The 72,089-nt window shown below is 43.1% G+C and overlaps 3 protein-coding genes and 1 pseudogene across 3 annotated transcripts in view; 3 read left to right on the top strand and 1 right to left on the bottom strand.

Annotated features, from left to right (window-relative positions):
- Positions 1 to 3,072, bottom strand: part of LOC123186588 (endoplasmic reticulum metallopeptidase 1) — an 8,865-nt gene extending 5,793 nt beyond the window's left edge. Inside the window, exons 1-6 of the mRNA XM_044598328.1 lie at positions 2,728 to 3,072; positions 1,935 to 2,173; positions 1,135 to 1,291; positions 961 to 1,038; positions 638 to 709; positions 1 to 66 (exon numbers count right to left, since the gene is read on the bottom strand). The exon at positions 1 to 66 is cut by the window's left edge and continues 54 nt beyond it. Coding sequence (XP_044454263.1) covers positions 1 to 66; positions 638 to 709; positions 961 to 1,038; positions 1,135 to 1,291; positions 1,935 to 2,173; positions 2,728 to 3,036 — 921 coding nt within the window. The 5' untranslated portion in view covers positions 3,037 to 3,072. The remainder of the gene's footprint in view (positions 67 to 637; positions 710 to 960; positions 1,039 to 1,134; positions 1,292 to 1,934; positions 2,174 to 2,727) is intronic.
- Positions 3,073 to 29,910: 26,838 nt separating this feature from the next.
- On the top strand, positions 29,911 to 31,667 carry LOC123038259 (cyclin-D3-1-like; annotated as a pseudogene).
- Positions 31,668 to 31,873: 206 nt separating this feature from the next.
- On the top strand, positions 31,874 to 32,547 carry LOC123186587 (rapid alkalinization factor 23-like). The gene has a single exon (XM_044598327.1). The coding sequence runs from the start codon at positions 31,963 to 31,965 to the stop codon at positions 32,284 to 32,286; it is 324 nt and encodes a 107-aa protein (XP_044454262.1). The 5' UTR covers positions 31,874 to 31,962; the 3' UTR covers positions 32,287 to 32,547.
- Positions 32,548 to 39,773: 7,226 nt separating this feature from the next.
- Positions 39,774 to 40,839, top strand: LOC123038258 (probable polyol transporter 4). The gene has a single exon (XM_044462131.1). The coding sequence runs from the start codon at positions 39,774 to 39,776 to the stop codon at positions 40,488 to 40,490; it is 717 nt and encodes a 238-aa protein (XP_044318066.1). The 3' UTR covers positions 40,491 to 40,839.
- The last annotated feature ends 31,250 nt before the right edge of the window (positions 40,840 to 72,089 follow it).

Here is a 72,089-nt window from a genome sequence, read left to right as displayed (position 1 = left end):
ACCAGCAACCTCAAGATATATTTGGAAATCTGTAGCAGAATTTGTTGCTCCAGAATTGAAAATATCCTGCAATTACAAATTTGGGTTATATCCTATTTGCAAGCTACGGAGACACGCTAAAATTGAACTATGCTGGTTGAGTAAAGTGACAGGTCGAACTGTCTCCGTTCACTCTAGCAACATGATATCACTTCATATTTCTTCTATAAGTTCGGTGTTAGCACCAAACAAGTGTGTGTGGGGTGGATGAGGAACAATCATGTCATTTTTTCCATATGAAAAGGTGAATTAAATTGGGAAAATTCAAATTGACAGTGGATAAAAATCACTCCATTTTGCTCTGAGCTGATTGCAGAGTTCCTGGAAACATGACAAAATTGCCACTGTTATTTGCTATAATCCAATGTTCCATGCTACTGGCCACAATATAATTTTACTTTTTACCCAATAATTTGGAACAGGAAGATCACTCAAGCTTCTACAGCTAGATCTGTATTTGACAGGGTAAAGGAACCTCTATGGAAAGTGCAAACTGTTCGTTCTAAGACAGCAAACTTGAGAATCAATAAAAACTGTTCAAACCGTTCTTTCTAAGGTTTCTGAATCGATTCCTACTCAATATGTTCCTTTTTTTTACCTGTATAGCTATCTGAGCAGATGGGTATTTCGCTACAGCGGCAAAGCTCTCCAAAGCCCATTGGTGAGTACCCTGTTATATGAACAAATATAGTAAGCTAAGCTTAAAAGGTTTAGAAGTAATGTTGTGATAACACTTGAAGAATCCACAGCAATTGAAGAACCAAAGAAAATAATCTGATGCATTAGCGACCAAGTAACTCATGGTTTGTGTAAAATGTTCAAAAACCTTATTTACTAAACAAACTAAAATAAGAAACAGGTACACGTCTGTTACAATTATAAATGCCAGAATAATTTGTGAAAACAAAACGTGAGGCCAACCTGAAAAAGTGTGGATTTCCCACCGATGCCCATAGCTTCCAAATCAACAGCAAAACGTACTGAGTTTCTCCAGTGGTGCTGCACAAATATTATTAAATTACATTATGGAGCATAACCACAATGACCTATGTAACAGTTCGACATGATATATGTGTGACAAATGAAAATAGTGACCTGAGTTATAAAACTGTGGGCCCCGACAAGACCCTCTTCTTCCCCTGTGTTGAATAGAAATAGGACACCACTCTTAAACCCATGAGCCCACTGAGCCACTCCCCGTGCAAGCTCTAGCATAACTCCTACACATGAACTGCAATCTCCGGCACCTCCCCTAAAAAAGATAGAAGTTAGATTCATTTTATCTCTCAAAAACTGACAATGCGGAAGCAAAAAAAAAGTAGAATTGTTACAAGAGTTGGTCTGCTACAGTACATGTATTTGCAATAAATAAACATTAGTTTGCCGCTAAATTACATCCTAATAACATTAGATGTAGACTTGAACAGTCTGAATATCTGTCTAAATTACTTGTAAAAATCATCAACAACAGAATTGTTCCTCCCAAACATGCCTCAAAGCTATATTCTTGTTCAACATTCATGTGCTGTCAAGTTATCTTTAGAAAATGTGAGATCTCGATATCTCCTGCTTATACTTAAAGAACAGTGCACGACTGAGCCCATATATTTGTCTAATGTCATTTATTTCGCATACATTTCTTTTACCTCACTCTCAGCACCCACCCCTTCCTCAATTGAAGGCTCATAATGTGGTACCCAAGTTGGATTGTTGCATATTAGTACATTCTACAAAATTAAATATATGACGAACCAATTTCGTGTCAAAAAGGCATGCGGAAACCCTTCATTTCTGATGGTAACCAATTGATGTGTTGATGATTAAGCATATAGTTAACATTACATAATGCAAAGCAGAAGCAAGGCTGCCCAGTAAGGGAGAAGACGGAGCCTTACGTCGTGAAAACTGTGTCAATATGAGAAGAGACAAGAATCAAATTTTCCTCAGCTTCCGGTAAATACTTGGGAACAAATCTGAGAATCACGTGCTTAAGGTCTGAATACAAGATTGTTTTTCCCTTGAAAAGGCCCCCGGCTAAACGGTTTGCACCAATGTCTGTGTGGAATAGCTCCAGTTGAACATCAACGTCCGGGTGAGCTGCCTTCTTTATTTTCTCTGCTTCTGCATATACATACTATTGCATGGAAATGTCAAGACGGATAGTGCAACTAAAAGTAGATACAGTAGAGAAATTATAAGTTCCAACAAAAATATCGCACGTCCTGATGGGAAAGTAAAAGTGAAAGATAAGAGCAAGAAATAATTAGTTGGCTCCTCACTTTAACTTATATTTCTTCTCCACTTACTCCCTTTTCTACGCCCTCCGTTTCTAAATATAAGTCCTTTTAGAGATTTCAATACCGACTACATACAGATGTATATAGACGCACTTTAGAGTGTAGATTCACTAATTTTGCTCCGTATGTAGTCCGTATTTGAATCTCTAAAAAGACTTATATTTAAGAACGGAGGGAGTAGTTATTATACCCAAACACTACAATTAGCATCAACAGTTCAACAGACAACAGCTAGTTCCAACTTATTAATAGAAAAGTATCACTGACCCCTCATGTTTAGAATATATCAATGCATAGTAAAATTGACAGAAATTTTATAATTGGTCTAAAGACTGAAATTGTAAGTAAAAACTATTGAAAATGCGAAAGCAAGGTAGCTTGAAAGGACAACCTGCACAGCAAGATCAAGGGAATCTGAACCAACTGGATGAGGACCCAGGCCCGTCAAGTACTTCACATGCTTAAGGGCAGAAGCCTCTGAGAACCCCCGCTTACCAGCCTGCTCAGCATCTAGGGGCAAAGGAAGATTTGCAAACTGCATACGGTAAACTGACCAGGACCCATGAAGGAAAACTATCAACAATCCCAGCAACAAATAAGCGCTCCTCCTATGCCTGCCGTTATCTTTATCAGAAACGACTGCCGCATCAACTCTAGGCCTCTCGTGGGTTGACACTGAAGAAGCTTGTCCTCGAGGCATTTTGCGTGTTTAAATGTAGTGAGACGCCTGAAAAAAGTGGACTGTTCAAAAAACAATTATGTTGGCAGTATCATAACAACAAAGTGTACACGATAATACCAGTTAGAGCGGAACATGAAAAAAGCATTGCGTTCCATATAAAGAAATTATGTGGCATTTAATAGTTTTTTTAGGAAAAAGAGCCTACGATGGAATTCCCACAAAGCAACATGATAAATATTTTGAGTTCCACGTACCAAAAGAAAGATTTCACATGGATCCATGAAAAATAAAACATGAACCAGATGCTCCCTGTTTTGTTTAGGATTTGAAATCAATATGTGCTACCATTGTAAGAAATGGGTGTCTGCTAACAGGTAACCTTCCATTTTTCCATGTAAGAGGTTACATGCACAGACTAAGCAGTAATTAATCAGATACATAGACAGTCTCAGGGTTTGCTAATATTTCCTTGTAAGTTTTTAGCACAGTTCTACAACACCGAAGGTTCACAATTTCAGAACAAGGATGCTCCCATGTCCCAAAAGCAAGCTAATCAGGTCCTACTCCATAGTCGGTTGGTTACAAACTGGAAACTGGAAAACAAGAGATGGTCTAGGAGGACAAAGAAGAAGATGATACACAGTCGAACGAACAGTGAATGCACTGGACCGGACTGATGGATTGGAGTAGTAGCGTTCACGCAGGACACGAATGCGTAAACAAACAGCAGCACGAAGAGAGAAGATTCGCATTCAATTTACGAAGAGAAAAACAGAACAAAATTGTACGTAGAACAACAAGCTAGTACTAGTGCTTCCTTACCGGCCGATGTGTCCAGCAGAGTGTGCGAGGAGGAGGAGGAGGAGGAGGAGGAGAGGAGGAGAGCGGAGTTCTTGCTTCGGAGGATTTCGGTGAGGTGAAGTAGCCGCCCGGAGATGGAGATTATATATAAGATGAGGATAGAAGGAGGCGACCGCACCCACAGAAAAAACGTGCTAGTGCTTAGGGTGACGATGCTGAAGAACTTCTGGTCCCGCCGTGGTGGTGGACGGGGACGGGATGCATGGCGAGAAAAGCGTGCGCGCGTGCCATGGAGACAGACGATGCTGGTTGGTTACGTGAGGCATCCTTCTTTTTGCAAGTCGAAGACTGCTTTCACTCATGCATGCGTACTTCCAAACAAACATCACGGGCTCCTCTCTCATGCATGGGACTCGAAAGGAGTTTCTATAGACATACTATTATTTTTTGCATGAGCAATACAAATATTCCCTCCATTCCACAATATAAGGTGCATTGGTTGTTAACAGTTCCAAATTTGTTTGGAGACTGATGGGGTGATATTCATCATAAGCATGAAGGGCTAAAACCAGGGGAGATATTCACTTCACAATGTTTCCCGCAGGGCTACTACCATGTTTTACTTTTCCCCTAAAAACTACAACTTTTAGTTAGTTACAGGTTCAGCCAAAATTAAACTCAATTATGGCAGTGATGGCCCACAAGTCTGGGCTAACATGGCACAATATTCAGCTCCGTCATATTGACCGTTATGACATCTAGGGTGCCATACGCCAGTCTCATAAAACTCCCCTGGTTTTTAAACACTTCACAAATTTACAGTGGACGGCCCACAAGTGAGTGACCTAACCCTAAACTGATAAGTAATTAAGCTAACCTAATCGTATGGGCCTGATGGTCAGTGGCCCATCTAATCCTAACTAGCCACTAACCCATCCCCTAACCTAACAACTAACCCATCCTTACTAACCACGTGTGCTAGCGGCTGAGACGCCCTTCCTCTCCACGGGCGATGCACCCCCGCCGTCTGGCCATGGAGCGGCTATGCTGCCGATGGCCTCCAGTTTCCTCCCCTTTCCTCCCTCCACCCGCACAACTCGCCGCCCGGTGGCCTCTGGTCCACAACCTTATTTTCTATGTGGAGAAAGAAATCATGAGAGGAGATACCAGTGATGCAGTCATTGATCACTTTAAGGCCATGAAAGAACATAGAGGGTTTTTAAAAAGGCAATGCTCTTAACTTAATGTCTTAATTTATGAATTATTGCACAAATGTATTTAGTATGTACTTAAGTGATTTTTCTTTTGTAGGCAATCAGGATTTATTGTCATATGTCGTCGTCCAATCACATTTATTTTCATTATTCGGAGTTTGTATGCTTTAGTGTTGAATAATCAATTAGTATTTCAAGCGGAAGTGAACCATTTCATTTTGGTAAGGAATCTTACTACCATACATTTTGAGTTGCTGAGTGTGCTATTATATATATGATGTATAAGTGAACACCGGGATATTTTTGTTCTAGGTCCGTGGGAAGATATCCTGTGATACCAAGTATCACATGATACCATGATATCATGTTTCAAAACTCAAAGTTTATGTCCTAAATGTTTTTGATTTTTTTTGGATGTTCACAAGTCCACCATCCCTAAAAAAGTCAAAGTACAAATTTGAAATATACATGGAGAAACAAAAAAGGCAAATCCACATGTGAACAGTGCCATGTTTGCTTCTGGCCTTTGTGACACTATTCATGCAGAATTTGTCTTTTTTATTTCTCAATGTATGTTTCGATTTTGGATCTGAATTTTTTAGGGCTAGTGAACATATGTTTTGTGAACACTCATAATTCTTTTTTTTTAATTTTCTTTTGAAGCACAGAAATCTGGGTTCTGAAAGATGGTATGATAATATCATGTGATGCTTGGTATCACATGATATTTTCCCCGGGGTCTTCCCCTGTGTACTACTCCCTCCATTTTAAATTATTTATTGCAGAAATGGATTTATCGCAAATAATATCATGGATGTATCACGAGCGCATGGAGCCACCCCACGCGCTCCATGCGCTCGTGAGAAACACCAAAATCGTTCAGGATCCAAGCAAAATTCTTGCTAACGTGTAAACACATGCATGCACATAGACCAAACTAGTAATAGCCTCTAGTGGTGCATGCATCTCATTGGATTTTTGCACGTGCATACATCATGCTCTGCCAGCCTGTAGGTTCGTCGAACCTGTGTGGTGACGGGGCCCTGTGAGCTCACGTGAACCATGCACAAGAAATACACACGCAGGCACAGTGTCATTATTCTACCCTGCGAGCACGTACTCCTACAAAAGAGCCAATGCGCTGCTACTGGAAGTTTATTGTGGAACGTGGGCAATTTTACTATATTCTGAATATGTCCCTACTATCGTTCCATGAAAAAAAATTACAGAAAGGATAAATATATTATAAAAGTTTATAGAAAGTACAAATATAATAAATACATCGAGATTCCAAGACCACAAAACAACCACTATTGCCGTGAACAAGTCTTGACGCACTGCTGTCGCCGCTTACCTACTAGAGCCAGCTTGACCAATGTCAATAATAAAAGAGAAGTCTTCGTGCAAGTGTCCCTAAGAATAAGCGCCCTAGAGCCGCAGTCGTCGCCATTGTACCCTTGCATAAATATGAAACTTCTGACATCAAATATCGCCCTAGAGCTGTGCGGTCCGTACAAACAGCCCAGGAGATTGTGGCCCAAGTGGTGGCCGTGCAGGCAGAGCTGGTGGGAATATCCTATTTGCCGCTCGCTGCGGCAAGTTGTCAGGCGGACGCACAGGGAGATCGATCGAGGGTTCGCGCGTGGGCCGGGCCGTAAAATGTTTCGAAGATTTCGGTTTTAGAAACCTTCTCGCTTGTTCCCAGCCGGTTTTTTCCGATTTTGGGAACCTCCTAGGAGCTTCCTAACACTTTTTTTCTATTTCTTTTTCTTTTTTTGTTTTCCTTTTTCCTGTTTATTTTTTCTTCTCTATGTTTTCCTTTTCATTCCTTTTCTACTTTTCACCTTTTTTTCTTTCTGTTTCTTTTCTTTATTTTTTCTCCTCTTCACTTTTTTCATTTTTTACAATTTTAAAAATGTTCAAACAATTCAAATTTTGATTGCATGTAAAAAATATTCGTTCTTTACAAAACTGTTCGAAGTTTAAAAAATTGTTCGCTTATTGAAAAATATGCTCCGGTTTTAAAAATATTGTTCATCCATTGAAAAAATGTTCGAATTTCCAAACTTGTTTGAGATTTTTAAAAGGTTCTAAATTTTCAAATTTGTTCTTCAGTTTTAAAAAATGTTTGTGCTATCTAAACTCCTTTCTTTCAAAATTTATTCCAGTTCTCAAATTTTGTTCACAAATTCAAAATATTCATAATTCTCAAATTTTGTTCACAAAATTCAAAAAATGTTCTCCTTTTCAAATTTTGTTTAGGAGGTTGAAAAAATGTTCCTCTTTCAAAATTCATTCGGAAATTTAAGAAAAATGTTCGTGTTTTCCAATTTTGTTTGGTAGTTTCAAAAATTGTTTCTATTTCAAATTTTGTTCGCAATTTTCAAGAATGTGTCTGTTTCTAATTTTGTTAGGGAGTTTCAAAAAATGTTCCATTTTTAAAAAAATGCTAGCGAATTTGAAAATTGTTCATCTTCTTTCCTTGTTTTTTCTACTTATTTTCTCCTGTTCCTCTTTCCTTTTTATAATATTTCACAGTTCTAAAACATGTTCTTGATTTGGTAAAACTGTTCATATTTCTCAAAAAATGTTTGAAAATTTTAAAAAATGTCTTTCATTTTCAAATTTTGTACTGAGTTTGAAAAAAGTTCTTGTTTCAAAAATTGTTGACGGATTCGAAAACTATTCGCATTTCCAAATTATTGTGCAGAGTTTCAAAAAATGTTGCATTAACAAAAATTTGTTCACATATTCAATAATGTTCATGATTTTCAAAAAAAGTGTTCAGTTTATCAAAAAAAATGTTCGGATATTCAATAAATGTTCAAGCTTTTTTCTACTTTTCAAAGTTGAAAAGTGTTCGCTTTAAAAAAACATATTTCCAAAATAATTTTCGCGTTCAGAATTTGACAAAATGCACGGAATTATATTACCCTTAGCTTAGCGCCCCATTGTAAAACCAAGAAACTCATGTATCCTTTTGGCTTGTCTCGCGCATAAGCAACAAGAGAGGTCCCTTATTCGATCCCTCCTTCGAGGACACTTTTTGAGGATTTTTCACTGTTTTACGCTAATGGGCGGGCCCAGCTAGAGTTGCGCCTGTGCGTCCGCTCGGCAATTCGCCGCATCGAGCGGCGCATAGGAACTCCCGAGCTGGTGAGCCAGGACCAGTTTCTCAAAAAAAATGGTGAGCCAGGACCAGGCGCGGGAGCTCCGAGAGATCCTATTGGACGCGCGCGTGCGTCCAATGGTCGAGCTTTCGCGCAGAAAGGAAGAGCGCATGGGCCAGCCCATTAGGAGGAAACGAAGCTCCAGACGAATAAAAAATAATTCAAGCGTGAATCGAAGCTTGAACCCACGACATCCATTCATTCAGCTAGCGTTGATAACCAACAAAAGCTGAACGTTGATAACCTATTGTGACGATTCAAGGCTCTAACGTCTAAGTACATACCTTGTTGAATTCTTTTTTTTAAGTATGCATAAAGTATTTTGTATATCCGTTGAACATTTTGCAATATCCGCTGAACATTTTCTTAAAATAAGTTGAACATTTTAAATAATACACGATCAACTTTTTTGAATATACGATGAACATTTTTGAAAAAATGAATATACACGCTGAACAACTTTCGGATACGCACTGAACATTTGTAAAAGAACGTTGAACAATTTACGAATACACACTGAACATTATGTAATATATACAGTGAACAAATTTAAGAAACATATTGAGCATTTGTATATTCATTGAAAAAACAAAACCGAAAGAGAAAAAACCAAAACCAAAAGAGGAAAACAGGACAAAAACCAAAAACCAGAAGAGAAACAAGAGAAAGCCAAACCAGAAGAAACATAAACAAAACTAGAAGAAGAAAACCGGAACAAAACCAGAAGAAAAAAAGAACAAAGAAAACCAAAACGTGGAAGAAAAAAAACTAACGAAAGAAACAGCAGCGAACGAAAAAGAAGCACACGAACCCGTAGTGGGCCGGCACAACATGCACGTGAACGGAAACAACTGTGAGCGTTTCCTCGACAGCTTGCCGCACACGGGCGTCCAATAGGATTCGCCGGGAGCTCCTATACAGCGCTGCGAGCGCCTGCAGGACGCAAACTGGGCCGGCCAAGGACCAGTTTCTCAAAAAAAAATGGTGAGCCAGGACCAGGCGCGGGGGGAGGGAAAACCCTATTGGACGCTCGCTGCGTCCAGTTGTCGAGGCTTCGCACAGACAAGCGAGCGACTAGCGATCAAGATGAGCCGGCCCAGTCACGAGATAGCACAGGCGCTACAGCGTCCAGGTTTTGGGAACCTTCTGGAGGGTTCCTGAACGGTTTTGGGAACCTTCTGGAAGGTTCTTGAACCGGGTTTTCACTGGTTTTTTCTGTTTGCTTTTTCTTTATAGTTTTTTCTTTCTTTTCTTTTTCTTTCTTCGTTTTTCTGTTTCTTTATTTCATCTTTCAATTCCTTTTTCTTTTCTTTTTATTTTCTTTTTGTTCACATTTCAAGTTATGTTTGGGAGTTTCAAAAAATAATCCAATTTCAAAATTTGTTCACCAAATTCAAAAAATGTTCATGTTTCCAAATTTTGCTGCGAGTTTCCATAAATGTTTCCATTTAAAAAATTGTTCGCAAATTGCAAAAAATGTTCATGCTTCAATTTTTGTTCGGGAGTTTCGAAAAAATGTACGCAAGTTTTAAAAACTGTTCATGTGTTCATGTTTTGTTCAGGAGTTTCAAAAAATGTTCCAAGTTTTAAAAAATGTTCAAGTATCCAAAATTTGTTTTCGAATTTGAAAAATGTTCGGGTTTTGGGAGACTTTACAAAAATGTTCCCATTTCCAAAAATTGTTTGCATTTTTCGAATTGTTGAGTTTTTAAAAAATTTGTTCTCAATTTCTAAAAGTGGTCGCTGTTTCATACAACCTTCTTGTTTTTTTCTCTCAAAAATAGTGTTTCTAAAAAATGTTCGCACTTCCAAACTTGTTTGGAATTTTTCGAAATTGTTCTCTATTTTAAAATATGTTCTCAAGAAACAAAAAATGTTCGTGCTTTACAAAATTATTCATGCTTCCAAATTTGTTCAGGATTTTTCAAAATTGTTCTTCGTTTCAAAATTTGTTCTCAAGGTTCAAAAAATGTTCGTGCTTCAAAAAATAATCCGCGCTTCCAAATTTGTTCTCAAGATTCAAAAATCGTGCATGCTTCATAAAAATGTTCACAAACTCCAAAAATGTTCAATTTCCGAAAAATGTTTGGGAAATTCAAACTTTTTGGTTTTCATAAAATTTGTTCACATGTTCAAAAAATGTTCATGTTTCCAAATTTGTTTACAAATTCAAAAAATTGTCCACATGTTTATTTTTTTTACTAATTCAAAAAATTGTTCCTGTTTCCGAAATTTGATCACATATTCCAAAAAATATGTGAACAATGAAATTTAGAAGCTCTATGTCAAAATATATTCCAAAAATTTGTTCACATGTTAAAATACTGTAGGATGATTTACAAGCTCTACGTCAGAAATTTCTTTTTGATATTGTAACATGCAAGGACAATGAAATTCAGCTGCCGTTAGTAACTTCTTTCCTGCAGAGACATGTAAGTTCTCTATTTTTTTTCTCTCCTATGGAAACAAAAGAGATGTTATTTTTTAGAGCTTGTTCTTTCATACCAAACAGTGAAATTAATTTCTTCTAATCGCGTATATGTTTCTTCTAATTCTTCTTTCTATTCTAAGGGTCTCATTAATACTATCACCTTCAAGGGAAGTGCACTGCAAGATTCAACTCAAAGGAATACTTCCATGGGAAAAATGTTTCCTTACCGATAGAGCTATCTTTTTTTTCTCTTGCTGATCTAGTGATAGTTTCTTCCAAGACCTTCAACTGTAAACAATGTCCGAAAACAGCTGAAACAGTTATGAAAACGAGCAGTAAGACATGTACATTTTTTTGTCTTTCATGACGCCTTGGTGATACTATCATCACTCAATTTCATCAAGATGTAAGCTTACCACTTTTATGACAGTTTTAGAAGTACCACTTTGTAATAAATGTAAAATGAAATTTCATGTTTTTTTATAATTAAAAACTAGTTGAATCAATAGGAACAGCACCTGGTTTCATAAAAATGGAACCTACAACCATTGTTTAGTAAATTCAAGGTTTTTGTCTTTCATATTTCTTTGGGAAACAGTTGAAACTGTACCATTGTTTAGTTTATACAAGGAAAACAGAAGAAACGGTAGAAACAGAAGAAACAGTGGAAAACAGCAGGGACAACAATCAGTGGAACAACTTCGCGAAGCGGAATCAACGAAGCGGTAGAAACAGTTCAAAACTAGGGAAACACGCGCCTCGCGGCCCACAAAGCCCACCAGTCAGCTGCTCCTGTGCGAAGCCGCACCTAGTTAACGCAGAATGCGTCACATAGGAGTTCCCCGGGGGGAGCTCCTAACGGGAGCTCCTATACAGCGCTGCGAGCGCCTGCAGGACGCAAACTGGGCCGGCCCAGGAAACGGAGCGAGGCATAGTTTGATGGCAAAAAATGTCTGAAAATGGGGTAAAGACAGGATTCGAACTCTGACAGCCTGTGCGGTCACATTCAAACACAGCCACCAGTCCAATCTCTCCACTCTATTTATTATGAGGACAGATAGGTCTTATTATATATGCAACCTATTATGCATATTATTTTATGATAAAATGGAAAGAAAAATGAAAAATGAATGCATAATATAAAAAACGTGGATTTCAAGAAAGTTCATAAATTGAAAAGACATACAAACTCAAAAAAATCTTGAATTTGAAAAAAGTACGCAAAGTTTAAGATAAAGTTCATGAAATTATGAAAAAAGTTCACAGATTTTGAAAAAGTTCATCAATTTTGAAAATAGTTCACCGATTTTGAACAAAAAGTTCATCAATTTTGAATGAAAAAGTTCATCAAATTTGAAAAAATAGTTCACTCATTTTGAAAAAAGTTCATGCTTTTGAGAAAAGTTCACTAACTTAGAAAAGTTTCATCGAAAATAGAAAAAAGTTCATCGAAATTTAACAAGTTCATCGATTTTGAAAAAAAGTTCATTAAAATTGAAAAAAGGTTCACCAAATTTGAAAAAGTTTATACAATTTTAAAACAATTCATTGAATTTGAAAAAAGTTCATCAAATTCAAAAGGATGCAGGGGGAACCTGTTCGTACAAAAAGAAAAAAGAAAAAGGGGGAAAAGGAAAAAAGAGAGAATGAAAGAAAAGAAAGGTTATAACTTGTCAGAACCTGTTACGTGGCGCGGTGGTAAAGCAAGCATGGAACGACGAGTGAGTTCCGAAGTTTAAGATCTGCTCAATCACTTTTTTGCATTATAAAAAATAGAAGAAGAAAAACCTAGGGCACCCATACATGGGCCGGCCCAGCACGAGGCGCTGCAAGCGCCAGTTTGCGAAAATGCATACAAACTGGCGCCTGCAGCGCTAAATAGGAAACGCCACCAGGCGCTACGCAGCTAGAGGTGTGCCACGTGCCGAATCGGATGGTTAGAGGGACAATGGTATCTCCAACCCATCAGGGTTGAAGTCCTGATACTCACATTATTTCTGAATTTATTTCAGGATTTCCGGCGATGCGCTTTCAGTGGGAGGAGACGTTCCCGTCGATGATGAGGCGCCTACGGTGACTTCGTAAATCTCAAGATGATATGCCGGCTCAGTCTCTCGAAGGTGCTCACAGAAGTAAAGTGTGCGTGTGTGTTCATAGGGGTGAGTGTATGAGCGCTTGCGTCTGTAATGTGTTCAAAAAAAATCTGATGTGGGATTTCTTTGTGAAAAAAAAAAGAATCTGCAATATGTGTAGTTGACGTTAGCATGTGCAGCAATTGGATTAAAAAAGGGCATTGGAAGGTGTGGCGGCACATTTGGTCAGCTTCCACATAAGCAAATTTTTTATGCATTGCTAAGTGCGTACGGTGTTTTATCAGGAAGTTGGCGGGTTGGCAACGTGCATATATAAGGTTCATAGGGGCCTACAAGTGCGTCGTGAAGATCTTGCATACACAGGGCGTCAAGACATGCATTGAGATGTGTCTGGGCAGACACGACATGGGTAGAGCATGATTACAGTTGGATGATTTCGCCTAGATCGGACCGGACAGTCTGGTGGATCAACCGGTATTTCGGTCAAAGCAAAAGATGGCGGTGATTTTAGTGACGACATAGGAGCGTGATGCTGATGGTGAGCGGCTTCTGGGGCATGAAAACACATGGTGCATGCCTGAGGGCTTGTGCGGCTTCGACAAGACTATGGCGCGGGGTTGATTCAAGGCAGTGTACACTTGAGAGCTTGAAGTCAACAGGGCGCGGGATAGCAAGATGTAGCTTCATGGAGTCTTGTTGAAGGTGGAGTTGGAGTCTAATGGACGACTTCACTCTGAACTGATGGAGGGGCTATGGCGTAAGTTAACGAAGAGTCGAAATCTATTTCAGCGGGAAAGCAGGAGACACGTGGTTCAGACTGGGTATTGATGGTCTGATGGGTTGATTCAAGGCAGTGTACACTTGAGAGCTTGAAGTCAACAGGGCGCGGGATAGCAAGGCGTAGCTTCATGGAGTCATGTTGAAGGTGGAGCTGGAGTCTGATGGACGACTTCACTCTGAGCTGATGAAGGGGCTACGGCGTAAGTTAACGAAGAGTCGGAATATATTTCAGTGGGAAAGCAGGAGACACGTAGTTCAGACTGGGTATTGGTGGTCTGATGGAGACGTGATACTCGGCATCTGTCGGTGATGATCGGTGTTTCTCTGCAGTGGGTGTTGAGGAAATGTGGGCAAGCAACCCGGAATACTCGACAAGGACAACAGAGGCTCGACGGTATGATAGCGGCGAGGCGTGCGGTAAGCACGGGACACAGCGATAGGCCAAGGCACTGATGGTCAGACATGTGGTCGGACAAAATATGCAGAGGGTGCTGAAGCAGTGTTGACAAGTACCAAATGCAAGTTGATGAATGGGTCTGTCGGATCCAGAAGATGGACATGAGTTGACCATGGAGAATATGAGAAAATGGCAGAAAGTCTGAAATTGTCAAAAGCTGATAGAGTGCATGTTGGGGAACGCAGTATTTCAAAAAAAAATCCTACGATCACGAAAGATCTATCTAGGAGATGCATAGCAATGAGACGGGAGAGTGTGTCCACGTACCCTCGTAGACCGAAAACGGAAGCGTTTAGTAACGCGGTTGATGTACTCGAACGTTTTCGCGATCCAACCGATCCAAGCACCGAACGTATGACACCTCCGCGTTCAGCACACGTTCAGCTCGATGACATCCCTCGAGCTCTTGATCTAGTTGAGGGCGAGGGAGAGTTTCATCAGCACGATGGCATGGTTACAGTGATGATAAAGTTATCGCCGCAGGGCTTCACCTAAGCACTACGACGATATGACCGAAGTGTGTAACTGTGGAGGGAGGGCGCCGCAAATGGCTGGGAACAATTGGTGTGTGTTCTAGGGATGCTCTCCCCACGTATATAAAGAAGGGAGAGGGAGGAAGGCAGCCTAGGGCGCGCCCAAGTAGGAGGAATCCTACTTGGGCCCCTAGTCCAAGTCCCCCCCCCCCTTTACCATATTTGAACAAAGGGGAAAGGATGAAGGAAATATGCCCTAGAGGCAATAATAAAGTTATTATTTATTTCCTTACATCATGATAAATGTTTATTATTCATGCTAGAATTGTATTAACCGGAAACATAATACATGTGTGAATACATAGACCAACAGAGTGTCACTGTATGCCTCTACTTGACTAGCTCGTTAATCAAAGATGGTTATGTTTCCTAACCATGAACAAGGAGTTGTTATTTGATTAACGAGGTCACATCATTAGTAGAATGATCTGATTGACATGGCCCATTCCATTAGCTTAGCACCCGATCGTGTAGTATGTTGCTATTGCTTTCTTCATGACTTATACATGTTCCTATAACTATGAGATTATGCAACTCCCGTTTACCGGAGGAACACTTTGGGTACTACAAAACGTCACAACGTAACTGGGTGATTATAAAGGAGTGCTACAGGTGTCTCCAATGGTAGATGTTGGGTTGGCGTATTTCGAGATTAGGGTTTGTCACTCCGATTGTCGGAGAGGTATCTCTGGGCCCTCTCGGTAATGCACATCACATAAGCCTTGCAAGCACTGCAACTAATATGTTAGTTGTGAGATGATGTATTACGGAACGAGTAAAGAGACTTGCCGGTAACGAGATTGAACTAGGTATTGGATACCGACGATCGAATCTCGGGCAAGCAACATACCGATGACAAAGGGAACAACGTATGTTGTTATGCGGTCTGACCGATAAAGATCTTCGTAGAATATGTAGGAGCCAATATGGGCATCCAGGTCCCGCTATTGGTTATTGACCGGAGACGTGTCTCGGTCATGTCTACATTGTTCTCGAACCGTAGGGTCCGCACGCTTAACGTTACGATGACAGTTATTATGAGTTTATGCATTTTGATGTACCGAAGGTTGTTCGGAGTCCCGGATGAGATCACGGACATGACGAGGAGTCTCGAAATGGTCGAGACGTAAAGATTGATATATTGGAAGCCTATGTTTGGGCACCGGAAGTGTTCCGGGTGAAATCGGGATTTTACCGGATTACCGGGAGGGTTACCGGAACCCCCCGGGAGGCAAATGGGCCTATTGGGCCTTAGTGGAAAAGAGAGAAGGGGCAGCCCACAGGCTAGCCGGCCGAACCCCCCTTCCCTAGTCCTATTAGGACTAGGAGAAGGGGCCGGCCCCCCTCTCTTCTCTTTCTCCCGAAGAGTCCTATTAGGAATAGGATTTGGGGGAAGGAGTCCTACTCCCGGTAGGAGTGGGACTCCTCCCTGCGCCTCCCTCCTAGCCGGCCGACCCCCTTGCCCCTGGCCTTTATATACGGGGGCAGGGGGCACCCCATAGACACACAACTTGATCCTTGAGATCGTTCCTTAGCCGTGTGCGGTGCCCCCTGCCACCAAATTCCACCTCGATCGTACCGTTGTAGTGCTTAGGCGAAGCCCTGCGTCGGTAGTACATCAAGATCGTCATCACGCCGTCGTGCTGACGGAACTCTTCCTCGACGCTTTGCTGGATCGGAGCCCGAGGAACGTCATCGAGCTGAACGTGTGCTAAGAACTCGGAGGTGCCGGAGTAACGGTGCTTGGATCGGTCGGATCGGGAAGAAGACGTACGACTACTTCCTCTACGTTGTGTGATCGCTTCCGCAGTCGGTCTGCGTTGGTACGTAGACAACACTCTCCCCTCTCGTTGCTGTGCATCACCATGATCTTGCGTGTGCGTAGGAAATTTTTTGAAATTACTGCGTTCCCCAACAGTGGCATCCGAGCCTAGGTTTTATGGTTTGATGTTATATGCACGAGTAGAACACAAGTGAGTTGTGGGCGATACAAGTCATACTGCCTACCAGCATGTCATACTTTGGTTCGGCGGTATTGTTGGTTGAGACGATCCGGACCAACCTTACGCGTACTCTTACGCGAGACCGGTTCCCTCGACGTGCTTTGCACATAGATGGCTTGCGGAAGACTGTCTCTCCAACTTTAGTTGAACCAAGTGTGACTACGCCCGGTCCTTGAGAAGGTTAAAACGGAGTCTATTTGACGAACTATCGTTGTGGTTTTGATGCGTAGGTGAGATGAGTTCTTACTTAAGCCCGTAGCAGCCACGTAAAACTTGCAACAACAAAGTAGAGGACGTCTAACTTGTTTTTGCAGGGTATGTTGTGATGTGATATGGTCAAGGCATGATGCTGATTTTATTGTATGAGATGATCATGTTTTGTAACTAAGTTATCGGCAACTGGCAGGAGCCATATGGTTGTCGCTTTATTGTATGCAATGCAATCGCGATGTAATGCTTTACTAGATTACTAAACGGTAGTAATAGTCGTGGAAGCATAAGATTGGCGAGACGACAACGATGCTACGATGGAGATCAAGGTGTCGCGCCGGTGACGATGGTGATCATGACGGTGCTTCGGAGATGGAGATCACAAGCACAAGATGATGATGGCCATATCATATCACTTATATTGATTGCATGTGATGTTTATCCTTTTATGCATCTTATCTTGCTTTGATTGACGGTAGCATTATAAGATGATCTCTCACTAAATTATCAAGAAGTGTTCTCCCTGAGTATGCACCGTTGCCAAAGTTCGTCGTGCCCAGACACCACGTGATGATCGGGTGTGATAAGCTCTACGTCCATCTACAACGGGTGCAAGCCAGTTTTGCACACGCAGAATACTCAGGTTATACTTGACGAGCCTAGCATATGCAGATATGGCCTCGGAACACAGAGACCGAAAGGTCGAGCGTGAATCATATAGTAGATATGATCAACATGACGATGTTCACCATTGAAAACTACTCCATCTCACGTGATGATCGGTTATGGTTTAGTTGATTTGGATCACGTGATCACTTAGAGGATTAGAGGGATGTCTATCTAAGTGGGAGTTCCTAAGTAATTTGATTAACTGAACTTAAACTTATCATGAACTTAGTACCTGATAGTATCTTGCTTGTTTATGTTGCTTGTAGATAGATGGCTCGTGCTATTGTTCCGTTGAATTTTAATGCGTTCCTTGAGAAAGCAAAGTTGAAAGATGATGGTAGCAATTACACGGACTGGGTCCGTAACCTGAGGATTATCCTCATTGCTGCACAGAAGAATTACGTCCTGGAAGCACCGCTGGGTGACAGGCCTGCTGCTGGAGCAACGCCAGATGTTATGAACGTCTGGCAGAGCAAAGCTGATGACTACTCGATAGTTCAGTGTGCCATGCTTTACGGCTTAGAATCGGGACTTCAACGACGTTTTGAACGTCATGGAGCATATGAGATGTTCCAGGAGTTGAAGTTAATATTTCAAGCAAATGCCCGAATTGAGAGATATGAAGTCTCCAATAAGTTCTATAGCTGTAAGATGGAGGAGAACAGTTCTGTCAGTGAGCATATACTCAAAATGTCTGGGTATAATAATCACTTGATTCAGATGGGAGTTAATCTTCCAGATGATTGCGTCATTGACAGAATTCTCCAATCACTGCCACCAAGCTACAAGAGCTTCGTGATGAACTATAATATGCAAGGGATGAACAAGACTATTCCCGAGCTCTTCGCAATGCTGAAAGCTGCGGAGGTAGAAATCAAGAAGGAGCATCAAGTGTTGATGGTTAGCAAGACCACTAGTTTCAAGAAAAAGGGCAAAGGGAAGAAGAAGGGAAACTTCAAGAAGAACAGCAAGCAAGTTGCTGCTCAAGAGAAGAAACCCAAGTCTGGACCTAAGCCTGAAACTGAGTGCTTCTACTGCAAGCAGACTGGTCACTGGAAGCGGAACTGCCCCAAGTATTTGGCGGATAAGAAGGATGGCAAAGTGAGCAAAGGTATATGTGATATACATGTTATTGATGTGTACCTTACTAGAGCTCGCAGTAGCACCTGGGTATTTGATACTGGTTCTGTTGCTAATATTTGCAACTCGAAACAGGGACTACGGAATAAGCGGACACTAGCAAAGGACGAGGTGACGATGCGCGTGGGAAACGGTTCCAAAGTCGATGTGATCGCGGTCGGCACGCTACCTCTACATCTACCTTCGGGATTAATATTAGACCTAAATAATTGTTATTTGGTGCCAGCGTTGAGCATGAACATTATATCTGGATCTTGTTTAATGCGAGACGGTTATTCATTTAAATCAGAGAATAATGGTTGTTCTATTTATATGAATAATATCTTTTATGGTCATGCACCTTTGAAGAGTGGTCTATTCTTGTTGAATCTCGAAGATAGTGATACACATATTCATAATGTAGAAGCCAAAAGATGCAAAGTTAATAATGATAGTGCAACTTATTTGTGGCACTGCCGTTTAGGTCATATCGGTGTAAAGCGCATGAAGAAACTCCATACTGATGGGCTTTTGGAATCACTTGGTACTTGCGAACCGTGCCTCATAGGCAAGATGACTAAAACACCGTTCTCCGGTACTATGGAGAGAGCAACAGATTTGTTGGAAATCATACATACCGATGTATGTGGTCCGATGAATATTGAGGCTCGTGGCGGATATCGTTATTTTCTCACCTTCACAGATGATTTAAGCAGATATGGGTATATCTACTTAATGAAACATAAGTCTGAAACATTTGAAAAGTTCAAGGAATTTCAGAGTGAAGTTGAAAATCATCGTAACAAGAAAATAAAATTTCTGCGATCTGATCGTGGAGGAGAATATTTGAGTTACGAGTTTGGTGTACATTTGAAAAATTGTGGAATAGTTTCGCAACTCACGCCACCCGGAACACCACAGCGTAATGGTGTGTCCGAACGTCGTAATCGCACTTTACTAGATATGGTGCGATCTATGATGTCTCTTACTGATTTACCGCTATCGTTTTGGGGTTATGCTTTACAGACGGCCGCATTCACGTTAAATAGGGCACCATCAAAATCCGTTGAGACGACGCCTTATGAACTATGGTTTGGCAAGAAACCAAAGTTGTCGTTTCTTAAAGTTTGGGGCTGCGATGCTTATGTGAAAAAGCTTCAACCTGATAAGCTCGAACCCAAAGCGGAGAAATGTGTCTTCATAGGATACCCAAAGGAAACTGTTGGGTTTACCTTCTATCACAGATCCGAAGGCAAGACATTCGTTGCTAAGAATGGATCATTTCTAGAGAAGGAGTTTCTCTCGAAAGAAGTGAGTGGGAGGAAAGTAGAACTTGACGAGGTAACTGTACCTGCTCCCTTATTGGAAAATAGTACATCACAGAAAACTGTTTCTGCGACACCTATGCCAATTAGTGAGGAAGCTAATGATGATGATCATGAAGCTTCAGATCAAGATACTACTGAACCACGTAGATCAACCAGAGTGAGATCCGCACCAGAGTGGTACAGTAATCCAGTTCTGGAAGTCATGATGCTAGATCATGATGAACCTACGAACTATGAAGAAGCGATGGTGAGCCCAGATTCCGCAAAATGGCTTGAGGCCATGAAATCTGAGATGGGATCCATGTATGAGAACAAAGTATGGACTTTGGTTGACTTGCCCGATGATCGGCAAGCAATTGAGAATAAATGGATCTTCAAGAAAAAGACTGACGCTGACGGTAATGTTACTGTCTATAAAGCTCGACTTGTCGCAAAAGGTTTTCGACAAGTTCAAGGGGTTGACTACGATGAGACTTTCTCACCCGTAGCGATGCTTAAGTCCGTCAGAATTATGTTAGCAATTGCCGCATTTTATGATTATGAAATATGGCAAATGGATGTCAAAACTGCATTCCTAAATGGATTTCTGGAAGAAGAGTTGTATATGGTACAACCAGAAGGTTTTGTCGATCCAAAAGGAGCTAACAAAGTATGCAAACTCCAGCGATCCATTTATGGACTGGTGCAAGCATCTCGGAGTTGGAATAAACGCTTTGATAGTGTGATCAAAGCATTTGGCTTTATACAGACTTTTGGAGAAGCCTGTATTTACAAGAAAGTGAGTGGGAGCTCTGTAGCATTTCTGATATTATATGTGGATGACATATTGCTAATTGGAAATGATATAGAATTTCTGGATAGCATAAAGGGATACTTGAATAAAAGTTTTTCGATGAAAGACTTCGGGGAAGCTGCTTACATATTAGGCATAAAGATCTATAGAGATAGATCAAGACGCTTAATTGGACTTTCGCAAAGCACATACCTTGACAAGATTTTGAAGAAATTCAAAATGGATCAAGCAAAGAAAGGGTTCTTGCCTGTGTTACAAGGTATGAGATTGAGTAAGACTCAATGCCCGACCACTGCAGAAGATAGAGAGAAAATGAAAGATGTTCCCTATGCTTCAGCCATAGGCTCTATCATGTATGCAATGCTGTGTACCAGACCTGATGTGTGCCTTGCTATAAGTTTAGCAGGGAGGTACCAAAGTAATCCTGGAATGGATCATTGGACAGCGGTCAAGAACATCCTGAAATACCTGAAAAGGACTAAGGATATGTTTCTCGTATATGGAGGTGACAAAGAGCTCACCGTAAGAGGTTACGTTGATGCAAGCTTTGACACTGATCCGGGACGATTCTAAATCGCAAACCGGATACGTGTTTACTTTAAACGGTGGAGCTGTCAGTTGGTGCAGTTCTAAACAAAGCGTCGTAGCGGGATCTACATGTGAAGCGGAGTACATAGCTGCTTCGGAAGCAGCAAACGAAGGAGTCTGGATGAAGGAGTTCATATCCGATCTAGGTGTCATACCTAGTGCATCGGGTCCAATGAAAATCTTCTGTGACAATACTGGTGCAATTGCCTTGGCAAAGGAATCCAGATTTCACAAGAGGACCAAACACATCAAGAGACGCTTCAACTCCATCCGGGATTTAGTCCAGGTGGGAGACATAGAGATTTGCAAGATACATACGGATCTGAATGTTGCAGACCCGTTGACTAAGCCTCTTCCACGAGCAAAACATGATCAGCACCAAGGCTCCATGGGTGTTAGAATCATTACTGTGTAATCTAGATTATTGACTCTAGTGCAAGTGGGAGACTGAAGGAAATATGCCCTAGAGGCAATAATAAAGTTATTATTTATTTCCTTACATCATGATAAATGTTTATTATTCATGCTAGAATTGTATTAACCGGAAACATAATACATGTGTGAATACATAGACCAACAGAGTGTCACTAGTATGCCTCTACTTGACTAGCTCGTTAATCAAAGATGGTTATGTTTCCTAACCATGAACAAGGAGTTGTTATTTGATTAACGAGGTCACATCATTAGTAGAATGATCTGATTGACATGACCCATTCCATTAGCTTAGCACCCGATCGTTTAGTATGTTGCTATTGCTTTCTTCATGACTTATACATGTTCCTATAACTATGAGATTATGCAACTCCCGTTTACCGGAGGAACACTTTGGGTACTACCAAACGTCACAACGTAACTGGGTGATTATAAAGGAGTACTACAGGTGTCTCCAATGGTAGATGTTGGGTTGGCGTATTTCGAGATTAGGGTTTGTCACTCCGATTGTCGGAGAGGTATCTCTGGGCCCTCTCGGTAATGCACATCACATAAGCCTTGCAAGCACTGCAACTAATATGTTAGTTGTGAGATGATGTATTACGGAACGAGTAAAGAGACTTGCCGTAACGAGATTGAACTAGGTATTGGATACCGACGATCGAATCTCGGGCAAGTAACATACCGATGACAAAGGGAACAACGTATGTTGTTATGCGGTCTGACCGATAAAGATCTTCGTAGAATATGTAGGAGCCAATATGGGCATCCAGGTCCCGCTATTGGTTATTGACCGGAGACGTGTCTCGGTCATGTCTACATTGTTCTCGAACCGTAGGGTCCGCACGCTTAACGTTACGATGACAGTTATTATGAGTTTATGCATTTTGATGTACCGAAGGTTGTTCGGAGTCCCGGATGAGATCACGGACATGACGAGGAGTCTCGAAATGGTCGAGACGTAAAGATTGATATATTGGAAGCCTATGTTTGGGCACCGGAAGTGTTCCGGGTGAAATCGGGATTTTACCGGATTACCGGGAGGGTTACCGAAACCCCCCGGGAGGCAAATGGGCCTATTGGGCCTTAGTGGAAAAGAGAGAAGGGGCAGCCCACAGGCTAGCCGGCCGAACCCCCCTTCCCTAGTCCTATTAGGACTAGGAGAAGGGGCCGGCCCCCCTCTCTTCTCTTTCTCCCGAAGAGTCCTATTAGGAATAGGATTTGGGGGAAGGAGTCCTACTCCCGGTAGGAGTGGGACTCCTCCCTGCGCCTCCCTCCTAGCCGGCCGACCCCCTTGCCCCTGGTCCTTTATATACGGGGGCAGGGGGCACCCCACAGACACACAACTTGATCCTTGAGATCGTTCCTTAGCCGTGTGCGGTGCCCCCTGCCACCAAATTCCACCTCGATCGTACCGTTGTAGTGCTTAGGCGAAGCCCTGCGTCGGTAGTACATCAAGATCGTCATCACGCCGTCGTGCTGACGGAACTCTTCCTCGACGCTTTGCTGGATCGGAGCCCGAGGAACGTCATCGAGCTGAACGTGTGCTAAGAACTCGGAGGTGCCGGAGTAACGGTGCTTGGATCGATCAGATCGGGAAGAAGACGTACGACTACTTCCTCTACGTTGTGTGATCGCTTCCGCAGTCGGTCTGCGTTGGTACGTAGACAACACTCTCCCCTCTCGTTGCTGTGCATCACCATGATCTTGCGTGTGCGTAGGAAATTTTTTGAAATTACTGCGTTCCCCAACAAAGGAAGGGGGGGAGGGGAAGGAAGTAGGAGTCCTACTTTATACTTTCCTTTTCCTCCTCTCTTTTCCCTTTCTTCCCACGTGGCTAGCCTTATAGGGGGGCACATCAGCCCCTTGTGGGCTGCTGTGTTCCATTACTTGGCCCATTAAGCCCATATTTTTGTCGGGGTTGCCCGGAACCCCTTCCGATGTCCCGGTGTCATCCGGAACACTTCCGGTGTCCAAATACCGTCTTTCTATATATGAATCTTTATCTCTCGACCATTTCGAGACTCCTCATCATGTCTGTGATCTCATCCGGGACTCCGAACAAACTTCGATCATCAAATCACATAACTCATAATACAAATCGTCATCGAACGTTAAGCGTGCGGACCCTATGGGTTCGAGAACTATGTAGACATGACCAAGACACATCTCTGGTCAATAAGCAATAGCGGAACCTGGATGCTCATATTGGCTCCTATATATTCTACGAAGATCTTTATCGGTCAAACCGCATAACAACATGCGTTGTTCCCTTTGTCATCGGTATGTTACTTGCCCGAGATTCGATCGTCGGTATCATCATACCTAGTTCAATCTCGTCGCCGGCAAGTCTCTTTACTCGTTCCATAATGCATCATCCCATAACTAACTCATTAGTCACATTGCTTGCAAGGCTCATAGTGATGTGCATTACCGACAGGGCCCAAAGATACCTCTCCGACAATCGGAGTGACAAATCCTAATCTCGATCTATGCCAACTCAACAAACACCATTGGAGAGACCTGTAGAGCATCTTTGTAATCACCCAGTTACGTTGTGACGTTTGATAGCACACTAAGTGTCCCTCCGGTATTCAGGAGTTGCATAATCTCATAGTCATAGGAACATGTATAAGTCATGAAGAAAGCAATAGCGACAAACTAAACGATTATAGTGCTAATCTAATGGATGGGTCTTGTCCATCACATCATTCTCTAATGATGTGATCTCATTCATCAAATGACAACACATGTCTATGGCTAGGAAACTTAACCATCTTTGATTAACGAGCTAGTCATGTAGAGGCATACTAGGAACATTCTGTTTGTCTATGTATTCACACATGTATCAAGTTTCCGCTTAATATGATTCTAGCATGAATAAAAAACATTTATCATGATATAAGGAAATATAAATAACAACTTTATTATTGCCACTAGGGCATATTTCCTTCAGTACATGGCTGTATATTTTTTGGTGTTCAGTACACATGGAAAAGTGCGGATGACACATATAGAAGGAGGAGGAGGTGATGTAGCTATGGGACATGTCAAAAACTATCCGGAAGAAAGTATGAGACAACGACGAATTTGATTCAATGTGACATAGGACAACGGTGAAATTTCTTCAAGTTTCAGACATGCCGTCAAGGAGAGCAGTGACGTTGAGTTTAGGTAACTCTTACATGTGACGACCAATATATGAGTTGTTCACTTTCACGCAGACAGTGATCGGTGTGTGATGGCGTTGAATGGATACTCCGGAAGTTGGGAACGCAAACTAGAGTAAAGAGGAACTTAATGTTGCTCGAGTGTTGACTGTGAAGAAGACAAGGCGCTACAGTTGCAGGTGGACTCACATGGAGTTTGGGAGTAGCAGTGATACTCATGACATATCTCAAAATGTACAAGGAGGTTCGAATATTGTGTATAAGGATAGGTTACAGGTGGACTTGGATTGAAATTGTGTGCAGACATGGTAGAAGTCGTGTCCTAATAGGACGCTATATTCTAGACCTCTTATATAAGGAAAGAGTAGACACACGATGTAACATATGCCAACATAATAGCACAGACGCGCAAGGGGAAGCTGGCGGAGTGTGACGGTGCCTTGGTGGCCGGTGTACGGTACTGTGACGGTGTCACGAGAAGGAGCGCCCATACTTAGGTCCTCGGAATGTAGTCATATCGATGACCTCGTTAACAAATCTCGGTGTTGTGATCGTGGGATTAATTGATCCTCGGTTGATCGACTATGCGCCTTGGATTAATTCTAACAATTCACCTAGGCCCGCACCTATGAGGACAAAAAAACACTAACCTAAAACTACTAACATGACTGGAGGCATCGGGATTCTCCTCCCTGCCATCGACCACCAGGGTGGCAGACAGAGAGGAGATGAATCCATGAGCTCGCCATTGAAATCTGAAGGAAATTTTTTTGCCCTAGACTCCTGGGATTAGGGGAGGAAACGAGAGGAACACAGACGGTTCTAAATCTCCAGAAGTACTACTGTTTTTCCACACAACAAATGGTTAATTCCGCAAGTGCATTCATGATATTTTCTAGAGCTCTTTACGTTGATTGGAGAGTTACATCTTGTACTTTTATGTAACTCCATCTCCAAAAAAAAAAAATTTGGCCATTAGATATGACAAAATAATTTTAAATAATAATTTTTTCTAATTGTTTAATATATTTCTTTTCTAATCAACGTGTATTTGAAAAAACAATTCATCCTACATTTAAACAAGATATAACATGTATAAAAAATAATATTTGTAAACAATAAAAAATAACATAGTACAAATAAAAAAACATTCATGTTTCTTAAAAACATGCAGACATTTAACACGAGTGTTTTAGTATTTTGAAAGGTCTTCACACATTAAAAAAATCACCACAAATATTTTTAATATGTATTTGTAATAAATATTTAAATTTCAAAAGAATAGAAACCAAGACATATAGTGAAGAGGAAAATTTTATAAAAGAAAAGAGTGGAGAAACAAAGAATAGAAACCAACAAACCTTGAAAAAGAAAAATAAACACATTATTTCGGACCTTTGCCCATCCGCTGTAGGTGTTTTGTTTGGAGCTCACAACTTTTATTTTTTGAGAAAAGTTTGGAGCTCACAACTGAAGTGTGCTACTATGTACCGTGTGCAGCGAGCGATACTGGTGGATCCGCTGTAGGTGTTTCGTGTTCTGCATGGTGGCAATTTTCAATCTACATTTTTTTGTATCTTCATGTATATAGTAAAATCCCATGGCAATATATTTTACTTTTCTTGTCATGGCAATTTTCCCTTAATTGGCATGGAAAATTTACGTAAATCACCATGGCAATTTTCAAGTTTTATTTCCACGGTAATTTTTACTCTTTATTTAGCATGGCAAATTTACATTTTATTTCCATGGCTAAATTACCTAATCGACATGGCAAATATTTAACTACTATTGTCATGGCAATTCATACTCATTTTTTGCCATGGAACTTTCACATTTTCTTTGCCATGACACAATTGCCAATATTGCCATGGCACATTTACTTTAAATAACATGTGAATAAAAGTATTTTTGCCATGGAAGAATAGTGTGAAGTTTGCCATGGCAAATGAAAGTAAAATTTGCCATGTGAATAGAAGTAGTTTTGCCATGGAAGAATAGTATAAATTTTGCCATGGCAAATTAAACAAAAAATTGACATCTGAATAAAAGTATTTATCGCCAAGGAAGAATAATATAGATTTTACCATGGCAAATTAAACAAAATATTTGCCATTTGAATAAATATATTTTTTGCCATGGAAGAATAGTGTAAGTTTTTGTGATGGCAAAAATAGAGTAAATTTTTGCCATGGCAAATTAAACTAAAAGTTGCCATGTGAATAAAAGTATTTTTGCCATATAAATTTGGCCATGGCAAATATGTTGCATTTATTACCATGGCAATTTTTTATTTTATAATCATGGCATTTTTCTTGTTCTTTTTGGTTACAAAACCATGTATTTCTTGCCATGAATATATATTATGATCGGTACAAAAATGCATAGCAAATACATTTTGCCATTTTTTGTAACTTACTTTTCTCTACCCTTGGCCTTTTTTCATTTTTTTGGGCTTGCTGGAATTCATGTTAATTGGGCCAATAGAAAAAGGTGGCAAGGAAGAAAAACGTTCGGTGTGAAATTTATCTCAGCGCGAACGTTGTAGTTCGTTTTGATCGATGGGTCGCTATGAACGTTTCGTTCGGTCCGGGGAGCTCCCAAACCGAACGTGTGGGAGTATTATATTCTGATCTATTACCAGGATTCAGGACTCAATCAATCTATCTATTCGATTCGATTATATACTAAACGAAACATGCGGATCAAGAATAGAGATATATGCTGGAAAATCCCATGGATCTATTAAAACTATTAATCATTAATGGAAAAAGGCCAAAACATACCTTGAAGTTGTAGACGAAAGCTAAATTAAACCCTAAAAACCTGTTTCGCATACTGGGAATATTACAATCCTGACCGGATAACCTGCTACTTTCACAGACGATAATTTAGGCTGGCCCACTATACCACAACAAGAATTTGTGCAGTTTAAAAATGTTCGCGCATTTCTAAAAAAATAGAAGATAAAAATGTTCCTTTTTTGTATTTTTGGCACAAATTCAATTTCTTTTTGTGTTTTTAAAAGAATGTATGGAATTTTCAAGTTCTATTCACATTTTTTTGAAAATTGTCCGTGATTTCAAAAAATCACATTTGTTAAAAAAATGTTCAGAATTCCAAAAGTTTTTCACATGTTATGATTATTTTTGGATTTTCAAAAATTCTGTCACAAATAATGTTTTTGGAATTTCATTAATTAATTTTTGGAAAACACCGAAGCGTCGAACTTTGAAAACATTTTTCGGGGGCAAACAAATATTGAAAACGTAAAGAATTTTGGAAATGTCCGAACATTTTATAAACTGTGAGAACCTTTTGAAAATTCTGAATACTTAATAAATACAACTATTGTTTGAAAAAAAAATTCAATTTTGGGTAACCGAACACTTTTTGAAACATAGTTTTTGGAAACCTGAACAAAATTTTAAAGTGCGAGCACTTTTTTTGAAACATGAACAAATGTGTGAAAAAAAAATTTGACATCTAAAAAATATCACGGGTTTAGAAAAATGTACGTGCCATTTCAAAAAAATGTATGTACAATGTAAATAATATTCGTGTGATTCAAACAAATGTTTCATCCATTAAAAAAATGTAACATTTCAAGAACACAAGTTTCAAAAAATATTCTTGTGACATTTTCAAAAAGAAGTGTATACAATGTAGAAAAAAGTTTGCGTGATGTAAAAAAATGTGTCATACCCTTAAAAGAATATACACAAGTGTTTGAAAAAAGTGTATAGTATTTTTAAAATGTTTCACAATGTAAAAAATGTTTGCGTAGTTTTATAAAACTAGTAATAATGTACGTGCAATGCATGTTTATATTAGGTAGGATATTAGTTGCACGTTATATTAGGTAAGATATATCTGTTGCACGTTGGTATTTGGTAAGATATCAATTACCTTTTTCACAGGAATGGTAAGATATTAATTACATGGCAGATTTCAAGGGATAGCGTTGAGTCAAAACATGTTTATAACCAATGGCAGTGGTGGGTAATTAAAGCGTTAAACGTGTTTGGTGCTCAACATTGGAGCGATTTGAACCGCTAGATAACATGATTTGATGGTCGAGATGGTTTGGATCTGCCCATTTGGGTCTTTTTATATTGGTATAGATATTTCTCGTTGTTAAGAAATGTAAAAACGTGTATTTGGAAAAATATTATGGCGCTTTTTTAAATCATCTTTTAAAAAATGTAAATAACATATCGGAAATATATCAAAAGTGTATCAAAAAATATTTGCGCTAAGAATTTACATTGGGTACTGAGAATAATTAGACATGTGTAAAAAAATCCCGGTTACCGGTAAAGAGACAAAAGAAAGAGAAAAGAAAAACAGTATGAAGAAAATCAAGAAAGAGACGAAAGAAACCAAAAGTATAACGAGAAAGAAAAACTAGTGAAAACACAAAGTGTAACAAAGGAAAAAAACCAAAGAAAAAAACAAAGAAACAAAGAAAAACCAGACCAGCGAGAGAGTGTGCTATGGGCCGGCCCAATTCTGCGAATAACAGTTAAATCCTCTCAAGTCTCAAAATAGACCGGGATCAGTGAATTTGGTGTGTTGGTTTCAGGGATTGGGAGTTCAGGGTTTGATTTAGCTTTCGCCTTCAAATTCAAAGTTTGTTTTGGACTTTTTCCATATTTAACCTATCAATTGCGTAGCATAAGTAATAGGGCGGGCCAGGTAGCTTCACGTGACAAAAACATATACATATCTGCACTACTATTAAACAATCAAACAAGAACTTCTTTACGTGCACTCCGCATTAGCCTCACAACACCACACAAACTAATCAACACGGCACGATTAGGCCCACAAATCTCAATCCAACGATTAGCCTTAATCGATATGTTTTTTGGTGTGCACTTACTAATTTACATTGACTAACCATACTCCACCGCGGGGAAAAACTCCACGCGCACACAACCCCGCCCCCTACGATCATGCAGGCCTCCCAAGAAAAAACACGTATCCCACAAAAAGCAAAATAGAAACATATACTAGGGAGATCCCCACGTTGCGTGGAACGGTGGAAGGACGGCGACCTCGCCGCCCGGAGCACTATCGTCTTCCTGGTCAGCACCCGATGGACGGGTTCCTAGTCGACCACCCTATGCAGTTTGAGGAATGTGGTTGCACTCGCCGAGACGAAGAAGGAGCACACGCCCGCCGACAGGTACCCCCAGATGTTGTGGCGACGGCTCGGGGGCCTGGATTTGGCCGCCGTCAAGAGGTACGCCATAGATAGGATTTGGAAGGTGAGCCCCCGCATCTTGATTTGATTCAAATCATTCCTTTCTAGCGTGGTACTGATATGTGATGGGCCGGATTTGGAATATGCCCTTTTATCCATTTTTAGTGGCGATTTTCTCATTTAATTGTTGCTCGATGGTATCGTCCCAATGTATGGTGTCGTGATAGCTGATTAAATCTACAAATTCTTTGCCGTTGACTGCGGCCTTGTCTATCAACTACCTTGATAGGTTCCTGTCCATCTATCTCCTTCCTGTAAGTCTATCTTTTTTTGAAAGATCCAACATTACTGGCATTCATTGATAATAGCAGGAAGCAACGGAAAACAACAAGATGATGAAGGTCCTAGGACCAGAGGATCCGAAGATCAAAAGACAAAAAGAAAAACAGCAGCCCTAGAAGCTGCGACACAACACCCCTTACAAACCACACTAGGCAGCGCAGCTCCGACTTCGACGATGAACTATTAAAGAAACTGGGCAGGGGTGGCGTCATGGAGGATCACCGAACGAACCACCTGTCACGCGTCATCGTATACCATTGGTCCCCAGTCATTGGAAGGCATCACATGGATCAAAGTCTTCAAGACGGCGCCCTAAAGAGGGGAACGACGTTCAAGACAATGCCACCGCCCGACCTTGCATCCTGTAAGTCTATCATCTCAGTAGCAACTGAAGCAACCCTGCTAAAATCCCATAAGGTTGTTCGAATCATTGAGGAATTTGTTTCTCATGGCAGGAAGGCAAAGCGTGGCTGACACTGTAGTGGCTTGCTTTTGTCTTGCTTCAAAGATGGAGGAGACCTATGTGCCATTCTCCGTGGACCTGCAGGTCAGTGAGTGATGCATCTCGTCTCATGATACACCTCCGCATACATCATCGAAGGGTTATGTCTTTCAGTTTCATCTCAATTAATCAATGGTTTTTTACTTGACAGATGATTGAGGCAAAGTCTGTGCTTGAGGCAATGAACATAAAAAGGATGGAGCTGTTACTGCTTGCTCATTTATTGACGCACCTTCCTTCGCAAAATTCAATCATCATAACGCACCCTCCATGTTCACATTCACCTGCGCGACTGACCTCATCCTGAGCACTGCTAAAAGTATGAAAGTTAAATCAAATCCCATTTTTTAGTATTCCTAGGTCAATGTGTTAAACCAGTTCTCACTTTTAGTATCCATCGATCAATGCATAGAATTTGGCAGCGGTCAATTATTAAAGTTTGAGAATTTGGACTGCAGGAACTGATTTTTTTGGGTTCAGACCTTTAGAGTTTGCCGCACCTGTTGCAGTTGCTGTATTTGGGGACAACAATACATCAGTAAGTGGTCGAAAGGGCTACAACTAATTGCATGTATATAGACATGGTAGTGATCAGCTCAGTGTTATCATTAACTAAACCATTTGCTGGTGGAGAGAGAGAGGTCATGCCGCGTTACCCCGCAAACATTTGGCGTGTCGTCTCCGGTTTGCGAAAAAAATTACATCCAGACCGCCCTGTTGATCGATACAAATCGATGTTGGATGACTTTCGTGTATTGAATGGTTGCGGAAGATTTGCGAGTCGGCGTTGAAGATGCACTCATAAACTGTCTGGATAATGTCTTTTGTTTCCAAATGGGCGTACTGTCGAACGATTCAGTTCCCGAGGAGAAACCAGCGGTAAAAAGACAAGGAAGGAAAACTGTAAACCCCACGGGTCCGTTCCCCACGGCCACGGGACACAACGGACAACTGTCGGCAGTGGCACTGCATTTAAGGCCACCTCCACCACTCCACTCCCCTCCCCTCCCCCACTCTTTCATCAGGGAGAAAAGATCCAGCCACAGCAACTGTTCCGCTCTCCGAGATCTCAGCTCCCCCCTCCCCCTCCTCCTCCGGCAATGCCTCCATCGGCGGCCACCCCCGTGCTCCTCCTGCTGCTGCTCCTCGTGCAGGGGAGAGGAGGCCACGGCGCCATCGGCATCAGCAGCCTCGACATGGACATGGACATGGACATGGGGGTGGAGGCGGCGGCGCACGGGCGGCTGCTGTGGGCGACCGGCGGCGGGCGGAGGTACATCAGCTACGACGCGCTGCGGGGGGACGCCGTGCCCTGCTCCCGGCCGGGGGTGCCCTACTACAACTGCCGCGTCAGCACCACCGCCAACCCCTACTCCCGCGGCTGCGAGTCCATCACCCGCTGCCGCGACGACGACCCTTCCTAGTAGGTAACCACTCTAGTAATTGATTCTCAAAGCTGCTGGATCCAGAAGGCGGCCGCTGCTCGTTTTGTGTGTGTTTTGCTTGCTGGGCAGTACTATTTGCTGGATCATATATATCAATAATGTAATGTGTCCGTGTGTGTACTGCGTAGTACGAATGTAACTAAGATCCGATTCCAACTCCCAAGATATTATCACACGGAGGAACCTGGATTATATATTTATATGGAGTGTTATAGTATTATAGAAACATCCCAGGTAACAGTTGATGGTGAAATGTACTGGATCCAGGCGGTGATCCTCTGCTCTTTCCTGTACTATGTTTTTTGCTGGGTGTCAGTAGGTGAAGTCAGTACCGATTGATGGATGAACAATGTAGGCAATACTGAACTTGCAGCGATGCTGAAGCAAGGGATGACACCAGAAGCAAACCGTCACTAGTGAGTTGAGAGTTTCAGAGTTTCTTATGCTAGCAGTTTCCCAGTTCGTTGCTGGATTATGAATCAATGCCTAGATAATGAGCTGAATTTTGGCGATGACGATACCGTTGTCGCTCCATTCGTGTAATGAGCTGTTGTGTCTGATTGAGATTCTGCTGCTGGATTTCATCAGTTGTCGGCAGCCGATGGATTTTTTTTTTTTGGACACAGCCGATGGAAGTTGATTGCAGTGCACACTCGTGGCTGCTTTATCCTTTTGCCGCAGAGTACCGAAATTCTGAACATTCATAACTGCTAGGCGACTGGTAGCTACATTTGCCACGTGACTGCTTTATCCTTTGCCCCGGAGTACTGAAACACAAGATGGAATGTGGGTTGGCGAACTTTGGTAAATGTAAAAGACAAGCTGTTGGCTAGGGTCGGGACCTGATGAGGTGGTCAAACGATGTCATGCTGAGCTGAGTGTCACCCTGATATTTGGACAGTGAGTCAGTGATCATCTAGATCACTATACTTATAGTGATCTAAATGATCTTGAATTTCTTTGCAGATGGAGTACAAATTATCTCCTTGCAAAAAAGGGCCTCTTTTTTGCTTCAAAGGATTTCTAAAGCAAGTCTCGGAGGATTCCGATCCTTAGAATTTCTTACGTACGTGAGTTGTTTGGTTCGTAGGATTTCAAAAATGCATATGAACTTTTCTTTTTTATTCATTTCTACTAGTTTTCATAGGAAAAGTTTCAACCACTCCAACCTCATGTGGTGATTCCTAATTTTTACGTGTTACTCATGCACAATCAAACTCACATGCTAATCCTGTACTATTGAAAATGACATGCCACTCCATTCCTGTGCTGCTCCTACGAATCAGAAAGACTAAAAATTAGAGAACTAAGCTTGTTACATGCAGTTACAGTGCAGCAGTGCAAGTTCACACATTCCCAGCTCCTGATGACCTAATCACTTTCAAAGTCTTGTTATATTAATACAAGAGCGCCCGTTTCCAAAATTTCGTGATGATTCCTGGCGCCATCGAGCCTCATGAGCTGAGTTTAGCAGATTCGTGATCACTGGAACCATATAAAAACGTCTATCCTTTTCCAACTTGCGCTTAAACAAGTACTCCCTCCGCCCCATTTTAATTGACGCTCAAGTGGATTTATCTAAACATGAGTAGTCCTGGCCATGGGCAGCCCGGCCCGGTCGGCCCGACCTTGTCCACGGGTGGGCTTGGGCCTAGGTTTTGAGCCCGATGACCGGGCCGGGCCAGGCCCGGGCCCGTCATTTTTGTCGTTTAAGGAAGAGGCCCGGCCCGACGGGCTTTTAGCATGATGGGCCAGGCTTGGACCCAATTTTTAGGCCTGACAGCCGGGCCGGGCTCGGGCCTGAGTTTTTTGTGTCGGGCTTTAGTTGGCCCGGCCCGAGGGATGGCCAGGTATAAACATGAGGAAGTAATCCGTAGTATTTGAGTATGAAATTTCTCCGTTTCTTCTGCTCTTGATGTCCCTCCTCCCTCAGATATCCATACAAACATTGGAGGTACTTACTACTGAACTTGCAACCAACAGTTCGCACCATAAACTGGTTGTTGCTGTACGGTGGCCATCTGGTTGCGGAGTTCAGAGCTTCTTGTGCTTGAGGTAAACTGAGTTTCTTGTTGGCGACTGCTTTATCTTTCATCGATTATGCCATGACACCATCATATTGATTGCATCATTAGCTGGGCTTTAGGTGCTAGGTGTGTTTTATTGTTTGTGTTACTCCTACTGGATTCCATCAGTTGACACCTGATGAAATTTGATTTCAGTGCGTTTTTTTTTGTGACTGCCATATCATTTGTCCCAAAGTAAAATCCAGAACACTCGTGTGTTTTTAGAGAGTAGTATGATTTCTGTCCGTGTGAAGTATGATCCCGCCGTGCCCTTGTGTCCCATGTTATACCCATTGCCCGTATGTTGAATCTTACTATTATGGTGGTGATGATACACAAATCGGTCCTTGTTTTGCCGTGTGTCCAAAATCTTATTACATATATACCCGGTTAAACAACAAACCATTCTAAATCAATCTCATGTCAGCTATTGTAGATGCAATGCCTATCCTGTAAACAGCCCGATCAAAATGCCATGTCAGCCAAAACAATACGTATTGGACCTACCTGTTAGTGAGTTGGGTCAAGGAAGGGGGACCTACCTGTTAGTGAGTTGGGTCAAGGAAGGGGGACGTCGTAGGGAAGGGCGATAAGGGTGACTCCCCAACACATGTGCCCAATCCGTACATGATAATTGTCAAACTAAGATGTCCTTTGTGTGTCTTTTCTTACAGAAGGGACATGAATATTAGTACCACACTATCACTAGCAAAAGGGAAAGAGAAAAAAAATGCAAACACCCATATATATAGTGTAAGTTAGGTTGTCTTCCTTATGCAATTTCAGACTAATTCCCACACACATTGCCTATACAAAATAACTGGGACAAAAAAAAATCAAAATCTGAATTATACAAGATGTACACAAGTTGAGTGTCAGGATATGAGGTGCAGGCCTTGGTGCCCCAAACGGCAATATCATGTTGCATTACAAGTGTACAAGAAAAACACAGACAGATGCAGTTGCTACCAAGAAGCAGTGTAGATAAGTGAAACTTGAGTAGAGTACTGAAAAACTATATAAGTAGGTGCTACCAAGGAGCTAAATCACAAGTGTACTACGCTGTAGGAAAGGAGCTAAATTTAAGTAGAGTATTATTTAAAAAAACAAATTTAGTAGAAGATATTGAAAAACAAACAGCGTTGGAGCGTGCATGGATCACATGGGCAGTTTGTTCCAATCTGGATTAGGGTCCACATTGCAGCCCAGTTAAAACCCAAGAGGCAACACTTCTCTTTTTTTCCCCGGTCAATTGATTTTACAGGAAAAGGAAGAAGCCCGTCGGCAGAAAAACTAGAATAAAAAGATTAGTGGAGATGCGAGGAATCGAACCCCGTGCCTCTATTCCGCATTGATTAGCGCTCTACCAATTGAGCTACATCCCCTTTTACATGCAATACTGTTAACTCTGGCAATTAAAATTAATCCGGAGTTAAGACAGTAATCAAACATGGGCCAAACAGTATCTCTGAAGCATGGACTGTTACGACATGCATGGGGTGCAGCCCATCAAGAACGTTTTTTTTTCTTTCTCTTTTGAGTTTTCTTTCAATTTTTTTTTGTTAAAGCATGGTTTTTTTTTGCTCAGTATACATTTTACTCTTGGGGCATAAATAAACTTGGTAACCACTCGGTATCTCAAAATATCGATTGGTAACCAAAATCTTAGCCAAGATACAAACAATAGATTTTTACCATGTTGACCCGAGACCTTGATCTTCACCAAGTCAATCCAGCACGCAACGACGGTGAGTTGCACCCAGAGAAACAACTTGCATGCATGCATGGACATTTATCCTGTTTCAAAGCTCGTGTTTTACGAATATGGGAAAACCTATTTGTCTAGTAACTGCAAAAACATTGACATTAGTCCAATGTTTGGACCGTTGGATAGCCATCCAACGACCACGATCACATCACACTATTGTCCCCGTGTTCCTCTCTTGCGTCTACCGGCCTGCTTCAGCACATCCACCCGCCCCACCCCCTTGGTGATATCCTAATCATATGATGTTGGAAATATGAGCAATTTACCGAATGATTTTATTAACAGAAATACTAGATAAATCATGACTAATATAGCAGAGATAAAAATAAGTCATGCAATCTGAAAGAGAGAAGGTAAATAGCATCTGCATATACGAACTGTAGCCAAACATATCTAGAGCAGATATAGAGCAAGTTGCATATATGAAATAGAACCTAACATATGTAGGGCAAACACTAGAACAAGGAACTGTGGTAGGACCCCGAACAGAAAGAACAAGAACACTCCCTAAAAACCTTATCACCCTTCTCCCGTATATGACTCAAAGAGGTGCGGTTTCGAAGACCTACTGTCCCGACCTAGGAAGACAGCAGCAGCACAGAGACTCTCTGAGAGGAGCGACCGTCTCGGCTCATTCCCGTAACCCGAGGTGAGGTGGGCGGCGGAGGAGGAGCGCGCGTGGATGTCTCTCTTGTTCTAATGCTCATACATGTGGGGAAAGAACCTCCCTTATAAAGAGGTCCAACTCCCTCTAAACTAGCAATGTGGAACTAAATTTTAGTTCCACCTCTTACCTTGCATGAATGGGCTGCGTGGGCCTCTAGGATTTATTAGGAATTTCTGAAACTGCTATTGGGCTGACCCAAAATAGACAAAATTCCAGCATATGCCACTGAAAACATCTTTCGAATGGAAATCCAATGGTATACTTTTTAGGTTATACATAATGTGTGTTCCCTTGATCAAAGTTAGATTTGAAATACGAGGGGAGGTACTGTCTCTAGCACATTTGTAAAAATAACCTTCATCCCTCACCACATGGTACAATCCATTTGCAAAAATAATCTTATATTTTATCAAATCAAACCTCACTCGATCTCATGGTACAACCTGAGTAAAGGATAATGTAAAATAATTTCTTGAATTATGGAACTTGGTCAAGTATAATTTTCTAAATAATTAGTCTTTGAGAAAAACTATCTATAGAACTATTTTATCATATCAACGTGTTGTCCATCTCATGGTACAAATCAATGATGAAGTGATGTGTGAGCTGTTCGGATTCCATGCAATATGTATTGTCTGATTTTTATACTATTCGTCAACATATTTATTGCAAATTTGCAATTGTATTTTTTTTGCCTCAACCCAATCACATACTTATTCCAATCTGGATTAGGGTCCACATTCCAGCCCAGTTTAAACCCAAAAATGAAAGACAAGTGGAGATGCGAGGAATCAAACCCCGTGCCTCTATTCCGCATTTATTATCGCTCTACCAATTGAGCTACATCCCCATTTAGATGCAATAATATTAACTCTGGCAATTAATAAAAGTAATCCGAAGTTTAGTATAAGAATCAAACATGGGCCCAATAGTATATCATAAGCAGGGGCTGCCACGACTTGAATGGGCTGCAGTCCATAAAGGGCGTGATTTTTTTTCTTTTGAGTTTTTCGATTGTTTTTTCTCTAAACTTTCAATTGTTTGTTCTTATCGACAACAGGCCGCAGGTTATAGACGCTCTCGTCTAGCCCTGCAATGGGCAGTTCAAAACTCGTTCGCATGCACGGAGCTGACATGAGTTTTCATTTCAGCATAGATCCTCCGTTCCATGCGTTCAGAGCTTCTTGTGCTTGAGTTTCCAGTCTGTTGTTAAATGGATGCCGAGGTAAACTGAGTTTATGAATGACGTCGTAGGGAAGGGCGATAAGGGTGACCCCCTAGGACTTGTGCCCAATCCCTACATAATAATTGTGAAACTAAGATGTCCTTTGTGTGTCTTTTTTTAAAGAAGGGATATGAATATTAGTATCACTAGCAAAGGGGTCCGTGCATTGCAACGTATAGAGAAGAGAAAAATGCAAACACCATATCCGCTAAAACCACTACATACAAGGTCATTATAGAGAATTATGTTTCCATGATATAAATGTAGAGTGGAACATAAGTTGGTGAAGAAGTATCCAAAAGATGAATGTGGAGTGGAACATAAGTTGGTGAAGAAGTAATCAAAAAGGTACATCATTTTATTCATTATCCAAAAGTACGATGCAACGAAAGCTAATTAAATGTCCAAAAGTGTGATGCAAAGAAAGATAAGAACTACGTGGCTGATAACTCGCATCTTGTTAGGCAGCATATATGACCATGGATGTGAATGAAAACATTAGAAGACGACAAAACTATTTTTGCAGAAAAATACACCATTGCAATCATGGGAGTCCATGTAACGATTTTCATTGAAACTGAAGCCATTATTAAATAGAGCAAGTAAACTGCAAATTTTTGAATTCTATTGACCCGTATGTCTGTCATGGTGGTTCTGCTCATAAGGATCACCTTATGTCGCCATGGCTACTGAAAACCATGTCACAAGTAGCCATTAAGATAGTATTGCGATCTTGTAAACTATCCTAGTACAAACTGGGAAAATGCATCATGCTCACCGCACACCCAGGTGAGATGGCGAACGAGGTGCCGTTTTCCTCGCCTGATTAGGCGGATACCGTGTCACAGGGGACTGGCATGGGTGGTGGAGGATGCTTGAGGTGGCTGCACGGGCTACCGCACCGGTGGCGGCGACAATGCAGAAACGGGAGGGCTAATGGCGGCTGCCGTTGCGGCAGGCATGGAGTGGCGGCGGCGCCCAACACGTATTGGGCATAGAAATGTCACACGGAATTTTAATACACGTGTTGTCATCCAGCCTAATTATGCATGTCAAGTAAAATCGCAAGGTACATCATACTCCCTCCGTTCTGAATTATTTGTCGCGGTTTATGGATGTATTTAGATGTATTTTAGTTCTAAAGACACCCATTTCTGCGACGAGTAATTTGGAACGGAGGGAGTATATAGCAAATGTACATGCATATAGTGTAAGTTAAGTGCAAGCGGATTAGGAGCACTCGGGTGCTCCATCATCCTAGCTATATTCAAAAATAATTTAGTAATTTAAAAAAATATAGGAGGGCTTAGCACCCGAGAGCTCCTATGCATTTTCGAAGTTAGGTTGTCTTGCTTATCCAATATCAGACTAATTCCCACACACATTGTCTATAAAAATAACTGGGAACAAAAAAAAGTCCAAATCTGAACTATACAAGATGTACACAAGTTGAGTGTCAGGATATGAGGTGCAGGCATTGGTGCCCCAAATGGCAATATCATGTTGCATTACAAGTGTACAAAAAAAAACACAGACAGATGCAGTTGCTACCAAGAAGCAGTGTAGATAAGCGAAACTTGAGTAGTGTCACCGTAAAAAAAAACTTGAGTAGTGTACTGTAAAACTATATAAGTAGGTGCTACCAAGGAGCTAAATCACAAGTGTACTAAGCTGTAGGAAAGGAGCTAAATTTCAGTGGGGTGTTATTTGGAAAAACAAATTGAGTATGTAGAAGATATTATGAGGCCGTCGCCGGTCGTCCGCCGGATGATGCTCGCCGGGCTGGGCGTCCAGTTCTTCCAGCAGGCCACAGGCATCGACGCACTGGTGTATTACAGCCCGACCATATTCCGGGACGCCGGCATCGCCAGTGAGGGCCACCTCCTGGCCGCCACCGTCGCGGTGGGGCTCTCCAAGACGATCTTCATCGTGATCGCCATACTTCTGGTAGACCGCGTCGGCAGGAAGCCCCTACTCCTCATCAGCACGGTCGGCATCACCGCCTGCCTTGCCGTGCTCGCCGCGACGCTCTCCCTGCTGTCGCGCGGCGCGCTGCCAGGCGGCGCGGCGATCGCGCTGGCCATCTTGACGGTGTGCGGCTTCGTGGCCTTCTTCTCGGTGGGCATCGGGCCCATCAACATGGTGCTGAGCTCGGAGATCTACCCGCTGAGGCTGCGCGCGCAGGCGGTGGGCCTCGGCCTGGCGGTGAACCGGCTGACCAGCGGCGCCGTGGCCATGTCCTTCCTGTCCATCTGCCGCGCCGTGTCCGTGGCCGGCGCGTTCACGGCGTTCGCGGCCGTCTCGGCGCTGTCCGTGGCGTTCCTGCAGTGGTTCGTGCCCGAGACGAGCGGCAAGACGCTCGAGGAGATCGAGTTGCTGTTCGGCGATGCCGGTGGCAGCGGCGGCGAGGTGGAGGTGGAGCTCGGCGACGGGGAACATCAGGTGCACGAGCGATGAGAACCGGACGGCCGGCGGTGCCATTTCTGTGTTGAGCACAGAAATTGCAGTGTCAGGGAAAAGCTAAAAAGTTAGAAACTAGTCATACATTCGCGAATGTTCTTTTTACTTGGAAAATCAGGGATCTTTCCCTGGTTCATTCAAATTAACATAGCAGCAGTAACCACTGAACTTCCTCAAATACAGGAACGCATTGGCCAAGCATCGATGGACAAACTGACACGTCAATGGCCGCCCGATCACATGTGGATGGCCTGATATTTCTATGGCGTCTTCTTCAGGAATTCCAAGGAGGCATATCCACCATGGCCTACTATATATGCTTTTCTATGTTGCAAACTAATTTCAGTTTCACATAAATTTGCGTCTACAATTGGCATGATCTTCCTCTGGGTTCATTAAGTTAGGCACTTCGAACTGTGCTGGTCCGTCAGCATGTTTATTGCTGGGCTTAGAAAAAAAGAGAGGGGGGGGCCTCCAGCCCAATGAGAGGCTGTTCCTATATATGGATTTGACCAACCTTCAAGCCCAATTGCGAAACATGGAAGTAACATTCAATCGCGCAGGGCCGAAAAAGAATACCACGACGACGGAAACAAAATATTTGGATTGGAGATGCGAGGAATCGAACCCCGTGCCTCTATTCCGCATTGATTAGCGCTCTACCAATTGAGCTACATCCCCTTTTGATTGAACTATGTTAATTAGGATAATTATTTTTAATTGACCGTGGTTCAGAAATAGCCCGTTCGACGGCCCAAGAGTATCTCTGTGGCTGCAGGGACGCTGTTCTGAGCCCTGAAGAAACGAGCCGCAGAAAGATGTTTCCCGTTCGCCTTGGAAAGTTCAGAACTACGCAACGTCCATTTGACCGATCGATCTTCCCCCAATCGATCCAGCACGTACGCAAAAGTGAGTACGTGCACCCCACAGAAACAACATGCATGCACATATATAACCAATGTTCGTGTTTTGACAAAGAAAATCGAGAGATCGAACAGTTGAAATCTGGTAATGTATCGTGTTTTGACAACATGCATGCACATATATACCCAAGGTTCGTGTTTTGGACAAAGGAATTTTTTTAGTAATTCGACAAAAGGTCAAAAATTCCTGAAAATATTTTTTAAATGAACTTGACCTTTTATTGTACTCGTGAGAAAAAATTCATAAAAAAATCTCCCTTTGACTTCTTTTCAAAAAAGATAAAATTTTGGCCAAAATAATATTAATAATGACCTATAACAGCAAATCAATTTTGTCTTTTTTGCTGTGAAGTCAACTTTGTTTTTTTCATTTGCCGCAAAAAAGAAAACTTTGTTTTTTTCATGAAAATTTATATACTAGTGCAAAAGTAAGTCAAGTTTTTTGTCAAAATAGTTCTTACCTATTTTGACTTTTTATTTAAATATTAAAAAAATCCCTATATAAGGTGCATATACAACTAGGAACCAAAATGTATTTCCCCTAGTACAAGATGTACAGATTTGCTGGCGAAAATGGAAAGAAAAACACATGCTCAAGCTTTCTTATTAGCACTACATACAGATAGATTACCATCGCCAGCAATGAATATATTCAGCTAGCTGGCAAGGTGAGTACATGCATCTTGCTACTCCACAGCAGCTTAGCTAATTACCATTCATCCACAAATTAAACAGTGCGTTTGACTGACTCATTAATTAATTACGTGTGGAAGTTTTGGTCTGGCTCTGTCGCCGCGGTGGTTGCCTACGTGTTGTCGGAGAAAACAGCTAGAAATGAGGAGAGAAAAACAGCGAAATGTTTTCTTTCACTTTTTTTGACAATCCCTATATGGATAGTTTATCCCATGCTGTAGAATTCGGGCTCTTCTTGAGGGATGGATTCAAAAAGTCTGTTGTTACAATGTTCATCATTTAATTCTAACCACTTGCTGTAATGTGCATACCATTAATTATTAACTACATTATTCTTAATTATCACATAGTGTATCTCATGCAATGTAAGGTCCAATTCAATAATTTAATTGGTGACAGTTTCGACTTTTTGGATGGTCAAGGGCAATGGTACAAAATTGACATTTGTAAACAAAAGGATAAAACCATCATAGGAGGCGACGGATGGAACAAGTACATTTCAAATAATAAGCTCACCGGGGGAGAGTACATAGGCTTTTACTTGAAGAAAGTGGTCAACAAGTTAAGGATTAAGTATTTCTCCGACCAAGATGATGAGCTTGACGAGGATGATGCTAGGATTCCCAGTATGATGATGATGATGAGAGCCAAGATGATGATGATGCTAGCGAGGATGACGATAGCAGTCAGGAGCATGAGGATGAGGATGAGGAAAATGATGAGGGTAGCGGAGATGATGGCGATGATGATCCATACAATTATGCAATTTTCTCTCAAAGAATGAAAGAGCTCAATGAGGATGAGAAGGCCAAACTCATCGCGATCGTACTATCAAGTGTGCACCACTTGGGGAGGCCATTTGTGCATTGCTTTATCAAGACCAACATCGTGAAACACACCATGGTATGTATTTTCTTTTCGTTTTCTGTTCATAACACTATATGGCAAGATGTCTAACATTGCGTGCTCTATTTTGTTTTAATTGCGGGGATCATAGAAATTACCTATGAAGATTATTTGTGCCGATGACATCCATGCTGTCGGCATGGACAGAGTAAGCCTTGGAGCAGAAGGTCATGTCACCAGCGTTCGATAGAAGACGGATATAGACGGCCGCATATCGTTCTATGAGGCCGGCTAGCGGGAATTCCTAAAGGGAAAGAGACAACGACTAATGGTTGACACAACAGTGGTCATCACGATAAGGAACAACAACTTCCAGATGATGATTGTTGTAGATCTTATTTAGAAATAAGGTCCAGTCAAATATCTCCTAGCCAAAGAACTCTTAGTTACTTAGTTAAGATGCACGTCATATTTTGATGTTGGTTTGTTAACTCAAAGAAATTTGAAGTGTTACTAGTTATTATGAAGAGTACTAATTACCTAGTGAACTTGAATGCCTAAGCGTACAATGCGTGCTTTATTCCCTTTTTATATTGGATTTACGCAAAACGCATCCATGGCAGCACAATTGGTGCCATGGGTGCAAAACTCTAATTCTCATGAATAAGCCCGCAGTGGCAAGCCACAACGCCCACCATTGTAACATGAATAAGAAGTGGTGCACTGCCCCCCACTGAAGGAAGATAACCAGTGGTGTGCAAGTTCACGTGCCCGCCACTACAGTGATCGACTAGTAGTGGGCCACCCACCCGCCACTGATGCCATAATAGCAGTGGCAGGAGGTTGGTGGCGGGCGCCCTTGAGAGCCTTGCCGCCACTGCTGGCCTTTTCCCACCTACACTGCTAGGCATTCCTGCAGTAGTCATATTTTGTCTATGCTGCTTTGTCTTAAACAAATATTATGTGAATTGTGTCTCTATCTTGATTTGGCAACATAAGCTAGGATGATATAGACAATATAGTGACCATAGTACATAGATATATATTTGTTTCATGATGTTATCCTGTCCACTTTACTACTGAACCGGTTTACCAAAATGACTTTCATATACAACATGCTAAAGATGTGATTTGTCTGCTTGTCCTCTTTTAGAATGCGGACATAATATTGTAGAAGAGTACCCCTTATGCAATGGTAAAGAAAGTAATGCATATAAGGTTCAAGATAGTGAAACATCCCTGTTGGTCACCAAGAAAGCTGATAAAAATTATCTTGAAGACAGTGAGACAACCCTAAAGTTCCGCCTTGATATGCAGTGTTTGAGTTACTGGCCACTACCATTGGCGCAAACTATTCGAACTTGCTACCTGAAGTTGTTCGGCTTATTGAGTCTCAACTACAAGCCGATAGACAATGATCAGCTATGTTGCGACAAGAAGCCGAAGGACTGAGGAAGTCCCTACATAATTCAGATGCATACTTTTTGGTGCAACAGCAAGAGTTGGATGATTTTAACGCTAAACAAGAGAAAGCTAATAAGCTTTCTAAGCTTCTTGCTAGCATGCTGGGTGCCCAGGATATTGTTTTTCGAACTCTTCCAAAGAGGTTTCAGTTATGGACTTGTTTTCTACCATGTTTATTTGCACTGGTGGCCAACTTAGATGCTCAGTGGATGTAATTTGTGCAATCGCTGCAATAGCCTAATGTTAGTTGCTTGCTTATTTATTTCCTTATAATCTTTTTTATTTGTTCGCTTGTTGTCATTGTAGTTCTTTTTCGTCGGTTTGGTAGTGGCCGCAAAAACCATCGTCCACATACAGGCCGTGCTAGCCATGGGCCTCCTACGGGCTATTTGATCCATGGGCCTCCCACGGGCCATTTGATCCATGGGCCTACTATAGGCGTAGGATCCATGGGCCACCTATGGCTCGTACGGTCCATGGGCCACACGTTGGCCGTACTGTTCGTGGGCCAAAAACGTACCGCAATATGGGTCGTAAACGGTCCAAAATTGGAACCGTCCGTTTATGGGCCGAGGCCTTAACGGGCTGTTAACAGACTGGAAGACGACGGAGGCTTAATTAGCCTAACATCCGCTATTGGGCCGGAATACATGATGTGGCAAAATGGCCCAGAGTATTAATGGGTCATAATCTGACCAACGGTAACCACAGGCTGAATTTGGCCAATTAGTGGACCAGGCTAGTAACGAACAGTAAGTAATCATGGGCTAGAAATGAGCCCAAGAATGTATGGGCCCTTATACGGCCGAAAGGTAACACCGTATGGAAATGCCCCAACTGAATCATGGGCTGTTAACAGATCCGAAGCTATTTAATGTTCATTATGGGCCATAATCACCATGGGCCATTATAGGGCCCGGAGATACAAAAGGCCTCTTATGGGCCGAAAGACGTCAAGGGCCATACATGGTCCTAAAGTTACAACGGGCTAGAATCATATTGGAGGGCCCACATGACGCTTCCGGGCTGGATTCGGAAAGGCCATAATGGGTTGTGTGTTATCGGGCCGTAAATGGGCTATATGTGAACATGTCGTTAACAGGCTTTGCATGGGCTAGCCTGCTAACATTTAACCAAGTCAAACGGGCCGACCTTTTTAAACTAAATGGTACACTATTGGGCCAAGACACGTGTCACCGTATCATTGGCGCCCCATGTCCATTGAACGGCTGACATCTGTCGCAATGCCTAGCCGACACGTGGTTCCTCTGGCCAATGAGAATTTTAAACGTGGAAAATCACCATTGGTTATGCTTGCTAACGGGTTATCAGATCCAAAACTGGACCCAATAGCTTAACAAAGACCCGTTGCGATGGAAGGCACGTGTCGGTTACCTTTGACAAAAGCATTTCCATGACGCAACATTTATCGCCATGGAAGTGGACACTTTTGTGATGGCAATTCCAGATTTGTCATGGAACACTTCTACGACGCACATGTATGACTATCTTGAATCTGTCATAAAATCATCACGGATGTACAACCATGACAAAAAGCGTGACCTACTGTGACAAACACGTATCATCATAGAAGTGTTTTTTTGTAGTGTCATCTCTTGGGGGGTAGGGGGGTTGCTCAGTCCCCACCGCCTTGTCTTGCCATGCCACTGATGGTCTGAACAATAGTTCAAGAAAAGTATTTTCTGGCACTGGGTCGCGTTTGGTGGCCATCCTGGCAAGGAAATTAGCAGTTTAAATGATATTTCTAGAGATATGATGAAATTCTAGACCTCGAAGCAGGCTGCAATAGTGATGAAGGCATTGCGATGAGCAATCATTTTTGGGTCTTTAGCCCCAAATTCTCCATTGACTTGAGAGATGCAAGGTTGGAGTCTCCTCGGACCTCGAGACGTAGAATGTCATTGGATACTGCCATCCGATGCTTGTGAGTAGTGGTTCATACTCTGTTGCCTTGTTGGAATCAGTTTACATGATTTGTAGTACGTATTTTATGTTGTCACCAGTTGGTGAGGTGAGTACCACCCATTCTCCTAAGCTGGTCAGCATTTTGGAAGCATCGAAATACATTATCCAATGTGAATATGTACTATGCTCCCGAGGGAGCTCGTCGTTGATCCACTCATCCACAAAGTCGACCAACACTTGAGATTTAATAGCTTGGCACGACCGATATGTGATTTCTAAAGGTAGTAGCTCAATGGCCATGCTACTTGTAATAGGCGTTGTGATTTACCCGAAGAGGAAGGGTGAAAGTAATATAGTAGCACAAAGTATTTCCCTTAGTAAAGAACTAAGGTTTATCGAACCAACAGGAGATTCGCACAGACGATCTTTTGTAGTACCTACACACACAAGAGCAAATACTTGCACCCAACGCGGGCAAGAGAGTTGTCCATCCCCTTGTACTCGTTAATTGCAAGCACTAAATTTTGTAGTAGGAGATATATAAATTGTAAAAGAAAATAGATTTCAGCAAGGAATTAGGGTTTTAGTAATATGATTTGAATAGACCCGAGGGCCATTGCCTTTCACTAGAGGCATCTCCCTCAAGAACATAGAAAATGGTGGGTACACAAATTACTGTTGGTTAATTGATAGAAAATCGCATAGTTATGATATTATTCACCGCATGATCAATACATAGGCATGTCTATGACAAGTAAACCGAAACGATTCTGCATCTACTACTATTAATACACACTTTGACCACTATCCAGCATGCTCTTAAGGTATTAATTTCATGAACAGAGTAATGCTTGAAGCATGATGACATAATGTATACAGGATCAAACCAATCAATATGGTCAAACCCCGTCATTTTACCCTTAGTAGCAACAATACAATATGTGCATTGCTACCCCTCCTGTCATAGAGTGAGGACATCGCAAGATTGAACCTACGACTATGTACCACTTTGACTGAAGATCTACTCATCAACTTGGCCAAAAACTACTCATAGATCGGAAAGCATTACATAGCTATAATAATTACACATAATAAAGTTCAAACATAACTCAATAACATTCAATGAATAATCTGAACATACACTCACAATTCATGGCATCCCAACAAACGCACCGCAAAAGATTACATCGAATCGATCTCCGAAGAGAACACTGTATTGAAGATAAAAAGGGGGGGGGGAGAGATCCATCTAGCTACTGTTGTGGACCCATAGGTCCTATGGGGAGCTACTCACACATCATCGGAGGTGCAGCAAGGTTGATGTTCAAGCCCTCCCCGACCGATTCCCCCTCCGAAAGAGTACCGCCGAAAGCCTCCAGATGGGATTGCGGAAGAACAGGGACTTGCGGTGGCGGGATAATTGTTTCGGGTCTTCCTCTGGTTTTTTTGCAACATTTGGGAATTTATTGCACTGGAATTACGTTAGACAGAGCCATGAGGGACCACAAGACATCAGGCCACGCCTCCCCCCCTGGGCGCACCCTATTGTCTTGTTGTCTCCTCATGTGGCTTCTGGTCCTCCCCTGAAGATTCTAGGGTCCCTCCTGGTCTATAAAAAAAGGTCAAAAAGTTTTGTCATGTTTGGACTCCATTTGGTGGGGGTTTTCTGTAAAACTAAAAACTTGCAGAAAATAGTAACTGGCACTAGGCACTGGGTCAATAGGTTAGTTCCCTAAAATGATATAAATTTTCATAAAAGCATACAAGATTGATAATATAATAGCATGAAACAATAACAAAAATTATAGATACATCGGGGACATATCAGATCATTTTGTGATTCGGTTGGTGGCATCACGGTCGTTGATAATGTCATTTAATGGTACTTCCAAGGCTACGGTGATGGAGCGCTCTGGAATGTAGTGCCTTATTTTTCGAGAAGCCATGAAGACATCATAGGCTATCTTATGGTAGTGTGGGTACCTCGTTTTACATGGGGTAAGAACTTTGGACACGTAATAGACCAGTCGATGTACCTTTAGTTTGTGACCTTACATGTCGCATTCAAGGACGAGGACCGCTAAGTGTGCGGACATTATATAACATCACATAGTTACACAAGGGATGAAACTTGTTTACTTCTATTTTTAATTTTTGTGGGTGGATAAAATGTCATATGTTTGTAATGCAAAATTTAACTTCCATCGCTTGTGGTTAGATATTTTTATGAAAATTCCTATCGCTGCCTTGTGGAAATAGGCTGGTAGTGCAACACATACCTTGCCAAGTTTTTGTTGAATGTATTAGTGAAAATTAATCAAAGGAATTGTTACTTAGAATATAATTAATGGTGGTCTTGCATGAAATTTGTCTTGTTTATCAAACTTTGGTTTTTTCAATACTCTGTAGTCCCATGATCTTACAGTGATACTGAAAGTTAGAAACATTGAAAATGTATGACACCAAGGAAGTTAAATGTTTGGGGTGGTGAAACTATAATTATTCGAAAACACAAAAAAATATGACTTCAGGTTTTTAGACATGACAAATGTGATGTTTTTCATGGCAATTTATGATGATAGAAAATTTAGTTTGCAAGCACGATATTTTTCTGACAAATAGAATGAAATGAGGCGGATTTTCAATGCTCGCCAACTAAACTCGCCATCCTTGGAGAACATAATTTTCCATGAAAAATGTTTGTTTTTGCCATGGTCAAATATCCGGCGTCAGATATGTAGTGGAGTCCTAATTATTTCCTATATTGATAACCAACTTCCTATCATGCAACCACCAAAAAGGAAGGGCTCTATAGCGTGCATCATCGATGATCAAGTATGTATTTTTTGCGAGGAGATGAAAGTGTGTGTGTGTGTGTGTGCGCGCGCGCGCATCCGCGCACATTTGTTTGTTTGAGTGTGTGTAGCAAAAAAGGATGTTAATCTTATGGACCAGCATCACATGACAACATCCCAGTGGCCATCACTGCTACCTCTTGAGCACTGCGTTGGTTTTCCCTTGAAGAGGAAAGGGTGGTGCAGCAAAGCAGCGTAAGTATTTTCCTTAGTTTTTGAGAACCAAGGTATCAATCCAGTAGGAGACCACGCGCGAGTCACCTCATACCTACACAAATAAATAAGAACATTGCAACCAACGTGATAAAGGGGTTGTCAATCCCTTCATAGCCACTTGCAAGAGTGAGATCTGATAGCGATAATGATAATAAGATAAATATTTTTGGTATTTTTATGATATAGATTGAAAGTAAAGATTGCAAAATAAAATAGATTAGAAACTTGTATGATGGAAAATAGATCCGGGGGCCATAGGTTTCACTAGTGGCTTCTCTCAAGATAGCATAAGTATTACGGTGGGTGAACAAATTACTATCCAGCAATTGATAGAAAAGCGAGAATAATTATGAGAATATCTAGGTATGATCATGTATATAGGCATCACGTCCATGACAAGTAGACCTACTCCTGCCTGCATCTACTACTATTACTCCACACATCGACCGCTATCCAGCATGCATCTAGAGTATTAAGTTCATAAGAACAGAGTAATGCCTTAAGAAAGATGACATGATGTAGAGGGATAAACTCATGCAATATGATATAAACCCCATCTTTTTATCCTCGATGGCAACAATACAATACGTGTCATTTCCCTTTCTGTCACCAGGATCGAGCACCGCAAGATTGAACCCAAAGCTAAGCACTTTTCCCATTGCAAGAAAGATCAATCTAATAGGCCAAGCCAAACTGATAATTCGAAGAGACTTGCAAGATAACCAATCATACATAAAAGAATTTAGAGGAGATTCAAATATTGTTCATAGATGATCATAAACCCACAATTCATCGGATCTCAACAAACACACCGCAAAAGAAGATTACATCGAATAGATCTCCAAGAGAATCGAGGAGAACTTTGTATTTTGATCTAAAGAGAGAGAAGAAGCCATCTAGCTACTAGCTATGGACCCGAAGGTCTGAGGTAAACTACTCACACATCATCGGAGGGGCCATGGAGTTGATGTAGAGGCCCTCCGTGATCAATGCCCCCTCCGGCGGAGCTCCGGAAAAGGCCCCAAGATGGGATCTCCTGGGTACAGAAGGTTGCGGCGGTGGAAATAGGGTTTCGTGGTGCTCCTGGATGTTTGCGGGGTATATGAATATATATAGGAGGAACAAGTAGGTCGATGGAGCAACGAGGGGCCCACGAGGGTGGAGGGCGCCCCCTGCCTCGTGGCCACCTCGTTGATTGCTTGACGTCCACTCCAAGTCCTCTGGATCACGTTTGTTCCAAAAATAACGCTCCCGAAGGTTTCATTCCGTTTGTACTCCGTTTGATATTCTTTTTTTGTGAAACACTGAAATAGGTAAAAAAATAGCAATTTGGGCTGGGCCTCCGTGTGATGCCCCCGATTCAATCATACACTAATCATACACGCAAATGTGTACGATCAACATCAGGGACTCACGGGAAGATATCACAACACAACTCTAGACACAAATTAAAATAATACAAGCTTAATATTACAAGCCAGGGGCCTCGAGGGCTCGAATACATAAGCTCGAATACAAACGAGTCAGCGGAAGCAACAATATCTGAGTGCAGACATAAGTTAGACAAGTTTGCCTTAAGAAGGCTAGCACAAAAGCAACAACAATCAAAAAGGCAAGGCCTCCTGCCTGGGAGCCTCCTAACTACTCCTGGTCGTCGGCGGCCTCCACATAGTAGTAGGCACCCTCGGTGTAGTAGTAATCGTCGGTGGTGTCGTATGGCTCCTGAGCTCCACCATCTGGTTGCGACATCCGGAAAGAAAGGAAAAGGGGGAAAAGAGGGAGCAAAGCAACCATGAGTACTCATCCAAAGTACTCGCAAGCAAGGATCTACACTACATATGCATCGGTGTCAATGAAAAGGGTAGTATCTGTGGACTGAACAGCAAAATGCCAGAAGAGAAGGGGGAAAGCCTAGCCTATCGATGACTAGCATCTTGAAGCAGCTCCAAGCATCTTGCAGCATCAGAATAGATAAGAGTAGCATAAAGTAAAGTAGTAGTAGTGTTAACAACCTCGGCCAGAGATCCTTTCTCGACTCCCTGCGAGAAAGCAATCCCAGAGCCATACTACCCATTTCTCGCATCCATGTCTCATCTCAAGTATCCAGTTCTAGTTGTATCAATCGAGATACAACTCCAGGTGTCCGTTACCATAGGACAGGCTATCGATAGATGTTTCCTTCCCTGCAGGGGTGCACCAACTTACTGTAACGCCCCGAGACCGATGTGCCAGGTGTTGTCCAGTTATTTGCTGTTGTTGCCATGTCATTTGCTTGCGTGTTGCATCTTATCATGTCATCACGTGCATTGCATCATCATGTTTTTCAAAACTTGCATCCGTCCGGGTTCCTCCTCGTTCTCTCCGTTGTCCGTTCTGAGTCCAGACACAGTTGCACGTGCCCGCGACACGTCCGAAGTATTATTTTATAAGTGGCCGGAAAATGTTCTCGGAATGGGTTGAAAGTTGGCATGCGGTGTTGTTTTGTTGTAGGTAGGCCGCCTGCCAAATTTCATCGCATTCGGAGTTCGTTTGGTAGCCCAACCGTTAAACTATAGTGGCATTATAGTCGGTCAAACGTCGGACGTTTTCGGTCTCCAAAAACGGGTGCCGGGTTTCTTTCCTCCTCTCTCTTCCCAGTCCAACCGCACACTTGACCTTGTCCGTCTAACCCTCTCTGCACAGTGCATCGACCCCCTCGCGCGTCCGAAAGCTGTCCCGAACCCGACCCAGGCAGTCGTCACCGTTGTGTTCGGATCATCCCCAAACATCTACAAAACGTCTCCATTTTCTTATTTGGGCTCCCTAGCCTATTTTTCCCGGCCATTCGATTTTAATCGGAGGCTCCAGATAGCCCCTAACCTATTTCACCTGAGGTATATATTTGGTCCAACCCTAAAATCTAGCCACTTGTCCCATCCACCAAATCCCTTCGCCGCTGCCAGTTTGTCCCTCCTCGATTTGTTCCCTGTCCAACCGATGCCCTCCACCTCCTCCCACCTTGGGATCCTCCCAGATCCCCTTTGGCCAACCACCACCGATCCATCACTCCACCTCTCCAGCAGCGTCCTCAAGCCCCATGGAGCCAGGCTTCTTCCTGTCGTCTTCGACCACAGGTGCCGCCTCCTCCTCGTCGCGTTCGAGGAGACGAACACCTCGCTAGCCTCCAAGCTCGCACCAGCGCCACTCCTCCCTCCTGCTCATGCCTGAGGGGCTTGCCTCAGGTGCCGCCACAAGCAGCAGCAACCATCGGAGATCCTAGCGCCCGTTCCTCTTTCTTCGCTCGTTGTACCAAGCCGCAGCTCCTCTGCCTCCTTCCCTTCTCTCTTTCTTCTTCACTGTCGTTTATATCTCCCTCCCTCACGCTTCGCTCTCTGTCTCTCAACATAGGAGAGCACCCTACGCCATGGCTGCCCGAAGCTTCCCGTTGCGCCGCTGGAGCTCCATCCCCGTGCCCAGATCCGCCGGATCCCGCCGCCCCAGTCCCGTTCTGATCGGTCCCCGCCGAGACCGCCTCACCGGAGCTCCTGCCGCGTCACGCCATGTGCGTTGACCTGCACCCCTGCTTCTCCCGCTGCTGCCTGCGTCGCTGGGTCGAGCGTGCGAGCGACCGCGTGGGCCGCATCCCGTGCCTCCAGACCCAGCTTGTGTTGGAAATATGCCCTAGAGGCAATAATAAATTGATTATTATTATATTTCCTTGTTCATGATAATCGTTTATTATCCATGCTAGAATTGTATTGATAGGAAACTCAGATACATGTGTGGATACATAGACAACACCATGTCCCTAGTAAGCCTCTAGTTGACTAGCTCGTTGATCAATAGCTGGTTACGGTTTCCTGACCATGGACATTAGATGTCGTTGATAACGGGATCACATCATTAGGAGAATGATGTGATGGACAAGACCCAATCCTAAGCCTAGCACAAAGATCGTGTAGTTCGTTTGCTAAAGCTTTTATGATGTCAAGTATCATTTCCTTAGACCATGAGATTGTGCAACTCCCGGATACCGTAGGAATACTTTGGGTGTGCCAAACGTCACAACGTAACTGGGTGGCTATAAAGGTACACTACAGGTATCTCCGAAAGTGTCTGTTGGGTTGGCACGAATCAAGACTGGGATTTGTCACTCCGTGTAAACGGAGAGGTATCTCTGGGCCCACTCGATAGGACATCATCATAATGTGCACAATGTGATCAAGGAGTTGATCACGGGATGATGTGTTACAGAACGAGTAAAGAGACTTGCCGGTAATGAGATTGAACAAGGTATCGGGATACCGGCGATCGAATCTCGAGCAAGTATCGTACCGATAGACAAAGGGAATTGTATACGGGATTGATTGAATCCACGACATCGTGGTTCATCCGATGAGATCATCGTGGAGCATGTGGGAGCCAACATGGGTATCCAGATCCCGCTGTTGGTTATTGACCGGAGAACGTCTCGGTCATGTCTGCATGGTTCCCGAACCCGTAGGGTCTACACACTTAAGGTTCGATGACGCTAGGGTTATAAAGGAAGTTTGTATGTGGTTACCGAATGTTGTTTGGAGTCCCGGATGAGATCCCGGACGTCACGAGGAGTTCCGGAATGGTCCGGAGGTAAAGATTTATATATGGGAAGTCCTGTTTTGGTCACCGGAAAAGTTTCGGGGTTTATCGGTAACGTACCGGGACCACTGGGAGGGTCCCGGGGGTCCACCAAGTGGGGCCACCAACCCCGAAGGCTTGCATGGGCCAAGAGTGGTAAGGAACCAGCCCTTGAGTGGGCTGGTGCGCCTCCCACAAGGCCCAAGGCGCAACAAAGGAGGAGGAGGGGAAACCCTAGGCTTAGATGGGCCCTAAGGCCCACCCTAGGGGGCGCCCCCTCTCCCCTCTTGGCCGCCCCACCTCAAACCCATCTAGGGCTGCCGCCCCCCTAGGGGTGGGAACCCTAGAGGGGGCGCACCCTCCTCCCCTTCCCCTATATATATGAGGCCTAGGGGCTGCCCAATGGACACGAGTTCCTCTCCTCTAGTTGGCGCAGCCCTACCTCTCTTTCTCCTCCTCTCCCGCGGTGCTTGGCGAAGCCCTGCAGGATTGCCACGCTCCTCCACCACCACCATGCCGTCGTGCTGCTGCTGGATGGAGTCTTCCTCAACCTCTCCTTCTCCCTTGCTGGATCAAGGCATAGGAGACGTCACCGGGCTGTACGTGTGTTGAACACGGAGGTGCCGTCCGTTCGGCACTAGGATCTTCGGTGATTTGGATCACGACGAGTACGACTCCATCAACCCCGTTCTCTTGAACGCTTCCGCTTAGCGATCTACAAGGGTATGTAGATGCACTCTCCTTCCCCTCGTTGCTGGTCTCTCCATAGATAGATCTTGGTGATGCGTAGAAAATTTTGAATTTCTGCTACGTTCCCCAACAGTGGCATCATGAGCTAGGTCTATTGCGTAGATTCTATGCACGAGTAGAACACAAAGTAGTTGTGGGCGTTGATTTTGTTCAATATGCTTACCGTTACTAGTCCAATCTTGATTCAGCAGCATTGTGGGATGAAGCGGCCCGGACCGACCTTACACGTACTCTTACGTGAGACTGGTTCCATCGACTGACATGCACTAGTTGCATAAGGTGGCTAGCGGGTGTCTATCTCTCCCACTTTAGTCGGATCGGATTCGATGAAAAGGGTCCTTATGAAGGGTAAATAGCAATTGGCATATCACGTTGTGGTTTTTGCGTAGGTAAGAAACGTTCTTGCTAGAAACCCATAGCAGCCACGTAAAACATGCAAACAACAATTAGAGGACATCTAACTTGTTTTTGCAGGGTATGCTATGTGATGTGATATGGCCAAGAAGAATGTGATGAATGATATATATGTGTGATGTATGAGATTGATCATGTTCTTGTAATAGGAATCACGACTTGCATGTCGATGAATATGACAACCGGTAGGAGCCATAGGAGTTGTCTTTATTTATTTATGACCTGCGTGTCAACATAAACGTCATGTAATTACTTTACTTTATTGCTAACTGTTAGCTGTAGTAGTAGAAGTAATAGTTGGCGAGACAACTTCATGAAGACACGATGATGGAGATCATGACGATGGAGATCATGGTGTCATGCCGGTGACGATGATGATCATGGAGCCCCGAAGATGGAGATCAAAAGGAGCAAAGTGATATTGGCCATATCATGTCACTATTTGATTGCATGTGATGTTTATCATGTTTATACATCTTATTTGCTTAGAACGACGGTAGTAAATAAGATGATCCCTCATTAAAATTTCAAGAAAGTGTTCCCCCTAACCGTGCACCGTTGCAAAAGTTCGTCGTTTCGAAGCACCACGTGATGATCGGGTGTGATAGATTCTTACGTTCGAATACAACGGGTGTTGACGAGCCTAGCATGTACAGACATGGCCTCGGAACACATGCAAACACTTAGGTTGACTTGACGAGCCTAGCATGTACAGACATGGCCTCGGAACACAGAAGACCGAAAGGTCGAGCATGAGTCGTATGGCAGATACAATCAACATGAAGATGTTCACCGATGTTGACTAGTTCATCTCACGTGATGATCGGACACGGCCTAGTTGACTCGGATCATGTAATCACTTAGATGACTAGAGGGATGTCTATCTGAGTGGGAGTTCATAAGATGAACTTGTTTATCCTGAACATAGTCAAAAGGATTTTGCAAATGATGTCGTAGCTCGCGCTTCAGTTCTACTGTTTAGATATGTTCCTAGAGAAAATTTAGTTGAAAGTTGATAGTAGCAATTATGCGGACTAGGTCCGTAAACTAAGGATTGTCCTCATTGCTTCATAGAAGGCTTATGTCCTTAATGCACCGCTCAGTGTGCTGAACCTCGAACGTCGTCTGTAGATGTTGGGAACATCTGACATACAAATTTTGATAACTACGTGATAGTTCAGTTAAACGGTTTAGAGTTGAGGCACCGAAGATGTTTTGAAACGTCGCGAAACATATGAGATGTTTCGAGGGCTGAAATTGGGATTTCAGGCCCGTGCCCACGTCAAGAGGTATAAGACCTCTGACGATTTTCTTAGCCTGCAGACTAAGGGAGAAAAGCTCAATTGTTGAGCTTGTGCTTAGATTGTCTGAGTACAACAATCATTTGAATCGAGTGGGAGTTGATCTTCCAGATGAGATAGTGATGTTTCTCCGAAGTCATTACCACCAAGCTGCTAGAGCTTCGTGATGAACTATAATATATCAGGGACATATATGATGATCCTTGAGACATTCGCGATGTTTGACACCACAAAAGTAGAAATCAAGAAGGAGCATCAATTGTTGATGGTTGGTGAAACCACTAGTTTCAAGAAGGGCAAGGGCAAGAAGGGATACTTCATGAAACGGCAAATCAGCTGCTGCTCTAGTGAAGAAACCCAAGGTTGAACCCAAACCCGAGACTAAGTGCTTCTGTAATAAGAGGAACATCCACTGGAGCAGAATTACCCTAGATACTTGGTAGATGAGAAGGCTGGCAAAGTCGATAGAAGTATATTGGATATACATTGTGTTAATGTGTACTTTACTAGTACTCCCAGTAGCACCATGGTATTAGATACCGGTTCGGTTGCTAAGTGTTAGTTAACTCGAAATAAAAGCTATGGAGTAAACGGAGACTAGCTAAAGGTGAGCTGGCGATATGTGTTGGAAGTATTTCCAAGCTTGATGTGATCAAGCATCGCACGCTCCCTCTACCATCGAGATTGGTATTAAAACCTAAATAATTGTTATTTGGTGTTTGCGTTGAGCATAGACATGATTGGATTATGTCTATCGCAATACGGTTATTCATTTAAGGAGAATAATGGTTACTCTGTTTATTTGAATAATACCTTCAATGGTCTTACACCTAAAATGAATGGTTTACTGAATCTCGATCGTAGTGATACACATGTTTATGCCAAAAGATATAAGATAGTAATGATAGTACCATCTACTTGTGGCACTGCCACGTAAGTCATATTGGTATAAAACGCATGAAAAAGCTCCATGTTGATGGATCTTTGGGCTCACTCGTTTTTGAAAAGTTTGAGACATGCGAACCATGTCCATTGGTGTATATGCATGAAGAAACTCCATGCAAATGGACCGTTTGGACTCACTTGATTTTGAATCACTTGAGACATGCAAATCATACCACATGGGCAAGATGACTGAAAGCCTCGTTTTCAGTAAAATGGAACTAGAAAGCAACTTGTTGGAAGTAATACATTTTGATGTGTACAGTCCAATGAGTGCTGAGGCGTGTAGTAGATATCGTTATGTTCTTACTTCACAGATGATTTGAGTAGATGTTGAGTATATTTACTTGACGAATCACGAGTCTGAATTATTGAAAGGTTCAAGTAATTTCAGGGTGAAGTTGAGAGATCGTCGTGACAAGAGGATAAAATATCTATGATATGATCATAGAGATGAATATCTGAATTACGAGTTTGGCACAAAATTAAGACATTGTGGAAATTGTTTCACAACTAATATAGCCTGGAACACCATAGTGTGATGGTGTGTCCGAACATCATAACTGCACCCTATTGGATATGATGCATACCATGATGTCTCTTATCGAATTACCACGATAGTTTATGGGTTAGGCATTAGAGACAACCACATTCACTTGAAATAGGGCACCACGTAATTCCGATGAGATGACACCGTATGAACTATGGTTTAGAGAAACCTAAGCTGTCATTTCTTAAAAGATTGGGGCTGCGATGCTTATGTGGAAAAGTTTCAGGCTGATAAGCTCGAACCCAAAGCGGATAAATGCATCTTCATAGGACACCCACAACAGTTGGGTATACCTCCTGTCTCAGATCCGAAAGCAAGAAGGGATTGTTTCTAGAATCAGGTCCTTTCTCGAGGAAAAGTTTCTCTCGAAGGAATTGAGTGGGAGGATGGTGGAGACTTGATGAGGTTATTGAACCATCACTTCAACTAGTGTGTGGCAGGGCACAGGAAGTTGTTCCTGTGGCACCTACACCAATTGAAGTGGAAGCTTATGATAGTGATCATGAAACTTCAGATCAAGTCACTACCAAACCTCATGGGTTGACAAGGATGCGTACTACTTCAGAGTGGTACGTAATCCTGTCTTGGAAGTCATGTTGCTAGACAACAATGAATCTACGAGCTATGGAGAAGCGATGGTGGGCCCGGATTCCGATAAATGGCTCAAGGCCATAAAATCCGAGAGAGGATCCATGTATGAAAACAAAGTGTAGACTTTGGAAGAACTACTTGATGGTCGTGAGGCTATTAGGTACAGATGGATTTTAAAAGGAAGACGGACAATGATGGTAAATATCACCATTAGGAAAGCTCGACTTGTCGTTAAGAAGTTTCCTGACGAGTTCAAGGAGTTGACTACGATGAGACTTTCTCACTCGTAGTGATGCTAAGAGTCTGTTGGAATTATATTAGCGATTACTGCATCATTTATGAAATCTTGCAGATAGGATGTCAAAACATTGTTTCCTCGACGTTTTTTGGGGAAAGGTTGTATGTGATACAACCAGAAGGTTTTGTCAATCCTGAAAGATGCTAACAAGTATGCAAAGCTCCAGCAATCCTTCTGAGGACTGGAGTAAGCATCTCGGAGTTGGAATGTATGCTTTGATGATGATCAAAGATTTTGGGTTTATACAAAGTTTATGAGAAACTTGTATTTCCAAAGAAGTGAGTGGGAGCACTATAGAATTTCCGATGAGTATATGTTGTTAACATGTTGTTGATCGGGAATGATGTAGATTTTCTGGAAAGAATGCAGAGTTATTTGAAAAGTATTTTTCAATGGAAAACCTGGATTATGCTACTTGAGTATTGAGCATTTAGATCTATAAGGATAGATCAAAACGGTTAATAGTACTTTCAAATGAATACATACCGTGACAAGATTTTGAAGGAGTTCAAAATGGATCGGCAAAGAAGGAGTTCTTGGCTGTGTTATAAGGTGTGAACATTGAGTAAGACTCGAAACCTGACCGCGGCAGAATAGAGAGAAAGGACGAAGGTCGTCCCCTATGCTTAAGACATAGACTCTACAGTATGCTATGCTGTGTACCGCACCTGAAGTGTGCCTTGCCATGAATCAGTCAAGGGGTACAAGAGTGATCCAAGAATGGATCACAGGACATCGGTCAAAGTTATCCTTAGTAACTAGTGGACTAAGGAATTTTCTCGATTATGGAGGTGGTAAAAGAGTTCGTCGTAAAGGGTTACGCCAATGCAAACTTTGACACTAATCCAGATTATTCTGAGTAGTAAACTGGATTCGTATAGTAGAACAGTTAGCTCCAAATAGAACTAAGGATGGAAATGGGTCAGGTTTGGATCGGGTTGAACAATACCAAATCCATATCCATATCCATGAAGGCAGTCCCATCCCATCCATGAAAAAATCCATGGGCGAAAAATTGTGACCATGTCCAAATCCGATGGATATCCATACGCATTGGATATCCATTGGGTCCTCTCAAGACCTATAAATAAGACATAACTCATTGCACAGTGTGCATTGTGCATTGGCGTGCTCACTCTCTGCCGTGCAGTCATAGCCCTTGCATTGTCCCACTGCTGCGGCCATGCATCAATGCGTGTGTGGAAAAGCGAAGATGGGCTAGGTTGTCGCAGGCCAGTAGTGGCTGCTGCAGCGATGAGAGGCAGTGGCGGCCTCCTCCAGGGCTATGAGAGGAGTAACTCAAGGAGATGGCACCGATTCTCAACAACAAGTCATTTAATTAGTGTAGATAATAGGATGAGAAGGTGTGTTGGAGTATGTTATGGTGGGGATTGTGTAATTTCTTTTGGATGTTTTAGATAAAGGATAAAATTATAGTGGAACATGTGACTATGGGGTAGGGGTAGCAGAATATTGCTCGTTAAGTCAGACGATCGGGTCGGGTTTGGATATATCCATGGGTACAAGATTATGTCCATGCCCTATCCACGAGTAATCGGGTCGGGTTTGGATGCTACCCATGGGCGCAAAAGCATATCCAAACCCTATCCATTCGGGTTGGATATCCATGGGTATCCATGTCCATGGATAAAATTGCCATCCTTAAATAGAACGTGGTAGCTGCATCTAGGAGATGACATAGAGATTTGTAAAGCACACACGGATCTGAAAGGTTCAGACCCGTTGACTATAACCTCTCTCACAAGCATAACATGATCAAACCCAGAACTCTTTGGGTGTTAGTCACATGGGGATGTGACCTTGAGTGTTAATCACATATCGATGTGAACTGGATTATTGACTCTAGTGAAAGTGGGAGACTGTTGGAAATATGCCCTAGAGGCAATAATAAATTGATTATTATTATATTTCCTTGTTCATGATAATCGTTTATTATCCATGCTAGAATTGTATTGATAGGAAACTCAGATACATGTGTAGATACATAGACAACACCATGTCCCTAGTAAGCCTCTAGTTGACTAGCTCGTTGATCAATAGATGGTTACGATTTCCTGACCATGGACATTGGATGTCGTTGATAACGGGATCACATCATTAGGAGAATGATGTGATGGACAAGACCCAATCCTAAGCCTAGCACAAAGATCGTGTAGTTCGTTCGCTAAAGCTTTTATGATGTCAAGTATCATTTCCTTAGACCATGAGTGTGCAACTCCCGGATACCGTAGGAATACTTTGGGTGTGCCAAACGTCACAACGTAACTGGGTGGCTATAAAGGTACACTACAAGTATATCCGAAAGTGTCTGTTGGGTTGGCACGAATCAAGACTGGGATTTGTCACTCCGTGTAAACGGAGAGGGATCTCTGGGCCCACTCGGTAGGACATCATCATAATGTGCACAATGTGATCAAGGAGTTGATCACGGGATGATGTGTTACAGAACGAGTAAAGAGACTTGCCGGTAATGAGATTGAACAAGGTATCGGGATACCGACGATCGAATCTCGGGCAAGTATCGTACCGATAGACAAAGGGAATTGTATACGGGATTGATTGAATCCTCGACATCGTGGTTCATCCGATGAGATCATCGTGGAGCATGTGGGAGCCAACATGGGTATCCAGATCCCGCTGTTGGTTATTGACCAGAGAACGTCTCGGTCATGTCCGCATGGTTCCCGAACCCGTAGGGTCTACACACTTAAGGTTCGATGACGCTAGGGTTATAAAGGAAGTTTGTATGTGGTTACCGAATGTTGGTCGGAGTCCCGGATGAGATCCCGGATGTCACGAGGAGTTCTGGAATGGTCTGGAGGTAAAGATTTATATATGGGAAGTCCTGTTTTGGTCCACCAAGTGGGGCCACCAGCCCCGGAGGCTTGCATGGGCCAAGAGTGGTAAGGGACCAGCCCTTGAGTGGGCTGGTGCGCCTCCCACAAGGCCCAAGGCGCAGCAAAGGAGGAGAAGGGGAAACCCTAGGCTTAGATGGGCCCTAAGGCCCACCCTAGGGGGCGCCCCCTCTCCCCTCTTGGCCGCCCCACCTCAAACCCATCTAGGGCTGCCACCCCCCTAGGGGTGGGAACCCTAGAGGGGGCGCACCCTCCTCCCCTTCCCCTATATATATGAGGCCTAGGGGCTGCCCAATGGACACGAGTTCCTCTCCTCTAGTTGGCGCAGCCCTACCTCTCTTTCTCCTCCTCTCCCGCGGTGCTTGGCGAAGCCCTGCAGGATTGCCACGCTCCTCCACCACCACCACGCCGTCGTGCTGCTGCTGGATGGAGTCTTCCTCAACCTCTCCTTCTCCCCTTGCTGGATCAAGGCGTAGGAGACATCACCGGGCTGTACGTGTGTTGAACACGGAGGTGCTGTCCGTTCGGCACTAGGATCTTCGGTGATTTGGATCACGACGAGTACGACTCCATCAACCCCGTTCTCTTGAACGCTTCCGCTTAGCGATCTACAAGGGTATGTAGATGCACTCTCCTTCCCCTCGTTGCTGGTCTCTCCATAGATTGATCTTGGTGATGCGTAGAAAATTTTGAATTTCTGCTACGTTCCCCAACAGCTTGCCCCTTCGCGGCCTACCTCCTCCTCCACTGAACCGGGCCGAGGCCCATGGTGAGGCCACCACCAGCGCCTCCTTTTTTTCTGTTCTGTTGGACCTCTGCTCAGTTTCGGCCCATGTAGTGTTTTTTTTCCCTGCTGCGAATTTGTCTAATTTCCAGAGAAAGACAGTTTTGCAGAAAACCCCTTCGGGATCATGCATTTAATAACTTCTAAACCGTGCATCGGATTGAAATGAATTATTTATGAAACTTGCTTAGAATTTCATCTAGTTTAATGATATGCAACTTTCATCGATGTTTAAAATGTTTAAAATGATGTTTGTTTAAATTTGCTTAAATAACTTGCTAAAATGATTTAATTCATAACTAAATAACCGTAACTCGGATTTTAATAAACTTTATATGTAAATGGGGTGGAAAAATGCCTAGTTTAACATGGTGACCTTACTTTGCATGTGTAATAACTCTAAAATTATGTTTAGGGCAGAACAGTACCATAACCAAAATATGCACATGAGGAGTTTCCAGATTTGTTGTTTGTTATTTCCGGCCTCATTTAAACTTGCCTAAATGTTTAGTTTTCTTATGCTTCCCCTCTTGCCATGCTAACAACATTTAATATTGTTGAGTACCTAAACGAGAGCGAACTAATTAAGTCATGTGGTGTTTCGTCAATATGCAACTCGTTGCATATTGAGCTCCATTTAATTTGTAGGATTGTTTGTGCATTTTGCCATGCCATGCATTTTTAAACCGGACATGCATCATACTTGATTGTGAATCATGCCATGTTATGTGATGGTTGCTTACTATGTTGTTTGCTCCATTCCGGTGTTGCTTCTTCGGGTTGGTTCCAATAACGCCGCGTTTGTGAGGACCCGTTCGACTACATCCATTTGTCTTCTTTATGGACTCGTTTCTTCTTCCTTGTGGGATTTCAGGCAAGATGACCATACCCTCGAAATCACTTCTATCTTTGCTTGCTAGTTGCTCGCTCTTTTGCTATGCCTATGCTATGATACCTACCACTTGCTTATCATGCCTCCCATATTGTTGAACCAAGCCTCTAACCCACCTTGTCCTAGCAAACCGTTGTCTGGCTATGTTACCGCTTTGCTCAGCCCCTCTTATAGCGTTGTTAGTTGCAGGAGAAGATTGCAGTTTGTTCCTTGTTGGAACATGGAGATGTTGTTCCTTGTTGGAACATGTTTATTTTGTTGGGATATCACAATATCTCTTATTTAATTAATGCATCTATATACTTGGTAAAGGGTGGAAGGCTCGGCCTTATGCCTGGTGTTTTGTTCCACTCTTGCCGCCCTAGTTTCCGTCATATCGGTGTTATGTTCCCGGATTTTGTGTTCCTTACGCGGTTGGGTTATAATGGGAACCCCTTGACAGTTTGCTTTGAATAAAACTCCTCCAGCAAGGCCCAACCTTGGTTTTACCATTCGCCACCTAGCCTTTTTCCCTTGGGAGTCGCGCATCCTGAGGGTCATCTTTATTTTAACCCCCCCGGGCCAGTGCTTTTCTAAGTGTTGGTCCAAACTAGAGCCACTTGCGGCGCCACCTCGGGGAAACTTGAGGGCTGGTTTTAGCTGTACGTAGTGTTCATCCGGTGTTGCCCTGAGAACGAGATATGTGCAGCTCCTATCAGGATGTCGGCGCATCGGGCGGTCTTGCTGGACTTGTTTTACCATTGTTGAGGATGTCTTGGAGTACCGGGATACCGAGTCTGATCGGAATGTCTCGGGAGGAGGTCTATTCCTTCGTTGACCGTGAGAGCTTGTCATGGGCTAAGTTGGGACACCCCTGCAGGGTTTTGAACTTTCGAAAGCCGTGCCCGCGGTTATGGGCAGATGGGAATTTGTTAATGTATGGTTGTAGAAAACCTAAAGTTGACCTTAATTAAAATGCATCAACCGCGTGTGTAACCGTGATGGTCTGTTTCCGGCGGAGTCCGGGAAGTGAACACGGTGTTGGAGTTATGCTTGACGTAGGTTGTTCTAGGATCACTTCTTGATCATACTTTTATCAACCGTGCTTTGCCTTCTCTTCTCGCTCTCATTTGCATATATTAGCCACCATATATGCTAGTCGCTTGCTGCAGCTCCACCTCATACCTTTACCCTACCCATAAGCTTAAATAGTCTTGATCGCGAGGGTGCGAGATTGCTGAGTCCCCGTGGCTCACAGATACTTCCAAAACCATCTTGCAGGTGCCGATGAGTCCGTGTAGATGACGCAACCAAGCTCAGGAGGAGCTCGATGAAGATCTTGTCCTTTGTGTTGTTTTCGTTCTAGTTGATCAGTAGTGGAGCTCAGTTGGGGTCGATCGAGGACCTTTGTCGCATTTGGGGTTCTTCTTTTATTTTGGTTCCGTAGTCGGACCTTGATTGTATTTGGATGTTGTAATGCTTTATTCATGTAATTGTGTGAAGTGGCGATTGTAAGCCAACTATGTATCCCTTTCCCTTATGTATTACATGGGTTGTGTGAAGATTACCTCACTTGCGACATTGCTTTCAATGCGGTTATGCCTCTAAGTCGTGCTTCGACACGTGGGAGATATAGCCGCATCGAGGGCGTTACACTTACCCACTACACTCGATTAACTCCGGCCGGACACACTTTCCTGGGTTATGCCCGACCTCGGCCAAACAATACGCCGCAACCCGACCTAGGCTTAATAGAGAGGTCAGCACGCCGGACTAAGCCTATGCCCCCAGGGGTCATGGGCTATCTCCCCGGGAACTCCTGCACATTGCGTACGCGGCCGGTGAGCAGACCTAGCTACCTCCTTAAACAAGGCAGGAGCTTACACAGTCCAACCTGGCGCGCGCCCCGCTTAGTCGCTGGCATCTATTAAGCTTTGGCTGATGTATACGACGCAGAACGCCCATACTATGCCCACGTGATGGTTAGTGCTATCAGGCCAGAGGACCCTCGGATCAAATATCCAAATTGTAGTGGATTAGGAATGCACGGTAACAAGAAGAGACTCACGAAAGATGTGACCCTGTTGCCCCGTCTCGAGGACTTGCAGCAAGGGCTAGGAATGCCCGGTCACACCTCGTAATTATCTCGCGGGCACCCTCCAGGTCAACCCATCTCCACATCACTCGCGGGTACGCCTTTAGAAGTAACAATTGTAACATCCAAGTATCCGTGTGTCCAAACATCAAGGGGAAAACCGGAGGAATCACCCCCGGTGAATTCCACTCGATGTAATCATCAAGGTGAACGTAAGAGGATCCACCCTCGAAGTTCACACTTGAGGGGTTGCACGACAGAGCCGTATCGGAAGTGGTTAAGGCGGAATCACCCTCGATGACCACGACCGAATAGTTACACTACAGAGATCTCATCAGGAGAGATGTATGAGGTTCCACCCTCGGCACTCGACGGTAACTCTGCAGAGGCGAGCAACAAAAGGGGCGTGATGTGATGTGAGGTGTCAGGCTCTGGTCGTCGATCACGTTGATCGAGACGTCGATGATGAAGCAGGGGCAACAAGGACAAGGTGGGGGTCACTGATGAATCACTAACCAACCTATACTAAGCAGTTTAGGATAAGCAGGTAGGTAACAATAAGCAGGTTACAAAAGCAGGCTATGCATTAGAATAGGAGCTATTAATTACAGTAGCAAAATCTAATGCAAGCAATGAGAGAATGGAATGGGCGATATCAGGATGATCAAAGGGGGGGTGGGGGGGGGGGGTGGGGGCTTGCCTGGAAGCTCTGCTGAAAAGGAAGAAGTGTCGTCGGAGACGTAGTCGATCACAGGGGCAGCATGGGTCCCGGGGTCTAACATAGTGAAGAGGGGGAAGAAACAATAAATATAATGCAAACATAGCATCACAAAGCATAACATAGTAATATGACGTGCCGAGTTTAACCTAACGTATGGCTACACGATACAGGTGAAGGGGGAATTTAACCGGAAATGTTTTCCCAGTTCCGAACCTGTGTCAGACACATGACCGGAGGGGGAATGTTCCATAATCAGATAGTTAGAGGCATATGACAGGAAAACGGACCGTGTCTTCGGATTCATTAGATTTTTCTGAGCAACTTTCATGTAGAAAACATTTTCATCCGAGTTACTGTTTAATTTCTATTCAATTTCAAAGTTTTATTAAAATTCTAAAATTAATACTAATTCAAAAATAAAGATTAAGTTGCTACGTGCACACACAAAGTGTACACAGCAAAGCATCATAGAAGCTGACAGTGGGCCCTGTTGACTGCCCAGTCAGCAGTCAACGTTGACCCGTTGATTGGTCAACCAGTGAATAATTTCTGTTGGTCCTGCGTGTCATTGTCTATGGTTAACTAGACTTTAATTAAATTAGTTTAGCTAGTGAGGGCCACTGTCATTGGCTAGTAGTTAAACTAATTAGTAATTAGCCCCTAAGATAAAAAGCACGGCCGGCTGGCGGTGGTTGTGCATACACACGCACACCACACGGGCTTGGACATTGCCACGGCCATGGCCACTAGCAGCAACTAGCATCGGCTAGAACAACAACTAGCAGCGGCACTAGTGGGCGGCTTCAGCAAAAAGCAGCAGCCGGTAGCGAGAAGCACACGCATGCGGGCAGCAGCGAGCGGGTACAGCAGCCGCGGGCGCGTGTTGTGCGCGGCCTGAGCTCACGCACACAGGGGCAGGGCGACCAGGGGGCGCGCGGGAGCACGCACGGGGGCGAGGCCAAGCGTAGACGGGCAGGCACGGAGGCGCGCGGGCACGCACGATGGCCCGACTAGGCACACGGACGGCCCAACTCCGGCCATGACGACTGGTCCTCGTGGGATGACGCGGATGGAGACAAAACGAAGGGGAAAAGTAGGGGAATTGGGAGAGGAGCTCACTGCGAGCTCAATGGCGAGGCCGGGGAGGCCAGCGACGCAGTGATGGCGATGAATTCGTCGATGGCGTCGCAGTGGCCGAAGGTTGAAGACGACATCGATGTTGACGACAAAGAGCTCCTAGGCTCGAGCTGAAGGGCGGGGCCGATGTGGATGACGACAGCAGTCCCCCTAGGTGTCTCACGACGGTGAGGGTTGGCCAGTGGTCTTGGCAACGACTAGCCGACGGTGACGATGGCGTTTGGTTGAGGTCGGACGCGGGCGGGGAGGAGAGCAACGTCGCAGGGGGGAGGGGGAGAAGCGGGCGACATTAGGGCGAGCGGGGAGGGCTCGGCGCAGCTATACAGGGCAGGGGAGCCAGGGATGCTCGACGCGTGCGGCGCCGGCCATGGAGATGGCGCCACGGCTGCCCTAGCTGCTCCTGTAGCTGGTAGGAGAGGATTGGGGGTGGGTGGGGCCAAAACTATTACCTTAAGGCCCAGAGGCATAGTGATAGGTTTTCTTTTTTTATTTACTTTACTGTTTGCCTTTGCTCCTATTTTGCATTATTTTGAGCTACTAAATGATTTTTGTAAAAGATGAAACTTGACACATAATTACTTGGCAATATTCCGGCACCCTGCCGGAGGGGGAATCCCTCTCCGATGGCCATCTTCATCATCCCGGTGCTCTCCATGACGAGGACGGAGTAGTACTCCCTCGGGGCTGAGGGTATGTACCAGTAGCTATGTGTTTGATCTCTCTCTCTCTCTCTCTCGTGTTCTTGATTTGGCACGATCTTGATGTATCGCGAGCTTTGCTATTATAGTTGGATCTTATGTTTCTTCACCCCCTCTACTCTCTTGTAATGGATTGAGTTTCCCCTTCGAAGTTATCTTATCGGATTGAGTCTTTAAAGATTTGAGAACACTTGATGTATGTCTTGACGTGCGTATCTGTGGTGACAATGGGATATCACGTGATTCACTTGGTGTATGTTTTGGTGATCAACCTGCGGGTTCCGCCCATGAATCTATGCATAGGGGTTGGCACACGTTTTCGTCATAATTCTCCGGTAGAAACTTTGGGGGCACTCTTTGAGGTTCTATGTGTTGGTTGAATAGATGAATCTGAGATTGTGTGATGCATATCGTATAATCATACCCGCGGATACTTGAGGTGACATTAGAGTATCTAGGTGACATTAGGGTTTTGGTTGATTTGTGTCTTAAGGTGTTATTCTAGTACGAACTCTAGGGCTATTTGTGACACTTCTAGGAATAGCCCAACGGATTGATTGGAAAGAATAACTTTGAGGTGGTTCTGTACCCTGCCATAATCTCTTCGTTTGTTCTCCGCTATTAGTGACTTTGGAGTGACTCTTTGTTGCATGTTGAGGGATAGTTATGTGATCCAATTATGTTATTATTGTTGAGAGGACTTGCGTTAGTGAAAGTATGAACCCTAGGCCTTATTTCAACACATTGCAATACCGTTTATGCTCACTTTTATCATTAGTTACCCTACTGTTTTTATATTTTAAGATTACAAAAACCTTTATCTACCATCCATATACCACTTGTATCACCATCTCTTTGCCGAACTAGTGCACCTATACAATTTACCATTGTATTGGGTGTGTTGGGGACACAAGAGACTCTTTGTTATTTGGTTGCAGGGTTGCTTGAGAGAGACCATCTTCATCCTACGCTTCCTACGGATTGATAAACCTTAGGTCATCCACTTGAGGGAAATTTGCTACTGTCCTACAAACCTCTGCACATGGAGGCCCAACAACGTCTACAAGAAGAAGGTTGTGTAGTAGACATCAAGCTCTTTTCTGGTGCCGTTGCCGGGGAGGTTAGCGCTTGAAGGTATATCTTTAGATCTTGCAATTGAATCTTTTTGTTTCTTGTTTAGCACTAGTTTAGTTTATAAAAGAAAACTACAAAAAAAATATGGAATTGAGTTTGCCTCATACGCTTCATCTTTTTAATATCTTTTGTGAGTATCGAAAGGAAAATTGTGCCAAAGTGTTAGAAGAAGAATGCATTAAAATGTTTGGCACTAAATATTTGAATGATGAGCATGATTGCAATGTTGTTAGTATGAATTCCTTGAATATCCATGATACTAATGATATGCAAAGCCACAAGCTTGGGGAAGCTATGTTTGATGAAGATGATATTTTTTGTCCCCCAAGTTTTGATGAGTAAATTTATTATGATGAAAGCATGCATCCTATTTATGATGATTATATTGATGAAAGTGTATTTGGAGAGGTCATGACTTTATTTTGTGATGAATCCACTATTTCGGAAGAGGTTCCAATTGATTATGAGAACAAAGTTGCTATCTATGATGATTATTGTGATGACTTGTATGCTATAAAGAATAATGATATCCATGAAACTTGTCATCGTAATTTTTGTTTTCAATTGTATTATGCCTCACATGATAATTATTTTGTTGAGTTTGCTCCCACTATTTCGAATGAGAAGAATCTTGCTTATGTGGAGAGTAATAAAATTTATATGCTTGTAGATCATGAAAAGAATGCTTTATGTGATAGTTATATTGTTGAATTCATTCATGATGCTAGTGAAAATTATTATGAGGGAGGAGCATATACTTGTAAGAATTGCAATAATATCAAGTTTCCTCTCTATGTGCTTAAAGTTTTAAAGTTATCCTTGTTTTGCTTTCCTATGCTAGTTGATTATTGTTCCCATAAATTGTTTGCTCAGAAAATACCTATGAATAGAAAGTGGGTTAGACTTAAATGTGCTAGTCATATTCGTCATGATGCTCTCTTTATGTTTTAATTCTTATCCTTTATGTGAGCATCATTGAAATCATCATGCCTAGCTAGGGGCATTAAACGATAGCGCTTGTTGGGAGGCAACCCAAGTTTATTTTTGTTCCTGTTTAGTAATAAATAAATTATCTAGCCTCTGTTTAGATGTGGTTTTATGCTTTTAATTAGTGTTTGTGCCAAGTAGAACCGTTGTTGGGGAACGTTGCAGAAAACAAAAATTTTCCTACGGTTTCACCAAGATCCATCTATGAGTTCATCTAGCAACGAGTGATCGGATGCATCTACATACCTTTGTAGATCGCGAGCGGAAGCGTTCACTAGAACGTGGATGACGGAGTCATACTCGTCGTGATTCAAATAACCGATGACCAAGCGCCGAACGGACGGCACCTCCGCGTTCAACACACGTATGGAGCGGATGACGTCTCCTCCTTCTCGATCCAGCAAGGGGGAAGGAGAGGTTGATGAAGATCCAGCAGCACGACGGTGTGGTGGTGGATGCAGGGCGTCACAGTAGCAGGGCTTCGCCGTGTACTACGAGAGAGAGAGATGTAGCAGGGGAGAGGGAGGCGCCAAGGATGCAGGGTGCGGCTGCCCCCTCCCTCCCCTCATATATATAGCCTCCCCTAGGGAGGGCGCCCGCCCTAGGAGATGAGATCTCCTAGGGGGGCGGCGGCCAGGGCTGGAGTGGCCCCCAAGGCAAGGTGGGGCGCCCCCACCCCTAGGGTTTCAACCCTAGGCGCATGGGGTGGGCCTAGGGGGGTGCACCAGCCCCCATTGGGCTGGTTCCCCTCACCACTTTGGCCCATGGGGCCCTCCGGGATGGGCGGCCCCACCCGGTGGACCCCCGGGACCCTTTCGGTGGTCCCGGTACAATACTGGTGACCTCGAAACTTGTCCCGATGGCCGAAGCAGCACTTCCTATATATAATTCTTTACCTCCGGACTATTCCAAAACTCCTCGTGACGTCCGGGATCTCATCCGGGACTCCGAACAACATTCGGGTTACTGCATATACATATCTTCACAACCCTAGCGTCACCGAACCTTAAGTGTGTAGACCCTACGGGTTCGGGAGACATGTAGACATGGCCGAGACGACTCTCCGGTCAATAACCAACAGCAGGATCTGGATACCCATGTTGGCTCCCACATGCTCCTCGATGATCTCATCGGATGAACCACGATGTCGAGGATTCAAGCAACCCCGTATACAATTCCCCTTGTCAATCGGTATGTTACTTGCCCAATATCCGATCGTCGGTATCCCAATACCTCCTTCAATCTCGTTACCGGCAAGTCACTTTACTCGTACCGTAATGCATGATCCCGTGACCAGACACTTGGTCACTTTGAGCTCATAATGATGATGCATTACCGAGTGGGCCTAGTGATACCTCTCCGTCATACGGAGTGACAAATCCCAGTCTTGATCCGTGTCAACCCAACAGACACTTTCGGAGATACCCGTAGTATACCTTTATGGTCACCCAGTTACGTTGTGACATTTGGTACACCCAAAGTACTCCTACAGTATCCGGGAGTTACACGATCTCATGGTCTAAGGAAAGGATACTTGACATTGGAAAACTCTAGCAAACGAACTACACGATCTTGTGCTATGTTTAGGATTGGGTCTTGTCCATCACATCATTCTCCTAATGATGTGATCTCGTTATCAATGACATCCAATGTCCATAGTCAGGAAACCATGACTATCTGTTGATCAACGAGCTAGTCAACTAGAGGGTTACTAGGGACATGTTGGAGTCTATTATTCACACATGTATTACGATTTCCGGATAACACAATTATAGCATGAATAAAAGACAATTATCATGAACAAGGAAATATAATAATAATGCTTTTATTATTGCCTCTAGGGCATATTTCCAACAGTCTCCCACTTGCACTAGAGTCAATAATCTAGTTACATTGTGATGAATTGAACACCCATGGAATTCTGGTGT

Source organism: Triticum aestivum, chromosome 2A (genome assembly GCF_018294505.1).
Source record: "Triticum aestivum cultivar Chinese Spring chromosome 2A, IWGSC CS RefSeq v2.1, whole genome shotgun sequence".
NCBI lineage: Eukaryota > Viridiplantae > Streptophyta > Magnoliopsida > Poales > Poaceae > Triticum > Triticum aestivum.
This window is presented reverse-complemented; position numbering and strand designations above follow the sequence as displayed.

What these genes read in the sequence shown, in the direction of transcription:
- LOC123038258 (XM_044462131.1), top strand. Translation starts at nt 39,774, where the DNA reads ATGAGGCCGTCGCCGGTCGTCCGCCGGATGATGCTCGCCGGGCTGGGC.
- LOC123186587 (XM_044598327.1), top strand. Translation starts at nt 31,963, where the DNA reads ATGCCTCCATCGGCGGCCACCCCCGTGCTCCTCCTGCTGCTGCTCCTC.